General features: G+C 34.2%; 3 protein-coding genes across 4 annotated transcripts; 1 reads left to right on the forward strand and 2 right to left on the reverse strand.

The window, feature by feature from the left end:
• Positions 1-26986: 26986 nt before the first annotated feature.
• Positions 26987-27514, reverse strand: LOC130980710 (uncharacterized). Its single transcript, XM_057904362.1, has one exon. It carries the CDS (start codon positions 27512-27514, stop codon positions 26987-26989), a length of 528 nt encoding a protein of 175 aa, XP_057760345.1.
• An 11236-nt stretch (positions 27515-38750) lies between these two features.
• On the forward strand, positions 38751-42862 carry LOC130982513 (uncharacterized). Of its 2 annotated transcripts, none has more exons than XM_057906546.1 (10): positions 38751-38967; positions 39096-39408; positions 39817-39900; positions 40002-40385; positions 40504-40639; positions 40796-40958; positions 41048-41176; positions 41421-41615; positions 42238-42360; positions 42647-42862. In XM_057906546.1, the coding sequence occupies exons 2-10, from the start codon at positions 39189-39191 to the stop codon at positions 42752-42754; spliced, it is 1542 nt and encodes a 513-aa protein (XP_057762529.1). In that variant the 5' UTR covers positions 38751-38967; positions 39096-39188; the 3' UTR covers positions 42755-42862. The 2 variants fall into 2 exon arrangements, with proteins under 2 accessions (XP_057762529.1, XP_057762530.1); XM_057906547.1 differs by having other exon boundaries at positions 38818-38967; positions 39152-39408.
• A 2651-nt stretch (positions 42863-45513) lies between these two features.
• On the reverse strand, positions 45514-47593 carry LOC130982851 (probable leucine-rich repeat receptor-like protein kinase At1g35710). The gene has a single exon (XM_057906971.1). The coding sequence runs from the start codon at positions 47493-47495 to the stop codon at positions 45546-45548; it is 1950 nt and encodes a 649-aa protein (XP_057762954.1). The 5' UTR covers positions 47496-47593; the 3' UTR covers positions 45514-45545.
• Between the last annotated feature and the right edge of the window lie 24496 nt (positions 47594-72089).

Here is a 72089-nt window from a genome sequence, read left to right on the forward strand (position 1 = left end):
TGAACAGGATGATTTAGAATACGTAACCAAGTTATTCCGTTTATATCGACATTAAAAGGATATAATAATATAGTAAACGGATTTTCTAATATGACTTGATGAGATATGTTTCTTGTCAAAAAGAATCTAATGGAAAAACATACTCAATTTTTACAGATTTTTGCTTTGGTTAATTTATAGTCTATAGTCATTCTGTCATTTTCAATTTTATAATCTTTTTTGTAGTTTTTTCACAATATTTTGTAGGTATTAACCCTTCTTGTATACAACTAACATCAGCACCTGAGTCTACCATAGTTATAAAGTCATATTTTTCTTCTCCTATAATTAAGGTTATCGTAGTGAACCATTTCTGGTTTACTAATAGAGATAGTATATTTATGTAATTTTCTGGACCCATGTTAACATAATTTTCTAGAATTATTATATTACTAGTTCCTTCTATTTTACTAGTACTATTTTGCGAAGTTTGTTCTTGAATTTTTATTATATTTTCTCCTTCTATTTTTAGCAGTTTGTAATCCATATTGATATTTTGTTGTTTTAATTCTAAAATTTATCTTTTTAAAATTTTTATTTCTTCTCGAATAGAATTAAGAGAGATTTTTTCTTGTGAGTTTTTAAAACGATTATAAATTTCTTTTATTTCTATTGGTCTTATTTTCTGCTTACTTTTTTATTCTTTTTTAACTAATCCTGTTAATTGATTTATGAATTCATCTTTTAGTGGTATATTCTCTAATTTGTCAATTATTTTTATTAAAGTAGAGATTTGTTCTCTAGTTAAAACATTTATAGTTTTTTCACAATTTTTACAGTTACATAATTCTATTCTTAAACAATTATTCTACTCATCTTTTTCACTATTGTCTCCTGAAATTTCTTCTTCTCACATAAGATCTAATTACTTTATAAAATAATTTTCAGTTTTAGAAGAGTTCTCATAAGTTACTTTTTCCTCTGATTCTGAATTAATTAATATGGTTGTTAAAGCTTGTTTAATTTCTTTATTTTCTATTTTATTTATTTTTTATTATGTTGTACATTTATTAGCGTAATGACTTTGTTTTTTATATTTCCAACATGTTATTTATTTTTTCTTATTAGAGGATTTGGATTTTTCTTTAGGAGTTTTATAGAATTTTTTATAATGTTTCGTTTTTATAATAAAGGAGTTTATCTATATTATATCTATATTTTTTATTATTTTTTATTTTTTTTACCATTGGGTGCCTTTTTCGGAGTTATTTGATATTGATAACAAAACATTTCTAGTTCTCTTTTTCTCGTGATAGTTTCTTATTTTATTTTTTGTTGTATCTTAGTATCTGTGCATACTTCTATGTCTGTTTGTATTATTATATTATGTAGTTGTCCAAAAGTTAATATGTTATAGGGAATTTGGGTTCCAAATTATGTTTTTAGTTTTTGTAAAACTTTTTCAGAGAATAATTTTAGTAAAGCTGCCACGAATTTTTTTTCCAGAAAGGTGCATGTGTATCATCTCTTATCATAACTTTCGATATAAAAATATCTTTATACCATCTATAATTAGACATAATTAGACATCTTAAATTCATTAATTGGGTTTCTATCCTATCTTTGAAAGTACTTGGATTTCCTACAAAATTTTTAATAATAGTATAAATTGATGTGGATGTAGCATATTGTGACTAATCTTCCTGTTTAATGCTATTAATAATTAATTCTTTATCTTGGATACCGAAAAAATTATTCCACCATCTTTTTAATTGTCCTGTAAATTCTTGGGTTAACATAATTCCTGCCTCTTTATCAGAAGCTTTTTTCATCTTATAATCAGTTGCGATCATAGTCATATTACACATTTGATCTAAAATGCCTTGTTCACTTAATCCATCTATATTTCATTCTACTAAATCTGATCAAGAAAAATTATTTTGTACTAATTATGTTCTTTCTGCTAAGCCTACATCTGCTAGTGATGGTCTGGAATAATAATTTCTTGTTTTAGGGTAATTTATTTTATAAGACATTTTATTTATTTCTAATTCTTCTTCTGATTTTAATGTATTAAATGTTATTTTTCTAAGACTAATACTTCTAATTTTTTTTAATTCATCAACTTAACTTCTGATTCTACTTTAGATTTTAAACTAATATTATCTAAGCTTTCTAATTTATATATAGATTTTTCTATAGATTTTTCTACTTTAATTGATTTTTTCATATTTTTTATTCTTCCTAATTGATTTTTTATTATATCTAACATGGTATTAGTAAAGTTTAATTATTGATATAATTTTTTAATATTTCTTTTTTCTATGTTTCCTTCTGCGTTGTTATCTTTATAGAGTGTTGCTTCCACTTCTAAATATTTTTCAATTGGTATTTTAATAGTTTCTTTAGGAGGGTATTCAGATTCTATTATTGATCCCGAACTAATTTTTCATATAACAGTTGTCTTTGTTAACGGACATAATTTCTTGTTATTTTCAGAATAATAATTAATGTACCAGTCAAAGAAAAATAAATTAATTCTATTTTCTTTCATAAAATCATAAAATAACTCTCTAAGCCTAATAACTTTATTTTCAAAATAATTGGTAAAATACTAATATCTTAATAGTTTATTATAATCAGCATTAAAATCTTGTCTTATCCATTCTTTATCAATTTCAAATGGTTCTTTCTTAATAGTTACTCCTAATACTTGTGATTTAGTTAGATCGTAATCTAAATCTATTTTATATACAGGAATGGCTATATAAGACCTTATATTATTAATTTCTATAATGTTATCTATATTTTCTATTGAATAATTATTTATAGAATTTCTATGACTAACAGTCTCAATATTATCAAAAATTTTTAGGAATTGTGATCTATTCATCCTAATTCTAATATATGTTCCTTCTCTTATTATTTCTCTTAATTTAGTATTTTCTATTTGTGGTTCTTTCAATAATATTGGATATTACCCATTTTTCAGGTATTTTTCTTAATAATTCTTCATGTCTTACCTTTCTAGGTGTTTGTATATTAGATCTTTTGAAATTTGCATGTATAATTATCGTTTCTTCTTTTGAGGATTGTTTTAATGCTTTAAAGTTATAATTAATCTTAGTAATTTTATAGTATATTTTATAGATTATTTCAAATGGATCATATTTTTTATTTTTAATTTTTTCATTAGTTTGGACATGTAATTTTAAAACTTGTCAAGTATATTCATTTCTTAAATTTATAGCGTAATTCGGATAACAATTGAATAAAACTAGTCCATCGTTACAATTGCTTTCTAATAGTCCTATTAATAAGTCACTAAATCTTGAAAATCTTGTATCTCTTAATGTTAATAATATAGGAACATTTATTCCTATTCCTAAATTGGGTTTTATTGCTATTTATATTAATCCTATATAGATGAAGTTGTATCCTTTGTTACTATGTTCTTTTAACTTTTCTTCTTCTAAGATGGTAATGATCCTATTATTACTTATTCCAGGTTTACAATATTCTAACATATTTCTAACCCATGTATTTCATAATCTCTTCCTTCCCAAAAAGATCTTTTTTATATACTTCATTTTTGTCTATTATAGGTATACTCCAATTATGAAAACTTTCCTCTAACTTAGCTATTTCTAATTCATTTTTAGTTCCAGAGATTGATGCTTTACAATTATCGATTTTTACTACTTGTTTTGTCTATTTTTAGTAAATCGATGGTGGTTCGATTCTAATGGTCTGGGAGTGAAACCTACTCGTCTTTTGCAGGTACCAGTTTTTCTATAAGTGCATCAAAGGTTCTCAAATTGGATGAGCATTTAGAAAAGTAAAAGGATTAAAAGGTGTAAAATAAGATTTTCGAAAGATAAACTGGCTGAAATAAAAAATAAAAAGGTTTGCAATGAATTTAAATAAAGCGATAAAAATGCCTTCGATTGAATCAAATGACTTTTGACATGAAGATTAAAGATACTGGAACATAAATTGAGCAAAGAAATTAAACATTACTTGAAAGGTAAATTCAGCAAGAAAAGTAAAGTTTGCTGAAATTGTAAATTGAAAACATAAAGACATGGAAGGAACCCTACAGAAATCGAACTCGAATGCAGACTCAGGAATTCACTAGGATATGAGTGTGCTTGAGTGTATTTCTGAAGAAAAGTTCTAACCTTGATTTCCTAAGACTTTCTAATATTTATAACCCATTTCCATAACTGATCATTAATGACATGATGCCCCCTTGTATGAGAAATTTTGGGTAACCGTTCCCACTTTTTTACCCAAAAGCGTTACTAACAAATCCTTAACTCAAAGAAGGCATTCGATCTTCTTCATTTCGAGTAACTGCTCGATTTATCGTTTCCATCGAATCTGTGCCAAACAATTTCCACTTAATGCTTGCACGTGTATCACTTTGGTCTCTGCTTCCATTTCGAAACTTTATCAACGTTTCGAATCGGCTTAACTTTCGAAAGTAATTATTTTGACTAACAAATTGCCCCCCTAGGATTAATGTGTGTGCTTTCGAAGTCACTCCTTGGAAAACAAAACACTTAATCCTAATCCGGTCTTTAATTACTTTAACTGGTCATAATTGCCATTTATCTTCTCCATCAATTTTGACCCGTTTGACACGTCTTCCATGATCCACAGTCTCTCCCTCGCTCTCTCTCCACCACTTCACCTTCCTCGCAAAGTTACCTCTTTTCTCTTTGAATCTTCTTCACAACAACGGTCAGGGAACAAAATTTATTTAAATTGAACTTCTCACCATTATCTTTTTTTTTTCTCAAATCTTTGCTCCTTAAACCCTTGCATTTTGTTCTATTCTCCAATTGTTATTTTTATCTCTCGCTTTCTGTAACACCCTAATTATCCTAAGCTTTACCTCGCGTCGTAAAGCAAAGGTTAACCAGAGATTACAATAGTTCTAAGTTCACACATATAATATATAGAAGGAATGATATAGTCTAGAAGCCTGATGAAGGATATAGCTCAAAAACAGGATTTAAAAGCGTAAAACGAACTAACGTAGCGTCTAACTTAAAGCTCAAGAAACATATGTGATATAAACGAAGATAATAGTATAATATAATATCATAAAAAACTAGCCACGGCTCACGGAGTTTAAGCCGGCTAGCCAAATATACAGACAAAAGGAAACTGAAGTTTAAAATGGCTTATACAACTTTTGTTCTCTCAAATACAAGCCTCTAGGCGAAACAAAATACAAAAGTGAGAGACAAATTTAAAATAAATCAAAAGACCCAAAAAGAAGCATCTGAATCATCCGCTTCTGTCACCAACCAAACAACTCACCGAGGTGGGTTGCGACCTGCATCTGAAAAACACAACAGAAATATGGTATGAGGACTGGAGATTCTCAGTATGGTAACAGTGCCCAGTGATGTAGAATATAAGACCCCGGGACACCAAAGGCAATCTTAGACTCCATATCTATAAAAAAAATTCAAGCTTAAAGCATTCTAAACCAAATAAGCATAATATGTAAAACCTTAACAAAACATAAACCATTGCACCAAAAAGGGTAATCTATCTTAAGGGATTTCTAATCTAGCTGAACACCGCTGTCCCACAGTTTTCACCAACCTAACCTCCATTGGATCCCATCGCCACCGCCTTCCGAACCTCCTCAATTCCAGTAGAAAAGACAGGTATATACAATACAAGTAAAACACAAGTAGAGACATATATAGAAATTAATTCAAATAGCAATTAGACATGTTATACAAATAGGAAAACAATATCAAGTCGGTAAAGCATACAAATAAATAGAAAATGCATATGATGAATGCCTGTTCTACTGACTGTGATATCACATTGTCGATTCAACTGCCAATCTGACACATCTCCATGGAGATGTTGCCCTTCGGAATCATGGTGTGGAAGCCCCCGAGATATAGTGCTCGGATCACTATTCAGGGTTTTGCGCCTGTACGCTCTGATGATCCGAAGGGATGCGAGCGGGATCTATTGCCTCCAACCTCATATCTAAGCGCAAGCAGGACGAACCACTGCCCTTACGCCGTCGCCGCTACCTCGACAGGCGGGATCCAATCTTGGCCCCTGCCGAGCGCATAGCCTCTCACAACCTCCATGAAAAGTAGTATAGCGGTTTTCAAAAATATTTTTAGTGCAAGATGGATCCATCACTTCATTCAGATTCCTTGACTATTTTCTACCTCTGTTCATTCACATTATAGTTTCAAACTCAATATTTCCTTAATTCTCATCTAATTCATCAACCGTTCATCACACCTCATCAAGCTTTCCCCAGTACAACAGAAACCTAGTACTCTGTTCGCTAACTTTTTCCCAAATAATAGCATCTAAAACCCTTAAACCATTTCCCATGTTTGAACGCCCAAAAATATGCCCAAAAATCTTAAAAAGGTGTTATAGAAGCTTACAACCTCGTCGGAAAGGTGAAATAGTTGAAACAGAGCAAAATTTGAGAAACTAGGCGTGTGCGTCCGCACGCCCAGGAAATTTTTTAAAAGTGTGTATACGCACAGAAATCAAAACTTAAAAGGTCTGTTTACTCGCACAACCTGTGCCAGCGCCACCAATAGACTGGCCTCCCCAACGTGTGCGTGCACACAGCTCTGTACGTACGCACAGGTTCCAATTTTTCCATTGGTGTGCGCAAGCACAAGCTGTGCCAGCGCTGCAAGCAGACTGCCTGTCTCTGCGTGTGCAGACGCACAGGTCTATGCGTGCGCACAGGTCACAATTTTCGTAGAGTGTGCATGCGCACATACCAGAAAACTCATAATTCTGTAACTTTGCAGAATTTCAAAATTTTAATACCAACTTTGAATGATCATAACTTCCTCTACATAATTCCAATTTTTACAAACTTTATATCGATTTAAAGGATTTTCAAAGATATTTGATTCTAAGTAAATTTCAACCAATTTTAAAAACCGAGGTAAAAGTTATGATCATACAAAGTTCACCCAAAATCTACTTTTATCTAAAATCCACAATTTCTTACCATACCCATTCCACACCATACCAAACCATTCAAAACTCTATTTTTCAACAAAATTAACCCTTTTATGTCATAATACACCAACAATACCCCATTTTCCTTCACATCTCACCATTCTCTACCTCAACATCAGTTATATAAAACTTATCATCAAACTACATTCAAATTTACCATTTCATCAACCTTAATATCACATTTATCATAACAAACCATCTTTCTAATCCACACAATCATTCAACATCATCATATCATTATAAACCATCATAATTGCACCCAACATTGACCAACTCATCATTATCCATCATTCATCATCATTCAACACACCAACAATCACTTTAACTCAAACCTATCCTATAGGTCTCTAGCCTAAGTGTCTATGAATATTATATACTACATAGAGAAAACCGAAACCATACCTTAACCGATCCCCAATATGAACCAAATGAGCTTTTTCACCAAAATTCAACCACCAATGTAGCTCCAACAAACACCAACAAGCTCCAAACTCACAATAATCAAGCTATATACATATAAATCACCACAAATCAACCTAGGGTTCCATTTAAACATAAAATCACAAGGATTTAGTGGCTCTTACCTTTTCCAACAGGTTTGATAGCAAAAATCTAAGGCTAAGCAAGGATTAGAGCAAACCTAAACATCCAAAATCACAAAAACTCACTTACTCAAAAACCCTAAATACCCGAAATTTTGGAGAAAAGAACTAGGAGGATTTCAAGCTTACTTTTAGATTTTCTCGAATGAGTTTTGTAGAGCTCTTCACAAGGAACGTGTAGCCGCCAATGGCACGTAAATCGGAGCTCTATAGCTCAAGATATGAGCTTGAGAAGATTGAGGTGCATATGGTTCAATCTCTTCTTCTCTCCCTCTTTCAATTTCTGATGTGTGTGTGTTTATGAGGTTAGGGTTCATTAACCTTTATATATGTTGGACTTGGGCCTGGTTCAACCCGTTTGGCCCAATTTCGGGCCAAACTTTTAATACTAACATCCGATTTTCCATTTTTTAATGTTTTTCTAGGGTCTTGGACTGTTTTCAACCGGTTCAACTACCGGTTCATGGTTTTTCGCAGAAACACATTTTCTTACTCGAAAAGACCCACTGAGTCCAAAAATCAAATTTAAATCCCCAAATTCTCATCTTAACTTTTCGAAATTTAATTTGGGCATTTAAATGATTTTATCCGTGAAAAATCCAGTTCTTACACTTTCCTCCTTGTTCATCAATGGCATCCTCATCCTCTCACACTGCTCAAGATAAGGGCAAGGGTCCAGCCACCCAACAACCAGCTGCTCCATCTTTCCACATCTTGAACCAAATCAATGACGAAATTATTGAAAACCCCCAACTTCAACTCGATGACCCCAGAATCCTTATCCCTTTCACTGTAGGTGACGAAACTCACTGTTTCGTTGGCCCTATTGACAACCTAGAAAAGGCTAATAAATGACTTCATCTTTTTCCAAGTGCTCAAGGAAAAGATTTATTGATCAATCAGGACCTTGACATCTCTTTCTTCACCACCCCTAAAACCTCTTTCAGAAATAATCCTAAAATCACCCCCGAGGGACTCACTTTATGGCTTGGCACAGACGTCTTACACCAGAGAAAAGCTTTGCCTGGGGTGCTCTTGGAATTCAAGATCTCCTTTGTCTCTCCCATTTTGCCCCTTCTGCACATCCTTGGATGATTGGGGTTGCGACTCACTTTTGGAATAGAACTACCAACAACTTTCACCTTCCTTGTGGGATGATTGGTATGTCATTCCTTGACGTAGCTGCCATCACAGGGCTTCCAATAAACACCCCTGAGTTCACCTATGAAATGACTCCTGAGCGACGATGCACAGTAGGTTCAATGACCTCCTACAGTGAATTTATTGCCCATCATATAGGCGCAGATAATGAGCCTGTAACAGATGATGAACATGTGGCATTTTTGTTTTATTGGCTAAATTCCTTAATCTTCTGTTCTCGAAGTGTTCAGATGCAGAAGCTTTTTTATCCCCTTGCTAGCCTTTTGCATGAGAGAAAAAACTTTAACTTGGAGAAGTTGCTTCTAGGGCACATTTTCGAAGAACTTGGCCAATTTGTCAATTGTCTTTGAAATAACTTCTTGATTAGCACGGGAGGTCCTCTTTGACTTCTCTAACTCTGGCTGAACGCCGTCTTCAAGAAATACATGATAAAGTCTGGAGGTGGTGCATCTGACAAGCAACACATTGAGGGCTTTCGATTGGCTACCTTCAAGCCACACTTTCCAGAGGCTCAATCAGACGAAGATCGATTTTGGGCTTATTTCTCTCTTTTTCACTCTTGTAAAAACTTCAATAATGATGACCTCAATTTTGCTCCCTTTTTACGCAGAAATTGTGGTCCTGCTTGCTTTGAACGATTCCTTTTTCCAAATGATGATCAAGAGGATGAAATTGCCAAAAGGACTTGGGATAACTTATTGGCTGTTCAAGTGATCCGAACAAGGCTACCACAATACAAAAAGGAACGTTTCAAGGCCACCCTTTACGCACCTCATTATGCAGCCAGGCAACTAGGCTTTTCTCAGGCTGTTTCAACTCCATTTCCCAAAAACAGCAAGCCTCTCTGCCATGTTAACCTGGTTTCGAAAAAAGCACTTAACACTTTTCTTCTTTCGATTCAGCAGCATAAAATGGGATATCATCATCTCATTTATGACCGTAGTTCGTTTATTACCAAATCTTGCTTTGATTGGTGGACTTCATACTTTTCGAAGTATAGTCGCACCTTCGAAGAAATCAAAATTTCTGCCACTTGAATTGCATCTGCTGCTGAAGGCTCTCCAAAAAAGCCTTTGAAAAGAAAAGCCGAAACCAGTGTGTCTTCTAGGCAACTTTAAAGAAAAAGTCGACGAACCCCCACAAGAGCTTCTAGAAGGGTATATCGATTTCAATTGAGTTCTTTGAAATCACCTCTATTTGAACTTGTCCTGACCTTAATTCTTTTCTTAGTTACAAATACAATCATCGAGCGAAGACTCTTCTGAAGATAATGAACCCTCAGTCCAGAATCTTTCTGTTGCCCTTCTGGACTCGGATGATGATGATAAAGCCAACCCAGCTTCTCAATTGATTCGAAAAAAGAGACAACCCATTCTGGTAGATTTTTTTAAATATATTAAGTCTATCAGACTTGCACTTAACAACCTTATGTTGCTTATTTCAGACCGAGAATGTTGCTCAATCAATTTCTCCTGCTCCTATCTCTGATCAACCCATACAACAAAATCAATCAAGGCCATAACAACATGAATCTCACTCACTAGTCTGAACCATTACACTTGCTGAACCCACTTGGGTAGTTCCTCCAATTTTAACTGAAACCTAAGTGATTGATTTATCAGAGGAACAACATTCACTATCTCAAACTACAGCCGTTGACTGCACTCCTTCACCAGTTCAAACTAGAGCCCTTAGTGGATCTCAAACGGCCCCTGACTCTGACTCTCTTTCTCGAGTTCCAGAATCCAATTCTGACTCACCTTCTCGAGTGCCAGAAACTATTGCTCCTGAATCTGATTCACCTACTCAAATTCAAGAAACCATTCCTTCACCACAAAAGTCTTTCAGTTCACCCAAAGATGTTGGATTTTCAACTTCTCATATCTTGGAACCACCTTCCGAAACTCCTGGGATGATTCCTCAACCAAATGACGATGGTCTAATTGGATTGGTTAATATTTTGAATCAACTTGTTCAACAAGACAAGGTACCCATTTCTACACCAACACCTGAAGGTACTACAACATCCGGACTCCCTCTTGAACTGAATGAAAATACTTGAAAATAGTTGATAACTCTCCTTAGGCTCCTATCATATTCTCCTTTTGAATGGACTAATCCATCAGGCTTGCAACCGATATTTTCTAAAATTCTAAATTATTCTCCTAAGTTTTAAGTTCCAGCTCAGCATTCTGCCATAGTCAAAAAATTCATGAAGATCGCTAATGAATATGTTGCTGCCCAGAACAAGTTGCAAGAGATTAAGGAGAAAGCATCCACACTCAATTCTGAAATAGAGGAATCTAATGCAGCTATTCAACCAATGAAAACTTCTTCCGAAGAATTTAATATAATGATCTCTCAAGCCTTGACTGCTCGATCCCTTTATGTCAAAGAAAAACAAGAACTCACAGCAGAATTAATTCGGATCAACCAGAAGCTTGCTATGGTTCAAGAAAGAATAACTGTTCTAGACCTTCCTCTAACCACTGCTCACGCTAACAACAGCAACTTTTCAAGGAGATACGTACTATTGAAAACAAACAAGAGGAACGTGTGAAGCAATTCGAAAAAATTCAACATGAAGAATATGAGCAGACCGAAATACTCTCGGCCTTGAACAGTAAGAGAATTCAATTGTATTCTGACTTAGGAAAGCTCCTAGCACCTCTTCTTTCTCTGTCTTAGAATATCAATTATTTGTAATGACATCCTTTTATTTCCAAACTTATGCATTTAAACTTTGGTTTGAAAAACAATAATATTACTTCAAATACTTTCCATTTACCGAATTAACTATATTCCCAGACTCGATATCTTTCATTCGATACGCATTTCCGGAATATAATTCGATAATTTGAAAAGGTCCCTCCCAAGTATGGGACCATTTGCCAAGAAATCTTGACTTCTTTTCTATTAGCAAAATAACCTTCAAAACCAACTCCCCAATACTGAAGCATTTCTCCCTTACTCGATGATTATAACTTCGAGCAATGCTTTCTTTTTGTCGGATCATATTTTCAAGCGCCAATATACGCTCTGAGTCCAAATCATTTAACTCATCAAACATTGCATTCCAATAATTGTCAACAGGCAAATCATCTTGCTTCAATACTCTTAAAGTATTAAGATTAATTTTTAATGGTAAAATGGCATCATGCACATATACCAGTTTATAAGGAGAAGTACCTGTTGATCCTCTTTGAGAGTTTCGATAGGCCCAAAGTACTTGGCTCAAAGTCTCATGCCAAGTTTGAGGTCTATTTCCAATTTTCTTTTTAATCAAATTGTTCAAAAGTTTATTTGCCGCCTAAACCTGTCCATTGGCCTGTGCATAGTAGAGGGTTGAAGTAACCATATTAATGTTTCTTGAAGCTGCAAAATTCTTTATTCGCTTACCAGTAAACATAGTTCCTTGGTCAGTACATAATGTTTGAGGAATCCCAAATCAATGAATTATATGTTCCTCGATAAAATCTATTATTTCATTTTGTCTAACCTCTATCAGAGGAACCGCTTCAACCCACTTCGTGAAATAATCTATTGCCATCAAAATAAATTTGTGGTTTTTCAATGAGGGGGGATGTATCAATCCAATTAGGTCTAAAGCCCAACCTCAAAATGGCCAAAGCTTGATAATCGAATGCAACTCAAATGTTGGAATCTGTTGCACCACTCCATGGCATTGACACTCTTGACAAGCCTTCACATAATCAATACAGTCTTTAATCATAGAAGGCCAATAAACATGATTTCAATAAAAAAAACCCATTTCATCTTTATCCCAGCCTGATGAGCACCACATATACCTTTATGGACTTCTCTTAAAGCAATGTCTTTATCATCTTGACTTAGACATCTCGAAAGGCTCCCATCGATCTCTTTCTTATATAACTCATCAGCCATTAAAACAAAATTCATTGCTTTTAATTTTATCCTCCTATCAACTCTAATACTGGGATTTCTTAAATACTCAGCAATAGGTTTTCTCCAATCATTATCACCCCATTCATCCAAGCTTAAAACTTCTCTTTCATCTATAGGAACTAAAATTTGGCAAATTTCTGCCAATCTTTTCAATGTTTCGGGGCCTATCTAATATCTCGAAACAATCTGGGCCAACTCATTGGTAATTTCAGTTTGGATCCTTAGGATATGAACTAATGAAACTATTCAAAAAGAAGTTAACAACACCCAAGTTGTTGCCAAATATTTCGGCAGCTTCTCATTGTTACACTTAAACTCTTTCGATAGCTGCTTCAACACTAACTGGGAATCTCCTAAAATCTGAACTTCCGAAGCACCTTTCCCAATCAAAATCTCAAGTCCTAAAATCAAAGCTTCATATTCTGTCATATTATTCGAGCAAGGATATTTTAGCTTGAACAGAAATTCTGATGGTATTCCTTCTAGTGAAATAATGAGAATTCCTACCCCTGCACCATCTTTATGCTTTGATCCATCAAAATATAACTTCCATCGAAATATAAATTCCAATAATCGACCTTAATATCGAGCACATTTGCCCCCTGATCATTTAGGTTTTTTGAATTATCGACTAAAAAATCTACAATGACCTAGCCTTTTACAGCCTTTATTGGAACATATTGTAAATCAAATTCTGTCAAAGCTAGCATCCATTTTTCCAAACGACCTTGTAACATTGGAGAACTCAACATATATTTGACAAGGTCAGTTTGTGCAATGACTTTCACAGGCTTGGCTACCATATAACATTTTAATTTCATACACGCATGATATAAAGATAAACACAATCTTTCTATTGAAAAATACCTTGTCTCGATATCAGCCAATACTCGACTAAGGTAATAAATGACCCGTTCATGACCATTCTCATAATCTTGGGCTAACATACATCCAGTCGTATTTGTAGATGCAGCAATGTACAGTTTTAAGGGCTCATGTGGGCAAACATTCGCCATTATTGAAGCTTTAGACAAAAAAGCCTTTATTGCTTCAAATGTCTGTTGATGCTCATCTGTCCATTCGAACTGTGAATCATTCTATAATTTTACTAAAGGCGCAAATACTCGAGTTCGGCCAGAAAGATTCGATATGAACCTTCGAAGGTAATTCACTTTTTCCAGGAATGACTGTAATTCTTTTTTCGACTTAGGAGAAGACAATGCTAAAATTGCACTAGCCTTATTCTTATCGATTGCAATCCCTTTTTATGAACAATAAAACTGAGGACGTTTCCTGCCGACACTCCAAAGGCACATGTCAAAGGATTCATTTTTAACATTTTCCTTCGTATAGTAACAAACGCCTTTCTCAGATGATCAATGTGCTGACTCACTGAATTCGACTTGACCATGACATCATCAATATATACCTCTATAAATTTTTCAATATACTCATGAAATATGGAATTTATTGCCCGTTGGTAAGTTGCGCCAATATTTTTCAAACCGAATGGCATAACCACCCATTCATAAGTGCCTAAAGCCCTGAGGCAATGAAAAGCAGTTTTGGAAACGTCATCCTCCGTGATAAAGATTTGGTTATATCCTGAATAACTGTCTATAAAACTTAGAATTTCATTCCCTACTGCAGAATCGATTAACATGTCTGCTATGGGCATAAAAAATTCATCTGTCGAGGTAGCATTGTTCAGATCTCTGAAATCAATACACACCCTTAACTTCCCATTCTTTTTTATTACAGGAACAATATTTGAAACCCATTCAACATACCGTGCGGTTCGAATAAATTTTGCTTTAATTAACCATTCTATTTCTTCCTTAATCTTTTGATTGATTTCTGGAGCAAAGCGCCGAGGGGTTTGCTTCACAGATCGAGCATTCGGATTTAACGCTAATCAATGTTCTACAAAAGAACGATCGAGACCAGGCATCTCATGATAATTCTAAGGAAAAAAATCATTAAACTCATGTAAAAGAGGGAACAATTCAGTTCGAAAAGGATCCGCAAGACCCTTAAAAATGTAGGTAATTTGAACATCACTAGTAGATCCTAAATTAATTTCCTATAAGGGATCTTGGGACTCAAAGCCTTTTGCAAAGTCATCATCTTTTACTAAATGTTTCTCAAAACCCAAATGTTCCAAATCATAGATGCAATCAAAAGAGAAATCAACAGATTCATTAAGGACGAAATGAACTTGATCATTTACTGGATTAAAAATAGCTTCATTTTTAATACAATGAACTTCTGCTATTTCATCAGCAGTTTGACTGATAACATCATTTGTATTACAAGAAGAAAAAGAAATTAAACCATAACTAAATTTGATTAAAGACATCGGATTTTCACTATGAAAAGAAGAAAAAATTACATTCCTAGATTATTCAACTTCATCAGAAGAATCATTTTTATTTTCTACTGAAAGGAAATTACTTATATATTTATTTAAAGTTACCAGGTAATTTGAGACATCTTGTGCATGTTCCATCGAGCAACGTCTCGAATCCCTTCTAAGACGAACAGTCCCAACCAGTTAGGAGTACAGTAAGATGTGGATGACACAATTTCACCATCAAGCCTTCTGAAGACAAATAGCAGCCCTCACAATTGAAAGAATTTAACACCCTGTCAATATTTAAAGGCTTCAATTTTGGACTATATACTCTGAAATCAACATGTAGTTGTTATGACAATATTGGTGGGAACCAAATCATCAGGATGCTTGCCAACCTTAATCAACATCCTCTCCGGCAAAAGGCATATTGATGCTCTGCCATCGATTAAAACCTTATTTATCTTAATCCCACTCATGGTTGCAGTAATATGAAGTGAGCGGAGATGAGATTTTTGTTTTTTAGAAGGCCTCAGAAAATACCCTGGTTCATCTTTGTATCGGATGAATGAAAAGACCTCTTCATCGTCCATATCATAATCATCTTCAGGGTCACCTTCATACTCACCTAAATATTCAGTTGGGATAATTGAAATAGTCCCAACCATTTCATTATCTCCCTCTTCGAAATACTCTTCTTCTAAATTAACATCCTTGTTTTTATCAACACCTGAAGTACTAACTACTGCTTTGCATTTATCCAACTTTGCAAGAGAATGAATACCCTTTGGACAAGTTTTCTATCAGATGGAAAAAAAATTCGAGAATGCACTGAAGGCGTTGCCTCCTTGCCTCTATCATTTTGAGGCTTCTTAGTTTGCTGCTTCTTACCCTTGGGTATCCCGTAGCTCGGCCACGGTAATAAAGATACTAGCCTCAAGGAGGTCTTCGATGACCCCACTGTGGGTTTCGCCTGTATTAAGCATCTTGATTCTGGAATTCTTGACAAATCCGAATCCATTAAACTTTTATAGCTTGAGAACTGCTTATTAGTGTGATCACATTGTGTTGACGAGCCTTAGAGATTTGTCCTTCCGCTCGTCAAATTGGTTGCTTCTGACGAGCCTGCTCCTCTCTATGAGCCAATTCTTTTTTCATTCTTTCTTTTTCGAAGATCGCTGCAGCCTCAGCATCATACACAGCATTACATCGAGGACACAAAGATACATCCCGATCTTTGAGCTTTTGCTGCACCAAGAAATCCAACAAACCATCCCCCACACGAGGGTATACAGATCGGACTTGTGATTCAAAATCACCCAAAGCCACATCAAAATCGTAAGACATTCCAACCATATTCACACCGAAACATGGCTTAGCGAAACTGGCTTCATCACCAAAAGGATCAGAATCAACCTTCATCTCCTTTTTCCCATCATCAAACTTCAAACACCCTTCCATAATAGCCTCTTGCATACGGTCCCTGATGAGCGGATAATTTATACGCTTTTTGGCATTGTTTTTAGTATGTTTTAGTTAGTTTTTATTATATTTTTATTAGTTTTTAGTTAAAATTCACTTTTCTGGACTTTACTATGAGTTTGTGTGTTTTTCTGTGATTTCAGGTATTTTCTGGCTGAAATTGAGGGACCTGAGCAAAAATCTGATTCAGAGGCTGAAAAGAACTGCAGATGCTGTTGGATTCTGACCTCCCTGCACTTGAAGTGGATTTTCTGGAGCTATAGAAACCCAATTGGCGCGCTCTCAACTGCGTTGGAAAGTAGATATCCTGGGCTTTTCAGCAATGTATAATAGTCTATACTTTGCCCGAGATTTGATGGCCCAAACTGGCGTTCCAAATCAGCTCAAGAATGCCCGGCGTTAAACGTCGGAACTGGCACAAGAATGGGAGTTAAACGCCCAAACTGGCACAAAAGCTGGCATTTAACTCCAAGAAAAGTTTCTACACATGAAAGCTTCAATGCTCAGCCCAAGCACACACCAAGTGGGCCCGGAAGTGGATTTTTATGTCATTTACTCATTTCTGTAAACCCTAGGCTACTAGTTCTCTACAAATAGGACCTTTTACTATTGTATTTTCATCTTGGTAGCTATCTTTGAGTAGTCTTATGCTATCTTAGATCATTGGGAGGCTGGCCTCACGGCCATGCCTAGACCTTGTTCTTATGTATTTTCAACGGTGGAGTTTCTACACACCATAGATTAAGGTGTGGAGCTTTGTTATACCTCGAGTATTAATGCAATTACTATTGTTTTTCTATTCTATTCAGCTTGTTCTTGTTCTAAGATATCACTTGTTCCTCAACTTGATGAATGTGATGATCCGTGACACTCATCATCATTCTCACCTATGAACGTGTGCCTGACAACCACCTCCGTTCTACCTTAGATTGAGTGGATATCTCTTGGATCCCTTAATCGGAATCTTCGTGGTATAAGTTAGAATTGATGGCGGCATTCAAGAGAATCCGGAAGGTCTAAACCTTGTCTGTGGTATTCTGAGTAGGATTCAATGATTGAATGACTGTGACGAGCTTCAAACTCCTGAAGGCTGGGCGTTAGTGACAGACACAAAAGAATCACTGGATTCTAATCCAACCTGATTGAGAACCGACAGATGATTAGCCGTGCCGTGACAGGGTGCGTTGAACATTTTCACTGAGAGGACGGGACTGTAGCCACTGACAACGGTGATGCCCAACATACAGCTTGCCATGGAAAGGAGTAAGAAGGATTGGATGAAGACAGTAGAAAAGCAGAGAGACGGAAGGGACAAAGCATCTCCATACGCTTATCTAAAATTCTCACCAATGAATCACATTAGTATCTCTATCTTTATCTTATGTTTTAGTTATCAATAATCCAAAACCATTTGAATCTGTCTGACTGAGATTTACAAGATGACCATAGCTTGCTTCATACCAACAATCTCCGTGGGATCGACCCTTACTCGCGTAAGGTTTATTACTTGGACGACCCAGTGCACTTGCTGGTTAGTTGTGCGAAGTTGTGATAAAGAGTTTAGATTGCAATTGAGCGTACCATGTTGATGGCGCCATTGATGATCACAATTTTGTGCACCAAGTTTTTGGCGCCGTTGCCAGGGATTGTTGAGTTTGGACAACTGACGGTTCATCTTGTTGCTTAGATTAGGTATTTTTTTTCAGAATTCTTAAGAATGAATTCTAGTGTTTCAAGGTGATGTTCTTATCATCACCAAAGCTGATTGATTCTCATCAATTTAGCTCTTGAATGCAATGTCCTGCTGAAGCTTGGCTAGCCATGTCTAATTTCTTTAGACTAAAGCTTTAGACTAACATTGCATGATTCCTGGAATTCTCATTAAGAATTTTGATACCTTTATTTTCTTTTCCACTTAGTTTTCGAAAAAAAATCCAAAAAAATTACAAAATCATAAAAACCAAAAATATTGTATGTTTCTTGTTGAGTCTAGAGTCTCATGTTAAGTTTGGTGTCAATTGCATGCTTTTGTTCTTCTTGCATTCATTCATGTGTCTTAAGTGATCTTCAAGATGTTCTTGATAATTTCATTGCTCTAATCTTTAAATTCTCTTGACTTGAGTGTTTTGTGTTTCTCATGTGCATTCTCATTTTGTTAGTGTCAGTAGTATACAAACTGCTAAGTTTGGTGTCTTGCATGCATTGTTAGTTGATTTTAGTTACATTTTAATTATTAAAAATCTAAAAAAATTTTTAATTTGTGTCTTTTCAAGTCAATAATACAGAGAATTGAAGATTCAGAACATACAGCAGAGAAATTACACAGAAAAAGCTGGGCATTCAAAACGCCCAGTGAAGAAGGCAAACTGGCGTTTAAACGCCAGCCAGGGTGCCTGGTTGGGCATTTAACGCCCAAAAGGGTAGTGTTTTGGGCGTTAAACGCCAGAATGGATACCATTCTGGGCGTTTAACGCCAGGATGGCACAAGAGGGAAGATTTTGCTTTTAACTCAAAATTTTTTTCAGGTTTTCAAAATTTTTCAAAATCAAATCTTTTTCAAATCATATCTTTTCAATCAAAATCAATTTCTTTCCATTTTCAAAAATACTTGCTAACAATTAATGATTTGATTCAACATTTCAAGTATGTTGCCTTTTCTGTTGAGAAAGGTTTAATGTTTGAATCATATCTTTTCTTGTTAGGCAAGTCATTAATTTTCAAAATCAAATCTTTTTAAATTGTTTTTCAAATCATATATTCTCAATCACATCTTTTTAAAACCATAACTTTTCAATCATATCTTCTTAATCACATCTTTTTCAAAATAATTTTCAATCACATCTTTTTGATTTCTAATTTCAAAATCTTTTTCAAAAATCACTTGATTTCTTTTTTCACTCTTAAGTTTTCGAAAATCAATTAGTATTTTTCAAAATATTTTTAAAATCTTTTTAATTTATTTTCGAAAATTTCTTCCCCTCTTCTCACATCCTTCTATTTATGGACTAACACTCCTCCTTAATGCACAATTCGAACTCCATCTTTCTTGATAAGTTCGAATTCTTCTACCACTTCCTTCTATTTTTCTTTTCCTCTGACACCTCAAGGAATCTCTATACTGTGACATAGAGGATTCCATATTTTCTTGTTCTCTTCTCTTTCATATGAGCAGGAGCAAAGACAAAAGCATTCTTGTTGAGGCTGACCCTGAACCTGAAAGGACCTTGAAGCGAAAGCTAAGAGAAGCTAAAGCACAACTCTCTGTAGAGGACCTAACAGAAATCTTCAAACTAGAAGAAGACATGGCAGCCGAACACAACAATAATGCCAACAATGCAAGGAAGGTGCTTGGTGACTTTACTGCACCTACTCCCGACTTCTATGGGAGAAGCATCTCTATCCCTGCCATTGGAGCAAACAACTTTGAGCTTAAGCCTCAATTAGTTTCTCTAATGCAACAGAATTGCAAGTTCCATGGACTTCCATTAGAAGATCCTCATCAGCTTTTAGCTGAGTTCTTGCAAATCTGTGACACTGTCAAGACCAATGGGGTTAACCCTGAAGTCTATAGACTTATGCTATTCCCTTTTGCTGTAAGAGACAGAGCTAGGATATGGTTGGACTCACAACCTAAAGAAAGCCTGAACTCTTGGGAAAAGCTAGTCAATGCCTTCTTGGCAAAGTTCTTTCCACCTCAAAAATTGAGTAAGCTTAGAGTGGAAGTCCAAGCCTTCAGACAGAAGGAAGGAGAATCCCTCTATGAAGCTTGGGAAAGATACAAACAATTGATCAGAAAGTGTCCCTCTGACATGCTTTCTGAATGGAGCATCATAGGTATTTTCTATGATGGTCTGTCTGAACTGTCCAAGATGTCATTGGATAGCTCTGCTGGAGGATCTCTTCATCTAAAGAAGACGCCTACAGAAGCTCAAGAGCTCATTGAAATGGTTGCAAATAACCAATTCATGTACACTTCTGAAAGGAATCCTGTGAACAATGGGACAAATCAGAAGAAAGGAGTTCTTGAGATTGATACTCTGAATGCCATATTGGCTCAGAACAAAATATTGACTCAGCAAGTCAATATGATTTCTCAAAGTCTGTTTGGAATGCAAGCTGCACCAGGCAGTACTAAGGATGCTTCATCTGAAGAAGAAGCTTATGATCCTGAGAACCCTTCAATGGAAGAGGTGAATTACATGGGAGAACCCTATGGAAACACCTATAATTCTTCATGGAGAAATCATCCAAATCTCTCATGGAAGGATCAACAGAGACCTCAACAAGGTTTCAACAACAATAATGGTGGAAGAAACAGGTTTAGCAATGGCAAGCCTTTTCCATCATCTTCTCAGAAACAGACAGAGAATTCTAAGCAGAACCACTCTGACTTAGCAACCATGGTCTCTGATCTAATCAAAACCACTCAAAGTTTCATGACTAAAACAAGGTCCTCCATTAGGAATTTGGAGGCACAAGTGGGTCAGCTGAGCAAGAAAATTACTGAACTCCCTCCTAGTACTCTTCCAAGCAATAGAGAAGAGAATCCAAAAGAAGAATGCAAGGCCATTAACATGACCTACATGGCCAAACTTGGAGAGGAGGATGAGGCAGTGAACGCCACTGAGGAAGACCTCAATGGACGTCCACTGGCCTCCAATGACTTCCCCAATGAGGAACCATGGGAATCTGAGGCTCACACTAAGACCATAGAGATTTCATTAGATTTACTTCTGCCATTCATGAGCTCTGATGAGTATTCTTCCTTTGAAGAGGATGAGTATGTCACTGAAGAGCAAGTTGCTAAATACCTTAGAGCAATCATGAAGCTAAATGACAAGTTATTTGGTAATGAGACTTGGAAGGATGAACCCCCTTTGCTCACCAAAGAACTGGATGACTTGTCTAGGCAGAGATTACCTCAAAAGAGACAAGATCCTGGGAAGTTTTCAATACCTTGTACCATAGGCACCATGACCTTTAAGAAGGCTCTATGTGACTTAGGGTCAAGTATAAACCTCATGCCTCTCTCTGTAATGGAGAAGCTAAGGATCTTTGAGGTACAAGCTGCAAGAATCTCACTAGAGATGGCAGACAATTCAAGAAAACAAGCTTATGGACTTGTAAAGGATGTTCTGGTAAAGATTGAAGACCATTACATCCCTGCTGATTTCATAGTCCTAGAGACTGGGAAGTGCATGGATGAATCCATCATCCTTGGCAGACCCTTCCTAGCCACAGCAAAGGCTGTGATTGATGTGGACAGAGGAGAATTGATCATTCAAGTGAATGAAGAATCCTTTGTGTTTAAGGCTCAAGGATATCCCTCTGTCACCATGGAGAGGAAGCATGAAGAGCTTCTCTCAAAACAGAGTCAAACAGAGCCCCCACAGTCAAACTCTAAGTTTGGTGTTGGGAGGCCACAACCAAACTCTAAGTTTGGTGTTGAACCCCCACATTCAAACTCTAAGTTTGGTGTTGGGAGGTTCCAACATTGCTCTGAGTATCTGTGAGGCTCCATGAGAGCCCACTGTCAAGCTACTGACATTAAAGAAGCGCTTGTTGGGAGGTAACCCAATGTTATATTTATCTATTTTCATTTGTTATTTTATGTTTTCTGTAGGTTGACAATCATGAGAAGTCACAAAATCAATTGAAAAAGGAAAAACAAAATAAAAAACAGAAAGAAAAACAGCACACCCTGGAGGAAGACCTTGCTGGCATTTAAACGCCAGTAAGGGTAGCAAATGGGCGTTTAACGCCCAGTCTGGCACCATTCTGGGCGTTTAACGCCAGAAAGGGGCACCAGACTGGCGTTAAACGCCAGGAAAGGGCAAGAAGTTGGCGTTAAACGCCAGAAATGGGCACCAGCCTGGCGTTTAACGCCAGAATTGGCATGAAGAGCATTTTTGCTCGCCACATGGTGCAGGGATGAATTTTCCTTGACACCTCAGGATCTGTGGACCCCACAAGATCCCCACCTACCCCACCACCCTCTCTCTTCTTCTTCACCCATTCACCAATCACCTCAACCACTCTTCCCCAAAAACCCCTCACCTATCAAATCCCATCTTTCTCTTCACCACTCACATCCATCCTTCATAAAACCCCACCTACCTCACAATTTAAATTCAAACAACTTTCCCTCCCAAACCCACCCATTCATAACCGAAACCTACCCCTCTCTCCACCCCTATATAAATCGATCTTCACTCCTTCATTTTCACACAACCTAAACACTACTTCTCCCCCTTTGGCCAAACCACAAAGCCATCTCCATCTCCTCTATTTCTTCTTCTTCTACTCTCTTCTTTCTTCTTTTGCTCGAGGACGAGCAAACCTTTTAAGTTTGGTGTGGTAAAAGCATTGCTTTTTGTTTTTCCATAACCATTTATGGCATCCAAGGCCGGAGAAACCTCTAGAAAGAGGAAAGGGAAAGCAAAAGCTTCCACCTCTGAGTCATGGGAGATGGAGAGATTCATCTCAAGGGCGCTCAATGGAAGAGAGATTCAAGAGGGAAGCTGGTTCAATTGAGAAGGCATGACCTCAAGCCCGTAGCTAGGGGATGGTTGGAGTTTATCCAATGCTCAATCATTCCCACTAGCAACCGGTCCGAAGTTACTATAGACTGGGCCATCATGATTCATAGCATCATGATTGGAGAGGAAGTAGAAGTTCATGAGGTTATAGCCCAAGAACTTTATAAGGTGGCGGACAAGTCCTCTACCTTGGTAAGGTTAGCCTTTCCTCATCTCATTTGTCACCTCTGTTATTCAGTTGGAATTGACATAGAGGGAGACATCCCCATTGATGAGGACAAGCCCATCACTAAGAAAAGGATGGAGAAAACAAGAGATCCCACTCATCATGAAATCCCTAGGGATGCACTTTCCTCCACAAAACTATTGGGAGCAAATCAACACCTCCCTAGGAGAATTGAGTTCCAACATGGGACAACTAAGGGTGGAGCACCAAGAACATTCCATCCTCCTCCATGAAATTAGAGAAGATCAAAGAATCATGAGAGAGGAGCAACAAAGGCAAGGAAGAGACATTGAGGAGCTCAAGCACTCCATAAGATCTTCAAGAGGAAGAACAAGCCGCCATCACTAAGGTGGACCCGTTCTTTAATCTCCTTGTTCCTTATTTTCCCGTTTTTCGAAAATTATGCTTATGTTTACTTATGTTTGTGTCTCATGATCATTAGTGTCTTAGTGTCTATGCCTTAAAGTTATGAATGTCCTATGAATCCATCACCTTTCTTGAATGAAAAATGTTCTTAATTGAAAAAGAGAAGAATTGCATGAATTTTGAATTTTATAACAGATTAATTATTTTGATGTGGTGGCAATACTTTTGTTTTCTGAATGTATGCTTAAACAGTGCATATGTCTTTTGAATTTGTTGTTCATGAATGGTTGGCTCTTGAAAGAATGATGAAAAAGGAGACATGTTACTGAGGATCTGAAAAATCATAAAAATGATTCTTGAAGCAAGAAAAAGCAGTGAATACTCAAAAAAAAAAGAGAAAAACAAAAAAAAAGAAGAAAAAAAATAAAATAAAATAAAATTGTGATCCAAGGCAAAAAGAGTGTGCTTAAGAACCCTGGACACCTCTAATTAGGGACTCTAGCAAAGCTGAGTCACAATCTGAAAAGGTTCACCCAATTATGTGTCTGTGGCATGTATGTATCCGGTGGTAATACTGGAAGACAGAGTGCTTTGGGCCACGGCCAAGACTCATAAAGTAACTGTGTTCAAGAATCATCATACTTAACTAGGAGAATCAAAAATACTATCTGGATTCTGAGTTCCTATAGAAGCCAATCATTCTGAATTTCAAAGGATAGAGTGAGATGCCAAAACTGTTCAGAGGCAAAAAGCTAAAAGCCCCGCTCATCTAATTAATACTGATCTTCATAGATGTTTTTGGAATTCATTGCATATTCTCTTCTTTTTATCTTATTTGATTTTCAGTTGCTTGGGGACAAGCAACAATTTAAGTTTGGTGTTGTGATGAGCGGATAATTTATATGCTTTTTGGCATTGTTTTTAGTATGTTTTTAGTATGTTTTAGTTAGTTTTTATTATATTTTTATTAGTTTTTAGTTAAAATTCACTTTTCTGGACTTTACTATGAGTTTGTGTATTTTTCTGTGATTTCAGGTATTTTCTGGCTAAAATTGAGGGACCTGAGACAAAAATCTGATTCAGAGGCTGAAAAGGACTGCAGATGCTGTTGGATTCTGACCTCCCTGCACTCGAAGTGGATTTTCTGGAGCTACAGAAGGCCAATTGGCGCGCTCTCAACTGCGTTGGAAAGTAGACATCCTGGGCTTTTCAGCAATGTATAACAGTCTATACTTTGCCCGAGATTTGATGGCCCAAACCGGCGTTCCAAATCAGCTCAAGAATACCCGGCGTTAAACGCCGGAACTGGCACAAGAATGGGAGTTAAACGCCCAAACTAGCACAAAAGCTGGCGTTTAACTCCAAGAAAAGTCTCTACACATGAAAGCTTCAATTCTCAGCCCAAGCACACACCAAGTGGGCCCGGAAGTGGATTTTTATGTCATTTACTCATTTCTGTAAACCCTAGGCTACTAGTTCTCTACAAATGGGACCTTTTACTATTGTATTTTCATCTTGGTAGCTATCTTTGAGTAGTCTTATGCTATCTTAGATCATTGGGAGGCTGCCCTCACGGCCATGCCTAGACCTTGTTCTTATGTATTTTCAACGGTGGAGTTTCTACACACCATAGATTAAGGTGTGGAGCTCTGCTGTACCTCGAGTATTAATGCAATTACTATTGTTCTTCTATTCAATTCAGCTTGTTCTTGTTCTAAGATATCACTTGTTCCTCAACTTGATGAATGTGATGATCCGTGACACTCATCATCATTCTCTCCTATGAACGTGTGCCTGACAACCACCTCCGTTCTACCTTAGATTGAGTGGATATCTCTTGGATCCCTTAATCGGAATCTTCGTGGTATAAGCTAGAATTGATGGCGGCATTCAAGAGAATCCGGAAGGTCTAAACCTTGTCTGTGGTATTCTGAGTAGGATTCAATGATTGAATGACGGTGACGAGCTTCAAACTCCTGAAGGCCGGGCGTTAGTGACAGACGCAAAAGAATCACTGGATTCTATTCCAACCTGATTGAGAACCGACAGATGATTAGCCGTGCCGTGACAGGGTGCGTTGAACATTTTCACTGAGAGGACGGGACTGTAGCCACTGACAACAGTGATGCCCAACATACAGCTTGCCATGGAAAGGAGTAAGAAGGATTGGATGAAGACAGTAGGAAAGCAGAGAGAGGGAAGGGACAAAGCATCTCCATACGCTTATCTGAAATTCTCACCAATGAATTACATAAGTATCTCTATCTTTATCTTATGTTTTAGTTATCAATCATCCATAACCATTTGAATCTGCCTGACTGAGATTTACAAGATGACCATAGCTTGCTTCATACCAACAATCTCCGTGGGATCGACCCTTACTCGCGTAAGGTTTATTACTTGGACGACCCAGTGCACTTGCTGGTTAGTTGTGCGAAGTTGTGATAAAGAGTTGAGATTGCAATTGAGCGTACCATGTTGATGGTGCCATTGATGATCACAATTTCGTGCACCAGTCCCTGAAACGAACACAGTTGTTAGTTGAATGACTAGTTGTTTGGTGAAACTTACAATAAGGTTTCCCTTTCAAATCTTTCACTGAAAATAAAGTTCTGCCCTCAGGAAAAATTAACTGTTTATCTTTAAGCAACACATCAAAAATCTGATCAGATTTTGAAATATCAAAACTGTATATTTTTCCAGTTTTCAATTTTGAATCATTCAACTTTTCATTACCATGGAGTTTTTAAAGCAAAGAACAAACATAAGGAGGACCCTTCTTAAGTTCGGCCAAATCAACCTCTGCTTCTAAATCGGATTCCTCTTCTGAGGATTCCATGGCCACATAAGCAACTTTTTTCTTTCGAGTAAAGGGTCTACTCTTTAACCTTTTTTCATTCTCATATTTCTCTTTTCCCTTCTTCAAAAGTTCAACTTGACAAACCCTTTCAGCCAAATGGGCTAAATCAGGAATATGCACATTAAGCAGTTTTTGACGCATATAAAATCCTAACCCCATAATTGCTATTTTCACCACTTCACTCTTACTTCTAACATTTTTAAAACGTATCATATAGTCGCCGATGGTTTCACCATCTTCTCATCTCAAAGCTACTAGATCAATAATTGCTACGTTCAATTTTCCTCGATAAAATTGGGCATGAAAAGCAGTTTCTAACTGAGTCCAAGTTGTTATCGAATTTGGTCTAAGATTCGAAAACCAAGTAAATGCATTCTTCATTAACGAAGAAGGAAAAAATTTCATTTTTAAATTCTCATCATTGGCTAGATTCCCAATCTCGACCAAATATCAAGCAACATGTTCAGTAGTTAATTCTCCAACTTCTCCCGCAAATTTTGTAATTATTTTTGGATTTTTCACACCTCGTGGCACTTCGGCTATTTGAATAACTTGAGGAAAAGTAGATACAAAATGGGGTCTATTCATGAACCCAACATTCAAACCGACTCTATTGAGCACATCTTCCACAATTCTTGAAACTTGATAACGTTCACTACCCTGATTAGCGCATAATTGGGCCAGGACGTCATCCGCATTTTGACCTCGGGGAATTAACTGAGGATTATCTCTGTTTCTTAAGACATTGTTTTTATTTTGAAATATATTTTCGAAACCTTCATTATTCCCCCTTGGCATCATGCCTTTCTCCTTCATCATAATCAACGATTCGAGTAATTCGTTCGATTTCCTTGCAAGACATTCGAATTTTGATTCGTGATCAGCCATCATAGGATTCAAAATTGTGGTCATTTGCTGAGTCAATAAGTTGACCAAATCATGATGACTTTTCTCTACCTGTTGTCGAAATACTGCCATCGAATTAGAGGCATTCGACGTAGAACCCACAATATAATCACGAGAGTAATCAGAGTGTTGTTATGGGTTTTGAGAATTATTTATTCCAATCATACTTTCAACACGAATAGGAGGAACAAAACCACCCACTAGTGGAGTATAACCAAGAGGAAGGCCATAAGGAGGCCAACTAGTAGTTACTGGAGGCTATATTGGTGGTAAATTACCACGTGGATGAATATTGTGTCCATTCTTTCCAGTCTGAACACTAGTAACTATTATGCTTTCACTTACAATCATGCCTTCTGAACACGAAGTAACGTCCGAAGGATGTACAATTACTGGTATACCGTCATTGGTGGACGAACCACCATTCACATTCGACATTTCATATGCTATGTGAATAATTCTTCCACTTTTTAATCGCATACACTAAATGACACCAAAATCATTTGACACACTTCAGTTTCAAACTGTCCCACCAGGCGTACCAATTTGTTTTGTCAATTTTTAGCAAATCAATAGTGGTTCGATTTTAATGGTTTGGGAGCGAAACCTACTCCTCTTTTGCAAGTACCAGTTTTTCTATAAGTGCATCAAAGGTTCTCGAATTAGACGAGCATTTAGAAAATTAAAAAGTTCAAAAGGTATAAAATAAGATTTTGAAAGATAAACTGGCTGAAATCAAAAATAAAAAGGTTTGCAATGAATTTAAATAAAGCGATAAAAATGCCTTCGATTGAATCAAAGGACTTTTGACATGAAGATTAAAGATACTGGAACATAAATTGAGCAAAGAAATTAAACATTACTTGAAAGGTAAACTCAACAAGAAAAGTAAAGTTTGCTGAAATTGTAAATTGAAAACATAAAGACATGGAAGGAACCCTACAAAAATCGAACTCGAATGCAGACTCAAGAATTCGCTAGGATATGAGTGTGTTTGAGTATATTTCTAAAGAAAAGTTCCAACCTTGATTTCCTAATACTTTTTAATATTTATAACCCATTTCCATAACCGATCATTAATGACATAATCCTCCCTTGTGTGCAAAATTTTGGGTAACCATTCCCACTCTTTTGCCCAAAAGCGTTACTAACAAATCCTTAACTTAAAGAAGGCCTTCGATCTTCTTCATTTCGAGTAACTGCTCGATTCTTTATTCGAATAATTGCTCGATTTATCGTTTCCATCGAATCCATGCCAAACAATTTTCACTTAATGCTTGTACGTGTATCTCTTTGATCTCTGCTTTCATTTCAAAACTTTATCAACGTTTCGAATTGACTTAACTTTTAAAAGTAATTATTTTGACTAATACTACTAAAAAATTATTTTTTTAAAATTTAAACTACTCATCCTTCTTAATAAAATTAGTCATCTTTTAAAGTATTAAAAGATGTTATTTGAACATACTTTTTCTTAAATGTTTATGTAGTTTATTTATTGAAAAAATTATTTATTGTAAAATACTAGCACTTACTCCCTGTAACTATTATTTTTTAGCGCAAAAAATGCATATGGTTGTAAACTAAAATTAAATCACCTCAGAAAAGCATAATTGGTAGATGAGCATATTCAGGAATTCGTTTATGTTCTGTTTAGTATATAATTATTCTGTGTCGTCATCTGCTAAATGCTAAGCATTCATCATATCTTTTAACTCCCAAATGCTAATCTTCTTTCTCTTCATTGCTTCTTTGAAAAGTAAAAGAAAACAATTATATGTGGCCTGCAAAATATTGACTCTATTTTCACTCCCTTTTTTTTTAAATGTTTATATACGTTGTTGTGGAGTTAATTACTTGTATACGAGGGTGGACCTTCATCACAGTTCATATATGAGGGTGGACCCATTTCATATTATAAAGCCATATAAAAAAAATATCGATAATGTCTCATGTTTATATTAAATATTTTTTTGTTTTGATATTTTAATTATTTTGACCCACCACGATAAACAAAAGGTGTTTATCAATGTTTTATTTCTAAAATAAAAGTTCATACGCGTATAATAATATTATTACAATATTGTGTGGAATACTTGTTTAGTGTACATAAAAAGATTTTGTATAATGTTATGGAACCAAAACTATATCAGTTAATTTCAACTAATATTATAATAAATTATTAAATAAATTTATGATGAAACTCATTAAAAATGATTTTTTTTATTGAGGTTAAAATTCGAATATTATTTTTAATTGAGTTTTGGATATTTTTGTTTTAAAAATTTTGGATATTTTTATTTGTTGTATTAAATACTGGTTATAATATTAATTGTATAATATTGGCTCCTAAAGTTTTCTCTTATTTTTATTACGGAGATCTGAGAAGTATAAAGTACTACTAATAAATTTAGTTTTGATATATTATAAAAATAATAATTTAATTTACACCTAATATAAATTCTTAAATTTCAAAAATATTTAATTTACGTACTTATTAATTAATTATTTTATAAGTCTCAGATACAATAATAACATATAATTTGTTAATTGAGGACAACGTAAAGTTATTTTATACTAAAATAAAATAAATTCATGTGAATCCATAATTTACCTATTGAGACAAATGGTAAATGAATTTGATCAATTATTGAAGAATAATTATGTGATAATTAAGTAAAAATAATAAAAAAAATCTATCGTTAAGGCTAATCAGTAATAACAGCTTATTTAATATATATATATAATATTATTTTAGTCTTTAAATTAGAATAAGTCTTAATTTTATTCATAATATTTAAAATATTTGATTTTTGTCCCAAATAATTCATTTCATCTAATTTTAATTTTTTAGTCAAAATAAATTTTTTCAAAATATACTTTGGTTTTTCATTATCGTTTTCTTTTGTATACTAGCTACAATTGTAATTGTGGTGATTATGGTGATAATAGTTATAGTGGTTTGTTAGCGAAAGTGGTAGATGAAGAAAAAAAAATATAATGATAATAAAAAAAAATTTCAAGGAGAATAAATTTAATTTTGAGCCGAAGATAAAAAATACAATGAAAATAAAATATTTGAAATTATAAAGATAAAATTAAAGCTTAGCTTATCGAAAACTAAATAAAACATGTTTTATTAATGATAAAAATCTTTTGATTCTGTTAGGAAATTAATTGATGTAAAGCCAATTCTATTTAATTGGTTGAAAAATAGATATATTACATTAAAAAATTTTACTATTTTATTTTTTTAAATTTTAAAATAAAAAATAAAAGAAAATTAATTTAATTAACTTATTCTAAAGTTGACGTTTTAGTGTTTATTTGGATGTCATTAACTCTAGCTCTGACTCAACGTTGGGATTCCTCCTTTTCAACAAGTTCTTTCAGAATCTGTTGATATGAGATTCAACCGATAGCGGATTAATAAAGTGCAGTCGATGTGACACAATACAACGACAAGCGAATCTGCTCTAATCTCACGGGTAGGTACTTAACAGGAGAGAGGGATCCGCGCTAGCCTATTTCGCGTTGGGAAACTCTACCGAAGTGTATGTGTTAAGGATATAGTCATTTCACCGATACGGATAACCGACTTGAGGAGGAAGACCCCTTTCATTTTTGAAGTACCTAGGGGTACTAATACTAAACAAAGGCAAGTTGGGAAGGATGTTTTTCCATTACCAAAGAGCCACGAAGCTTCTTATTTTCTTGCCCAGCGTTAGGAGGGTCTTTCTCCATTCCTTTCGTGAAACCTGATCTAATCTAAATTTCGTCGTAAATCGTAAATAAGGAGACCTTCGCTAAGCATGTCAACGTCCGTACGGGAGCGGATTGCCGATACTGACCCTGCGGGGCTTTTCCTGCGGGGCTTTTCCTGCGGGGCTATTACACCCCTCCCATATGAACCGGAATTGGACGCCTATATCTCCGCTGTTCGTGGTGGTTCCGGGTTGCTTAGGACTAGGGCTAAAGGCATATCTTAAGGCAGCGAGCCCTTAGCGACTGCAATTCGTCTTAGCTTAGTCTTCTCTTCTGAGACGATTGGGCTAATAAATAAAGATATTTTTTTAATAAAAATATTTTTTTAATTTTTAGTTTGTTTCGTAAACTTATAATAATAAAAATAAAATACTAAAAAAATAAAAAAAAATATTTTTTTAGAAGGTATAATTTATATTTTTTAAAATTTTTTTAAAAAAAAATTATTTTTACACAATAAATAAATAAATAATATTTTTATATTATTATATTTAAATATAATTATTAATAGATAAAAATTTTTTTATATAATATATCTAAACATAAAATTATAAGATCCTTTTAAAATAAGATGATTGGAACAAAAATATTTTCTTAAAAATTCGAATCCAAAGATTTTTTCTTTGATACATTTTATATATTGAACGTTTGTCAAGGTTTAATTTGATTGGAAAGCTCAACAATAACAATTACATTAATTAATTAATTTTAACCATTATAAGTTAATAACTTATGAGAATTTGACATCAGTGTTTTCTTTTCAATATATAATTAATAACTTTTTCTGGCCTTTTCGTGTAGCTATTATTATTTCCATCTTTTCATTCTTTAGGTTTTGACTATTAAACTGTTTTCATCTTTAAAATTGCTACATTAATTTCCGGGTCCTTATCAACTCGAGTAATCATGAGAGAACCATTCAATATATATAATAATTTTTTAATTCAATAGTTCAAAAAACTAATTTATGAGGGATTCAAATTTTATTTAAAAATTTGTTGTATTCTGCATATAAAAAACGAAAATTGAATTTTTAATATTTATTTAAACAAAAAATAAATTATTTATTCAATCAATTTAAATTAATTAAAATTTATATATATTGTAGGATAAATATTATCAAGCAAATAATATGATGAATCACTCAATCATTAATACTGAATTATATAAGTTAAGATATTTAATATGACTTATAAGGAGTGAATAGTTAAATTAGTTTTTAAACTATTATTTATTAAATTAATTTTTAAAAATTTTTTTAATTAAATTTATCTTTTAAAAATTTTAAATTAGTTATTTTAGTTTTTTGTCATTTTTGTTGTTAATAATGTTAAAATTTGTTAATATAATTTATTAAATAATACCATAATATATATCTAATAGTCTTAATTTATGATAAGTTTATAAAATTAGATAAAATTAATCTTATATTAGAGATTTTAATATTTCAAATTTATTATGCTAATAGTCAATTAAAATTTGGTGTTTGTTATGGTGTCTAAAAAGTATTGCCTAATTACTAAAATAGGTAAAATAATTAATTTTAAATTTAAAAGTATAAAAGTTAAAAAACTTTAAATATTTTAAAGTTACTATAAAAAATAATTTAGATAAAAGTTAGACACCAAACAAAAAGCACCATAGAATTGTCTTAAAATTTTTAGTCTTCTATATATATTATAGTATCATTTAATGAGCCACATTAATAAATTTTAGTATCGTTAACAAAAAAAAGAAAAAAACTAACGTGATTAATTTAAAATTTTTTAAAAATAAATTTAATTAAAAAAATTTAAAAATAATTTTAAAAAATAAGTGATCTCTTAACAACAAATTTGATTATTTATCCGACTTATGAATGGTTAGGTGAGATTTTATGGACATTTTAAGGAGAGGATATTTAAAAAAAAAATTATTTTATTTTTCAGTTGGCCCCATTATAATTGGCATAATTAAACATGAGGGATGAGAGTGACATATGGCACACAAGCTTCGTCAAATTTTAGGTTTGAAAATCATTAATCTCCCGTGTTCAGTGTGCAGTGTGCACAGCACAACCAAACCACAATCTCTTTCTCTCTCTTGCAGCTGTACCAACACCACAGATCCGACGACAACTATCTGCCATAACTACAGGGGTTTTTTTCTTTTCCTAATGTACTTTTCAAATTCTTACATATTATCAACAACCAGATAACACTACAATAGTACGTTTAGCTTATATTTTTATTTTTTATTTTTTAGATTTTATTAAAAAATACTGAAAATAATAAAATCATTTTGTGTATTATCTTTTATTTTATTTTTTCATACAAGTTTAAAAAAGATAATATTAAAAATAAAAAGAAAAATACAAACTAAATTCATTTTAATTTTTTTCGTAATTTGAGATTGTTTAGATATAGAAAAATTTAGAAAAATATGTTATTATTAGTAAAAAAAATTGCGAGAAAAATTCCTGTCGTTAATCTATCACTATTTATGCTTATAAAAAAAATTGGCAATAGGTTAGCGACTTAGCGGCAATAATTACAAACAATCACAAATAATGAAATAAATATATATACTCATATCTACTCTGGCTTATAGTCTTATATTAACTATAGAAATGGGAAGCTGAATTCATATTTTATGAGAGATGAAATCTTTCTTTGTCAATTGTATCAATTATTTTTACATAATTAAATTGTTTGTTAGAACAAGTCGCATACTTTTATATAAATATTCTCATATAAATCTACTTCGTCATTTGTAGAGTGTTAGTTGACTCAATCAATAAATTGAAAATAAAAAGGAGTGGACACCAATTAGTTCTAGAATTAAATGAAAAATTTAAGGGTGGATTGTTTTTCGAAAATATTTTTTATTTTTTTTATTTTTTGAAAATAATTTTTATTTTTAATTTTTTATATATAAAAAAACGTGATTGATTTGTAAAAAGTAGATTTATTTTTAAATATTAAAAATAATAAAAATATATTTGGTTGATCTATTTTTAAAATGTATTTTTTAATGTTTTAGAATATAAAATTATTTTTATTAAATGTAAGATTTTAGTTATTTAATTTTTTATGATGTTAATAATTTATTTTTATACAATATCAAATATTAAATAAATTATTATCTTTAAATAATGAATTACATTTATATAGATTTATTATTAAAAAATAAGACTATAAAAAACTAGTAATTAATCTATTATTCACTATCATTTCTTTAATTCAATCAGAATGTAATATGTATTAAATAAAAAAATTTAACAAATATACTTATTTAATTTTAAATTTTAGAACTAAATTGATCATATTTTTATTGATTTTTTTTATTACTTCTAGCACTGTTTGCTGTACTTGTCTATTTTAGTTAAACTTGAAAGACTTCATTTTATTTTTATATTTATATTAGAAAATATGTTATTTTTTATTAAAATTAATTAATAAAATTTTATTTAAAAAATTGATCATATTAAAATTTTATCTTCACATTTTCAAAAAAAATATTTATATAAGCTGATTAAAAAATGAAAAATCTCACAATAATATTTGGTGGCAAAAAAGGGAGGAGTTGGCATGTTAGAAAATTAATGGTTAAAAAGTAAGGAGGAAAAAAAATAGTGCATCAGATTGATGGTAAAAGAGAAAGGAGAAAAAAAATGAGCGCATGAAATTCAGACCAGAAGAGAGAGGAGATAAAATAATTAACACAAAAAAAAGTTTAAGAGAAATTGGAGATACTCGAATGTTAAATCCAAAATTGAAAATCCCGTATTTTGATGTGAAAATGTTTTCGAAAATAATAACGGAAAATTCTGAAAACAAGAAAAAAGTGTTTTCAACTTTGTTCTATTTTTAAAAATATTTTCACTAAAAATAAAAATAAATAACACTCAAACCAACCAGCAACTTGGATAACCGTGACTTTCTTTAATATTTGTATCAATACGATTAGCTATCTTTTAATTTTATCCTTAAAACATTTTTTTATTAAATTAATTTAAAAAAAATTAAAATAAATACATTTAAATAGATTTAATATTTTTTTAATTTAAAATACAAATTTAAAAAATAATGTAAGTAACATTAAAATTCAACAATTAAATTTTAAATATTTTAAACTCTAATACATTCCAAAACACATCTTAAATATCTCAAAACACAGGTTTTATCATTCCGTGCTCACATTTACGCCGTGCTCCTCCCTTGAGTCGTGCTCCTTTCGTCACACCGTACTCTTTTTTCATCCCGGCTTCTCCTATTTTTGTGGCGTTCCGATTTTTTGTCGGAATTTAGATGTATAACGCGTTCTTTGTCTTTTCCGTAATTTCTAGTAAAATATTCTATCTTTTTAATATATGTTTTTATTTGTATTTGAGGAAGACAGCTTCATTCTTTTAAGAATAACTTTGAAGCTATCATAACTAAATAAACATAATAACAGCTATCTTCATATCCATCTTTTTATAATTTTAATAATTTTAGATGTATTTACAAAATATTTAGTTTATTATTTGTTATTCTAGATGTGTTTACTTAATTTTACTAAAAAAATTTATATTATATATATTTTTGGGTGTGTTTTAAAAATATTTATTTATTCTTTATTATTTTGAATGTGTTTTTAATATAATTAAAAATTATACCATAAATTCCAAATGAAATCCCTTTCTTGAAAAATACAATTAAAAAATTATAAATGACGCTTTTTGCTTCTTATAGTAAAAGATTTTATCTTTTTAAATTTATATTTTTATTTATATTTGAGGAAAGCTATTATAGCTAAATAAATATAGTAGCTGTTATATTTATACTTAATAGTATCTATTTTTTTATGATTTTTGATAATTTTATATGTGTTTACAAAATATTTAATTTATTATTTATTATTTTAAATGTGTTTACTTAATTTTAAAAAAAATTATATTATATATATTTTTAGATGTATTTTAAAAATACTTTATTAATTATTTATTTTTTAGATGCATCTTGAATATAGTTTAAAAATTATACCGTAAATTAAATCACTTCTTTAAAGGACACCGCTAAAAACTATAAATAAGTATTTATTTTTAAAATAAACATCATTGAAAAATGAATGTGGCAGTGTCAGTGTTAGAATTAATTGTCTATTTTCTCCGTTTTTTATTTTATTTTATTGTCTTTCCCTTTCAAATTTTGTTGACTATTAGAATTAGTGTCATTAAACTTAACAATACTTTATTGGTTTGGAATTTTTTTTCTAAACAAACGTGTTTTTAATTTTTTAAGATAAAATAACTAATAGGAGTTTAATAGTATAAAAAATTTAAAAATAAAAAAATTAAGAAAAGTTAAACTAAATCTCAATGGATATAGTTTTTAAAAAATTAAAAAATTAATAATTAAAAAATATTATAATTAAATAATTATATTTAAAATTATTTAAAGGATGATATTTTAAAGAATGAATAACATTTTTCTATTTGTATGCAATTATTAACCTCTCTTTTGCAACACTTTTTATTTGTGATGAGTGATGACTGATGACAGTATCTTTACCCTTTTGTTTCCTTCTACCTAATAAAATGTTTAGAAAATCCAGTATTTAACTGAATTTTATTTTGAAGTACATCAATTAATCAACAGATAATGAATTGTTTGTTTTTTACTCAATTACAGTAATAAATGCTTTACAATAAATATATTGTGATTTTTAAAGATCATATTTGGCTTCATTTCTGCATATTATCATTATTATTATTATTCACAATCACATCATTAAAGGTTGAATTTAATTTTTCAAACTTCACTATTATTCTACCCCTAACGACTTATATATCACAAAACAGTTTTATTAAACAGCAGTAGAAATAAGATTTTCTTTTACAATAATAATAAAATAATTTAGTCAAACATTTTGATGGCATGTCATAGATAAATAAATATTTGTATACTAATAGTATATAAATCTTTTTTTTTTTCATAATATCTCTCTATTCAATGGCCTAAAAATTAATTCGCACTATTTAACAGTTTGTTGTTGGTCAATAAATTGTTACATATATATAAAAGAAATTTGAATAAATCTCTAATAATTATTTAAATAGACTAATAAGCTAACTACTAAATTAATCTAAATTGACTGATAATATATAAATAAACTAATCAAATACAAAATTTTAAAAATTATGTTTAATATGAAAATAAAGATATATTTTGGTTGAATATTAATATTTGAAACGTATTACAGTATTGTGAATATATAAAAAAGTCAATACTATTGCTGCAGCTTAACACATATCCAACATATACCCTGTTTGTCATATGTCAGAAATTAATTTAGTTATGGAGGGGTTATTGGTGCTGGATGGTGTTATGGAGAGGAGGAGAGCTTTACATGCGTATGGTGTCAGTTCACAAACAAATCGGACTCAGGGACTTGCCATAAGCAAATCAGACTGAGGGACTTGTCAGAAGCAAATCAGACCGAGGGACTTGTAGTAACCATGCAGACCAAGTTTTCCTTAACAAACAAAACGGACCATGCAATTACCTTCAAGGATTATAAAAATAAACTATCCGCATGTACAAGTCGCAGGGTCCGATTTTCTTGTCTCCTCTCTATGCAAAACGGACCCTCCGATTTGCTCAGAAAAAGCTGAAAGAGAAAATCGTTGGGTCCGATTTCTCATCAACAACTTTGACTAAAAAAACTGTCCCACATATTGGTCTAGCTCCTCCTCATCCCATAACCCAGGATAACACACCCACCACTTCCATAACCAAATTGATTAGCCATCATCTGTAATTACACTAAATAATTTTATTTTCAGTAAAAATACTAATATTTTTTTTTTACATAAAAAAATTAGTCACAAAATTTAACATTATATAAGTTTAAAAGCAATTCAGTGTAAAAAAAAAAAAAAAGTAGTAGGCCTTTTGATTGACGGAGATCTAAACGTGCTGCAATATCTGAGTCTAACAGTGCACGATGCATCATTAAAATCGAAGGGGGTGTGGGGAGGGGACCCCATATCATAATTTTGACAAAAATGGTACTGTTATGAATGTATAAAATGTACTTAAAAAACGCAAACCCTATAAACACTAGCATATACTCAACCCTGGCTTTACGTGAGTGTGTGAAACCACGTCACATAAATGCCAAAACCTACAGAAACCACCAACACACAAATAATTGCATCTTATCATTCAAAAATTTTCTCCATAATATTAATTATTTAAATTAACAAATTCTTAATTTATATATTTTTGTGAGAAAAATCAAGTATATTTATAAAAAGAGAATATAACGTATTTATAACACACACATAGATAAATGAAAAGATTTAATGTGATCTATATAACAAGTAACAACGTAGAAATTGGTCCAAAATCTCTGCCATCTCTCTTCCACACGTTCAGCCAATCAGATCTGTCCACGTGTCAAGAGAACCCGTTTCTAGGTGGGACCCTTTGGCGCCTTAAGCTTCTGCCAACTACAACACAACTGCCGTCACTGTTTACTCAAAACTTTTATTTTTATTTTTATTTTTTGTGTTCCTCGTTTTTAGATATTTTCTTTTTTCTTCCTTGAAATATTATAAACAACATCCATCCCCAGATGGAAAATTTGACCACTTTTTTATTCGTTTCTTCTTTTTCAATTATTTATTTTTTTCTGGGGTGGCTTTATTTATTGATTTCACAAGGCATGATGATTGGGGCCAAAGCCAAAATCGTTGAAGACTTTCTTGTAACTTCAACAAGCCAAAGCAAACGGTAGCTTAAACTCCTCAACCTCAACCATATATAACTATATTTATTTTTATTTTTATTTTATTAGAATTATATTTTTCTTCTTCTGTTTTTGTTATTACTATTATTATCATTGTGGTTGTATGTGACAGTGGTTTGTTGTGGGATGGTGATGGTTGTTGTTGTTGTGTTGTGGTGGTGGAGGTAGTGAATAAAGGATCAAGGGAAGAAGAAGAAGAAGCACCATGGGAGCTTGTGTTTCAGCTCCACAAAGGTGTGTTGGAGGGAGATTGAGCTCTTCTTCAAAGAGGAATAAGCAACAAAGAAAGAGGAGTAGAAGGAGTGGTGGTGATGGAATTAGAAGAAGAGTTTCTTCTAAATTGTACAAGGGATCATCATCATTGGATAATAACGTTCTTGACCTTCCACCACCAACTAGTTCCTTTGCCAACCCCACTTTCCAAGGTTTTTCTTTTTTTTTTTTTGTGAAATGATTCTTCTTCTTCTTCTTTGTAAGGGTATTTTTCCTTTTTTTTTGTTGGGTAATCCATTTTGGGATATGCTTGAATGGTTTTAATCTTTGTGAATTCTCAAGTAAAAGCAAAAGATAAGCCTAAGCAATTATCAATATTTGAAAGCAATGTCAATATTTCTATGAGAAGTTTCAACTTTTGGACTAAGAATGCATTGATGGAGAAATTGGAATTGAAATTTGGAGTAATTGTTGCTATATTGATGTTTGAGTGTCCTAATTAAACTCATATTAATTTGCAGCTAATTCATAGTTGTTATTTTTCTCATAAACATGCTTGATTTTGTAATGGCCTTCATTCATGGTTACTCATGTGTTATTGGAACTGAAATCTGTGGCAGGTGGAAGTATTGAGGAGGCATGGTTTGATTCAAATGTGGTATTCGACTCCGACTGCGACGACGATTACCAGAGTGTTCCTGATGGTATGATTTTTGTTATATTCATTCAAATTAAAGTATCTTTGTATTAGAAGCAATGCTATTGGAGAAAGTGGAAATCTCATAAGCGGCATTTTAATATGCAGATTTGTTATCTTTGAATGGAAATGATGCCAACCATAGAGTTTCAACTGCAAGTATCTCTGAGGCTGCAAGAACTTCAGACGTTCAACGTTTTTCTAGTGTAGATGCAACTGATCATCAAAGTAAATCCGATGGAAACATAGTCGATGCGAACGAACCTGTGTTCGTGGATGAAATTTCCTCGGTGGATGCAAACTCCAACAAGGAAGAAGGGATTTTGGACAATTGTGGAATCCTTCCAAACAATTGTTTGCCGTGTCTAGCTTCTACCGTGCCTTCTATCGAGAAACGAAGATCTTCGAGTTCTAGTCCTCCTAGTGCAAGGAAGAAGGCTCCTATGAAACTCTCCTTTAAATGGAAGGAAGGACATGGAAATGCTACTCTATGTGAGTTGAAATTCTCAAAAGAAGCATGATCTTTTGTCATTGCAAGTTTCATCAAGTTAATCTATTATGATAATTCATCTTATATCATTGCAGTGAATAATTTTAGTTTCCTTTTCAGTGTCGACAAAGACTCTTCTACAAAGACCAATTGCAGGATCTCAAGTACCCTTTTGTCCAATCGATAAGAAAATGCTTGATTGTTGGTCACACATTGATCCAAGCACTTTTAAAGTTCGGGGAGTAAACTATTTTAAGTAAGATGAGTACTATGTTGTTGATAATTTGTTTGAAAGTTGAACAGACATAAAAACCAAAATGCACAAACAATTTGAATAAGTACATTTCTTACTGTGATGTTTTTTACACTTACATACCAATGTCTGATTTGCCTGTGTTTTTCTTTATGGGAGGGACAAGAAGAAGGACTTTGCTCCAAACTATTCTGCATATTACCCGTTTGGCGTAGACGTATTCTTATCGCCACGGAAGGTGGACCATATAGCTCGATTTGTGGAACTTCCTTTTATTAGTTCCTCTGGGAAATTGCCACCAATTCTTGTTGTAAATGTGCAGGTACTCCAATTATTTGTTCAATTACCCTTTTTACCATTTTAACAGATTGATGCACATTGCCAAAAAATAAAATGTTTTGTGGTTTTTAGATTCCACTCTACCCTGCCACACTTTTTCAAGGTGAAACTGATGGGGATGGAATGAGTTTTGTGTTGTACTTTAAACTTTCCGAAGGTTACTCAAAGGAACTTCCTCTGCATCTTCAAGAAAGCATCAGAGTAAGATTCACCATTTCTATGTCAGTATTATTTCTCATTAGTCCTAATACATCCTGCTAAATTTCTTCAATGGGGTAAAGTAATATTGGTAAAAGTAATTTTTAACCCTCAGAAGGATTAATATTGGTAAAAAATTTCCCTTGTGTTTTAGTATCCTCTTTAGTTCCATTATTGTCCTTCAATTTCTTTAGTTGCTGATGGAAAATGCCATTTGTCTATGTCTTATTGTCTTCTCTTCCTACAGAAGCTGATGGATGATGAAGTTGAAAAGGTGAAGGGTTTTCCTGTCGATACAATCGCCCCATTCCGGGAAAGGTTGAAGATATTAGGCCGTGTCGTCAACCTCGAAGACCTTCATTTGAGTGCAGCAGAAAGGAAGCTTATGCATGCCTACAACGAAAAACCGGTTCTTTCGCGACCCCAGCATGAGTTTTACTCAGTAAGTTCCATTCACTTGTTATTATAATGTAATGTTAATGTACTCTTCAGTAATATTTCAGCTTGATGAAGATAAAACACTTGAATGAATGATAACGGATGATATCAAAACCAAACTTTTAAGTTAAATGCATTGATATCATATTGGTACATCATCACTTTATGGAAGAAGTAACTTGTTGAAGATGATTATGACTTGTGAAAATCGCTCAACTTTTCTATAAAATTCATGGATCTGCATAGAGGATTTGATGTCCCATTGAAGAGTAAATGTCGCCATGAATGTCTCTGATCTCTTCAATGATGATGAATCCAAGAAAAAAACAAAATGCATATCATGATGAAATAAAGACTTAGGGAAAGTGAAATGGTGAAATTCAAAGTTTATCTGTGGGCTCCTTCCCCTTGTTGATTTGCATAGTACAATTTAGCTCCATCTTTATGGATTTCTTTATGGTGCCTTTTTTTATTTATTTTTTTTAAATCATGTTTGGACCCGCAATTTAATAGTGGTGTCATTTCGTTATAAATGAATACTAGTGATGTTCACATGTTAGTACTTTACTTTATACTATGCTATTGCTTTAATTCACTGACCAATATTTTGCATTTTTGTTTTGTAGGGAGAGAATTACTTTGAGATTGATCTGGATATGCATAGATTTAGTTACATCTCTAGGAAAGGCTTTGAAGCTTTCTTGGACAGATTAAAAATCTGCACTTTAGATGTTGGTCTCACAATTCAGGCAAGTACTTTATCTTAATTTTTCTCAGTAAACCTCTCTTTTAGCCCTAAAAAGATATTTTTTTTTACTCAAAAGTGAGTTTTTTTTCACACACCTAAAAGTTTATGATGTTTTATTCTCCTCATAGTAAACTACTGTTTTGCCTTTAATTAATTAAGGTTAATTTGTCGGCAAATCAGTCATCATTTTGAATGGATTTGTCATGCAAAACTACTCAGATATCATGAGATAATTATGATGTTTTAGCTCTTTATCTTTATATTAATATTTGGTTGATGTAAAACAGGGGAACAAAGCAGAGGAATTGCCAGAACAAGTTTTATGTTGTGTTAGATTAAACGGCATTGACTACATGAATTACCATCAATTGGGACTAACTCAAGATCCCCTCTAACTACAACAACATTAGAAAAGAGCATTTTGTAAATCCTTAGTATTATTATTATTTAATATGATTAATGATTAATAATAATTGGTCATTTGAAGATGTGTTATTTGTTTCTATGGCGTGTGTGTTTTGATTTTAGAGGTTGGGACATCTTGTCACATATAATGCAAATAATGGAGGCAACAAGAGCGTGTGTGTTATGATTTGATGGCTACTATTATGTCATATTGTGGCCAAGGCCAGCCTCAAAGGAGGGCTCACACTGCCACCATAAACAATAAAACATGGTCCTACCTTTGCCTACTTAAGTCAAGAACATGGAGGGTCCATAACTCTCAATTCATTACTCATTTTCTATATATATCCTTTCATTCTCAAAATAAGATTTTTTTTTTATTTTTTAAGTTCATCAAAAATTAATATATTTAGATAATCTCAATAAACCTAAATAAAAAATATAGTTATTTTGAGAAGGAATAAATAAGTAATATAATTATTGTGGCACAAAAATAAAGATAAATATTAATTTGAATGAGATGGATCAATGTCTAACTTTTTTCTTCAGATATTTTTTGTTATACATAAATACATAATTCATTAAAAAGTATTTTATTTACTATTTTTAAGATTTGAACTTAAACTCATATATCATTTCAATTAGTTTATTATTTATTATTTTTATACATATTTAAGAGTTAATTATCAATTTAGTACTCGAAAGATTCAGATTGACAAAACAGACATTGAATGATTTGAAAATCTAATAAAAATAACTAATAAATATTATAATTTTAAAAGTGATAAAAAATTTTTGAATTTAGTAAACAATTTATCTATTTAATTTAATTTTTTGTGAAAATATTTGAATAAATATTTAGAAGGCAAACAAAAAAGTTTCAAACAAAATTTAATCTTTAGATTTTTTTTTCAAAAGAATTTGGTCATTCATAATAAATTTTTTTAAAACTTCACTCGACAAAAAATGACTAAAATTTGAAGATAAAATTATTTTATTTTTTCAATAATACTTGTAAAAAAATCATCAAAATCTGATTTTTTAAGATTTTTTTAGAATATATATTTAATATCTAATTTTTGTCACATTTTTTATTTTTTCAAAAATTTATTATTATCAATGATATAACTTTTTTAGAACTATTTTGATTATTTACCCCGTATTTAATCAAGAAAAAAAACGAATCAATAGTTATGTCCTAATTATTATACATGTCCTAAATCCTAATACACTAGTTGAGATAAACGCATTTCAATTTTATTTGATTTGCGACTTGCGACTGATTAGTTTTTCGTCCGTCGGATTGGAAGATACCGTAAATAAAAAAAATAGTTATGTATGTCCTAATTACTATGTACATGTGTTTTATATCAACAAAAATCAAGCACAAGGAGAATTTATTATTTTTAACTAATATTTTTAGCTATTAATTTAATTTTTTTAGTTTAATAATTTAATAATATACTTTAATTTTTAGTTTTACATTTTTAAATATTGTTAATTAACTACTAGCCAAAAAATTTTTTCTATTGTTCTTCTAACATTTTTTATTTTATATCTATAGATTTTAATTAAAAATAACGTTAAAATGTTTAGAAAACGAAACATGTTGAAAAATTTAATGGTAGGAAACAATTTTTAAATTTTTCTCTTAAAGATTTCGTTATTTTTTTTTTAATTTTAAAATAGATGGATATAAAGAGATATTTTTCCAACGATTTTGAAGTAAAATTTTGTACACTAAAATATAAAATATGAGAGAGACACGTCTTTATCATTTCACGGCAGCAACCAAAAGCCAGATTGGTGTACAACCATTGGAAAATAAATGAAGTGTACAAACTATTGGTGTCGTAGCAGTTGAAAGCGTGTGCATTGTGATTGAAAGCAACTGGTGGATGTGCTACTCCAACTTCAACACATCCAAATAAGGTTTGCACAAATGAATTCAGAAAAAAAAAAAAAAAGAACTGAAATTTATTTTGTTTTATTTTTAATTGAAAAAAAGAAAAATTGTTACAGGAGCAGTTAACTGTGGTGTCATTATATGTTTCTACTAATCTAGGTTAAGTCTTTTTTCTATTCATCTTATGGTGGAAATTTAGATGAAGATTTCTAAAATTATCTTCACCTATAAAGATTCAGACTCGAATAACATTAGCTTGTGTTATGTAGTAGTTTAATCGAAAAACATTAGAGTTTTATTTTACAACCAGTTATCAACTGTCTTCTCTAGTTTAATTTGGTTAAATTAACTATAGAACACACGTCAATATTTTAGATTGAATCTACTGTCTACAAATTTGAGCATCTTCATGTGAGGATGTACCATTAAAATGACAAAAACAGTTTCATGGTTAATATATAACCTTCAATAATGTAGCTTTATTCTCAATTAACATTTTGTTTAAATTATATTTAATACTCACTGTGGAAAGAAAGCACCAAAGAAGGGAAAGGAAAAACCACAAAAAATAAAAGAATCTCTATTGCAATATTAAGTTAATAGAAAATTAGAAGTTTCACATAACTGAATCCTGATATCGGTTCAATGTTACCTGCACAGAAAATTCTCTATTTTGGTTCAAGTTTTCATTTATAGAAGGCTAAATTCAAATTTAGAATTTTTTTCCAAGTGAATGAACTTGGAATGATTAATATGTTGATGATATAATAATAATAATAATAATAATAATAATAATAATAATAATAATAATAATAATAATAATAATGAATAAAATTTCATGGTTCTTACAATGACATGTGAGGGAAGAAGAATCCTCAGAGTTTACAAGGACCAAGAGGCTTTCCACACAAACCTTTGTTACCAGAATAAGAACTACCAGGGAAGTTAATCAGAGGTTCACCCTCTGGAATTTCCCCTTCAAGAACATTATCTGATAGATCCAACTCCTTCAACTTTCTAAGCTTGAGAAATGCATTAGGAATGTTGCCACTAAAGTGATTCTTTTGCAGCCTAAGTATCTCCAATGTGGTCAAATTTGCAAGAAACTCTGGCAAATTTGATGCTAACTTGTTGAAGCTCAAGTCCAAACTGTGAATGGATTTGAGCCTCCCAAGTGAACTTGACAACATACCCTTCAGATTGTTGTGAGAAAGATTCAGAAATTGAATGTTGAATTGCCCTCCTACACCAATTTCTTCAACTCCAGTAGAGAAATTGTTATGTGAAAGATCAAGGTATGTTAGTGATCCTCCAGTGGAATCTTGTTCAATTTCAAATGCCTCAGTTATGGATCCTGTAAGCCTATTTGAGTTAAGATCAAGAATTGCAAGATTGCGCAATTTCGCAATGGACCGAGGGATGAATGAATCAAGTGAGTTTCTTGAGAGGTTCAGTAAGTAGAGTTGGCTGAAGGAACCTATCCATGAAGGTATGCTTCCACTGAGAAAGTTCATTGATAAGTCCAATTCCTGAATTGGACTTTTGATTGTATTCAAAACTTCTGGAATTTGGCCTTGGATTCCACAGCCTGCAAGGTAAATACCGGAGAGCGACAATAGACTTGGAAGCCATTCGGGGATGGAAGTGAGGTTCAAAGGGTTGAAAGAGAGATCAATTGTTTGAAGATTTTGAAGGTTTGACATCTCTTTTGGCAATGGCCCTTGAATCAAGTTTTTGGAAATGTTGAACATTATGAGGTGAGAAATTTGGCCTAATGATTTTGGTATTTGGCCAGAGAAAAAGTTTCCACTTAGGTAAATCTCAGTCAAATGATGCAAATTCCCCAAACTTGAAGGCAATGCACCTTCAAGTTTGTTGTTTGACAATGATACCCTTTGAAGAGAAACAAGTTGACCGAAATTGAAAGGTAAATTTCCACTTAGATTGTTATCATTGAGCCTCAAGAACCCTAAAGAATGCATATTTTCACCACCATTTCTTGAAGGGAATGGGATTGTTCCCTCAAGATTATTTGTGTCCAAATACAAAACTGAAATGGAAGTTAAATTGGATAATGATGAAGGGATTCTCCCATTTAGCAAATTGCTTGAAAGGTCAAGCTTTTCAAGATTCTGCATCTGACCAATGCTATTTGGTATGTGACCATTGATGGAATTTTCATGAAGATCCAATTCTACCAAATTTGTCAAGTTCCCAAGTGAGAGTGGTAATGTACCTGAGATTTTATTTGAATAAAGCAGCAAACTTTTCAGTTTTCTTAGGGCTCCAAGGCTAAAAGGAATTGACCCAGATAGCCTATTTTCATGAATTGCAAGTTCCTGTAGGTTTTGCAACTCACCAAAGCTTTCTGGAATTGAGCCTGTTAAGTTGTTTCCATAAAGGTAAAGCTTTTGGAGCTTTTGCAGATGCATGCCAAGTGTTTGTGGAATTGTTCCACTGAGGCCTACTAAGCCTCCAAGATCAAGGATTTCAAGTGAGGTGAGGAGTGTGATGGAAAGTGAAAAGTGACCAATCATTTGGGTTCGAAACAAGTCTTTATCTGTGGAAATGAACCCTGGAAGATGAATCTGTGTCACTCTTCTTGTTCCTGATGTTGTTGCATTATCACATACAATGCCTTCCCAATCACAGCATCTTTGACCAACCCATTTTGCCAATCTTCCAGATGTATCCAGCTGAATTCCATTCTTGAAACCAATCAAACCTTCCAAGTCTTGTGAACTGCACCAATCTCCAAATGCAATTTTCACTGTTAAAAGCAGTGAAACTATTTTCAATATCAGTTGATACTGATATTTCTCCATGATGTTGAGAATGGAAGAGTGTTTGTTACCTTATCTTGTGGAATGTTTTTGCTTTGCACACTTGAAATTTAAAAGGCTCTTAAGAGTGTTTTGTTGGCTTAGACAGATAAATTTTACCATGTACACCAAGACACAGATAAAACCAAATTAGTGTTGGTTTTTCAGGCTTAGCTTTCTTTTCCTTTTTGTCACTTTCAGGTATCCCTTTTAAACTGTAATGCTTAATAAAAGCATATTTTTCTTGATCATGTTGTGCTTTAAAGTACTAAAGAGTAATAGATTCCAAAGAATGGCCCATTTGGCTACCTAGATTATCGATTGAAATTTTGTACTCACAATACATCAAGTTATTAGTAACTAAACCTTTGACCATAGTTACTTGAAAGTTGGCCCGGCCTAATTCAGTTTAAGCTGTAAAGTACACAAATAAATGATATAATCAAGTTAAATACATGTTTCACTCTTTGTTTGTAATCAGTAAATCTAGGAGTTCTATGTTAAGATATTGTAATGTAATGTGATGTAGCAGTTGGAACCAAATTTCCTATTTGAAGAATGACAGCTAACCAATCACATGGTTATGATTAATCTTATAACGTTTGATATATTCTGATGGATCTGCAGATTTGGAAGTTTCCCTTTGCATGTTTATCAACTCGAGGTTTTAACAGCATTATCTTTTTCAAGTGATCATATTTTTTAAAAAATTTAAAATAATTTGATGTTTAAATATTTGATATGAAAATATTTTTTTTATATCAATTATGCTTAGGTTTGAAAATTGTCAAGTTTTTTAAAAAAATATATTTTTTTTATCATTATAATATTTTCACTTTTATTTTAAAAGATTTGTGGAACACATTAACGTCATTTAAAATATATTTTTTAAAATTATTTTTTATATAATTTAATAACATTCAAACATATATTTAATGGGTACACTTAAAGAGGAGATGGTTTAGATATTATAATTCAGTAATGTTAGAAAGACAATAATTTAAAGTTATTTTATTTAACATAATATTTATAATTTTATACATGTAATATCTAAAATTATATATTTATTATATCTAATATTATGTATTTATTTTAATAACTTTAGATTAATTTAAATGGATTTTTATGTCTTTTAAATATATCTGTTCCAAATTTTAGTGCAGTTAACATGGTTTGAATTTTGAAATTCCAATAGGACGCTTAAATTTGTGAACCTTCTTTAATGATTCAACGCGTGCTTAATTATTTTAGGGTCACACTAGCATACAGATTCAAATTTACAGAGATTCATATTATTTTGACACGTGTGCATTGAATTCCCCTTGGAGCAAGCAGCTTTGTAGATAGTTGTTTTCAAGCAAACGAGCGGCTTGGCTTGGCTGAAATTATGAAACGATACTCTCTCTATGTTGAGTTGGATTGAATGTGTATGGATCTGTTTGCATTTTGAACTCACATGTAATTTTTTTTATTGTTAGCAAAAACTTTAACATGCAACTCTATTGTTGGGTATGGGTACTTAGCACCTTTACTGCCGTAAAATAATTTGTATCACTTGAACCCCCATGATCACAAAACGAAAAAATATATATTGCAGTCCTATAAAAAACAAGAGATTTAACTTGGTTTTTCTATATTTTCCAACACTATTTAACTTGCAGTTTATTTTCCAACTTTTTTTAATAGTAATAAGTTATTATGTATAATTTAATTTTTTTTAAAAAATTATTTATTATTTAGTCTAGTATAGATAAAAGTTCAGTCTAATTTAAATATTAATAATTTTTAATATCTAAAAAGTAAGTAATAATATTAAAGAAATCTGAAAAGATATTATTACTAATATTTTTTAATTAAATAAAAATTTTTAAATCTCATAAAGTGAATTTTTTTTCTTCTTGTGGCCATCTTTTTTTATTCATTTGGTATTAATTCTCTCTGTTTCAACTGTTACAATTAAGAGATCTTTTTCAACTATGAATATTGTGAAAAATAACTTAGAAACAAAATAAAAGATGAATTTCTTGCTAATTGTCTTTTAATTATATTGAAAAGAAAATTTCTGAAAAATTTGACACAAATTCTATTATCGATGAATTTTATGATACGAAGATTCGACCACTTCGTTAATAAAAAGTATACACATATTTTTTTTTACTTTAAAATATATTCTCTGTCGGTATATTTTTGTAATACATCTTATATTATATAATTTTTTTACATAATTTTTAATATTATATGTGTTTTTGGCCCCCTATAATATCATTTCTGGATCCGTCCCTGTCTTCATGCATAATTTTAATAAATAACTAAAAAACTTTTATTTTTAATTATAATCAACTATAGTAATATAAAAAAGTAATATTTAGCTAAATAATTTCAAAAAAAAAGCAGTTTGTATTAAATTTTAAAGAAATGACATATTAGAAAAAAAAATACTTTTCTATTTATTTTAAAAGTTGAAAATTAATGTTAAAAGGTATTATGTTTTTTAGGGATATCAAACCATCTCTTGAATATATAGTTGCTGGTAGGGCCGGAAGTGAGTCGAGTTAGATTAAACTCAAGCTCGACTCACAAAAATTGAGCTTGACTCACGACTCGACTCATCAACAATCGAGCCTATTTCTTAAACTCAGCTCGACTCACCAAAAGCGCACGAGTTGGTTCGAGCACACAAGTTGGCTCAAATAATAGGAACATAATCTATAATTCTATATCAATAAATTATAACTTATATATTTTAAAAATTATTTAAAAAGATTAATTTTATATATTTTTTATCCATCAATAAATTATGAATTTTTTATTTATGTCCTACATCAAAATTATATATAAAAAATAAATATAAAATTTTAAAAGTATAGATTAAATACAAATATATATATATAATCGAGCCAGCTCACGAGCTAATTAGCTGAGCTTATTCAAACTCAAACTCGGCTCATTTAATTTATGAGCTTAATTCTAGGCTCAATTTTGGTTCACCAGCTCATGAGTTTAGCTTATCGAGCTATTAACAAGTCGGGTTCGAGTTGGCTCATGAGCTAACTTGACTCACTTTCAGTCCTAAGTTGTTGAAATTATTGTAACAAAAGATCTTTAAACCTTAAAATGTTTACTTTTGGAGAGAAACACACTAATTAATATTTTAAATAAGCAAAGGGATATGCCAAAGATAAAAAAAATCAACTTAACAAGTTATTTTAGGTAACTAAAAGTCTACTCAAATTGTTTTTTTCAAAAATATTATTTGTTTATCAAAATCAATCATTAAAATTAATCATTATAGAATTGGTGTATAAATATATGTATAGTTAAATTCATTTTAAAAATATATTTTATATTTTAATATATATTCTACTTTTATAACTAATTTTAATAACTAATTTTAGTATATACCTAAACATGATTACTTTTCTATTTTTTTATGTGTCTCCTCTTTTTTGTATGTGCCTATCAATTATTAAACTAATTTAATTAAATTTAATTGTCAAACGACTTTATCATGTAATATTACTAAGATAAAATATCAATTTAAGAGAAACAATAGAATAATAAGGTAGAATAACAACATATAATAACATATAATTTTTTTAAATTGAATTTGTTATATATAATAACAACATAATAATTTTTTTAATATCTTATATAATTTTACATTTATAAATTTTATAGTTATAAAAAAATAACTTATAAATTTTTTTATTTATTTTTAAATATTTTTTATTCTTAATTTTTAAATTATTTTATTGAATTTAATTTTTTTAAAAAATATATAAAAATTAATCTCTTAAAAATAACAAAAAGTGACATATGCCTATTGAGCCACTAATAAATAATTTAATTATTTTTATTATTTTATGTAAAAAAAAATTTATTTATTACGGTCTAAAAAATAATATTAAAATTAGTAGTATAAAAAACATATTTAAATTTTAATACTATAAAGAAAAAATTATATAAGAAATAATTTGATCAATTTTTAAAATTTTAGAGATAAAAATGAGTTAGGTGTATACTTTCAGAGACTATTTTGATTAAAAACAGTTAAGTTTAGAAAATTAATCCAAGTGATGAACAAATATTATTATGTAATTTTTAATTATTTGTTTGATGGTATTTTATTAATTTTGTGTTGATTTTTAATTTTATTGTCTAATTGTAATGGATTTTAATTTTTTGAGTTTGTCTTTTAAACTTCTAGATGTAATTGTTGATTGTGTTCTGAACTTCTAGATGTATTTTGTTAATTGTGTGTTAATTTCTGATTTTATTGTCAAATTGTAATGGATTTTAATTTCTGAGTTTGTTTTCTGAACTTCTGAATGTAATTGTTGATTGTGTTATGATGTTGCATGTGTTGTTGGTTTGTTGATGTAACTAGAAATTATGTAAATCCAGAAACTATTTTTGTTGATGTGTTGGTGGTGTTGTTAACTGTATTTGATTTGTGTAAGTTTGTGTTAGTGATGGTTGCTAATTAAGTAATTATAAGTTTTTATTTTTGAAAATAGAATTTTTAATAATTTTATTTTATATTTAATTAAATCGGTTGAACTTCGGTTGAATCATTAAATCGTTAAACCAATCATCTTATCGGTTTATTGATCGGTTTAGTTTTTAGAACTTTGATTCTCATAGCTATCTAAGCTGATTGAGTTCTTCTCTTTCATGTTGTTCATCTAGTATTTTCTTTTTTTCAGTTTAGTCTATCTGAGTCTCATTGAAAAAGGAAAACATGGTGAGATTTGTAAGAAAAAGCCAATGAGAGGTAAAAGACACTGAGTTAAACTGTGAGAAAAAGCCATAAGATGTCTCAGAGGTCCTTTGTACATCTTTCTATTTTGTTTCATGATCCTGTGGAAAATACTTTGTACATCTTACAAGTTGGGTTAGCACTTGGCTGTTGAAAGCTAGATTGAGTTCTAGTCAAATTCAGATTGGGTTAGAATCTGGATTTGTCCTAGATAGAATTGGGTATATCATAGGGAAGCATTGATGTTTGTAATCTTGTAATAGATATAGTGAAATTTCATCATAATTGTGATGGAGACTAGATGTAGGCTACATTGCACTAAATAGCTAAACTAGGATACATCTGTGTGTTACTTCTTCTTCTCTACTTCGATTTTGGTTCTGTTGCTCAGGAGACAAAAATAAAGTGTCTCTCAATTCGTCACAAGACAAAAACAAAAATATCTCGTGAGTTCTTTGAAAAAGCAAAAAGGTATTTCTGGAAAACGATAATTAAGATTCAACCCTCTTCTCTTAGCTACTGATAACCATCGTAAACAAATTTATTACATATCAAATAACATGTGGCATGCCACGTGTCACTGATCTGACATGTCAACCAATCATCTTGTGACATGCGGCACTTAATGTGACACATTATCATCTAACTGACGGAAGTACCAAGTTAACTTACGTTTTACCTTTCAGAGACTAATATGACAAAAAAATTATTTAAAAACCAATTTGAAAAATAAATGATCTTTCAATGACGAATTTGACTATTACTCCTTAAAATTCAATAAAAATACTTTTAATTTTTTTTAAAAACAAGAAAACCAATTCAAATAAACACCAAATATGTTAGAATGGCTAGATACATTTACAACTCACACAATTCTTTTTATAATAGGTATATTTTTGAGTTTTGAAATAATTTATTAATTTAAATCCACACAAATATCTCTTCTTATAAATTAAATTTAAATTTCTAAAAATAAATTATCTAAAAAATATGTATATTAATCTTAAATAACAACAAATAATTTATAATTGTTCTCTTTTTATTTTCAGCATAACCAAATATTTTAATTCTCTATATATTTTTAAATAAGTTTTAATTATTTATTATTCTCTATTCATTTGCAAAATTTTATTCATTATTAAAGCAATTTATTTCAACACAAATTTGATAAGCCTGGGTTGAACTTTTTTCACATGAGTCTTTTTTTTTTCAGAAATAAGATGCTTCTCATACCTGCAACATAACCCATTCATAATTCATTTTTTACTCTTGTCTCCCTTTTTTTTGGACTTGTTACTCGTCTTTTCCACTTTGTGCATCAAAGGTATACACCACTGCAAAGTTCGAAACTATTTTCCACAATTCCATTGTAAGTCTATTATATTAGGTAAAACGGACCCCACCTATCACAATTCCGTTTTAAAAACGTGGCTTCAGGCTCAGCTACATATTCCAGACACACGCACAGCCAGCTGAAGCGCTGTTTTTTATACTACCACATGTCAGCCATCTACAAATGCGTCAGAGATATCTGTAAATAATCATCTGTACACTATAATTTACCATTATTTTATACAAGTACCAGAAAGTAAGTACATTATACAAGGCTGAATTTTAAGCTGGTCATTCTAGGTTTCAAATAAGGTATTTAAGGAAAAGCGGTATTTAAATAAGAAAAATTAGTAGGGAACAACTTACAATAAGCCAAATTTTAACAATTATAATTAATAATTATTGTTCATACTCTATCCTAACACTAGGATTCATGTTCAAGTAAGCCAAAAAGGCCCAATCTTTTAGATTGGTCTTCGCTATCCACCGACTTCCTCAAAAGAGGTCGGATTCAACATAGGCTCCATCCTAAAGAAATCAGGCTTGAAGGATAGCTGACAGATAACACTTATTCAAATAAGTAACTGTCTCTAAAATCTCTCAACCCACTTCCAGAAACCATATATTAACTACCCTAAAATAAAGGGACGGTTATCCACCCTGAAAAGTGGAACTACTCCAAAGGTGGTTATTGGATCACCACTATAAATATACTGACACCCCTCAAGTATCTCGAAGTTCTAATACTCTTTAAACCTGCTTAACACCTTGCTGACTTAGGCATCAGAGTGTCTTTGTAGGTACCACCCCCAATTCTTTCACATTTACAAATTGGACGGCGGCTCCCAGACACGAACCAAGTTGGAGGCCACCTTCTCTTGACATTTGGGCTAATCATTCAAACTCAATCTACCTATCTCAGGTTACCCACGAAACATTGGCACCGTTGTCGGGGACCCTGAATAATCATCCAGTAATGGCGGACGACCAGCCTTCGGATGGGAACACTGCATCTGATTCAGAGCAAGAACAGTTAGATGCATCCAACAATGATAGGGCTATAGTATCCCTGCAAGGAGCAAGTTCCCAGCACCACGAAGGCCCTTCTGGTGTAAAAGACCCCAGGGGGAATCCCTCCAAGGTGTACGGACCAGAAAAAAGGGGGCAGCCTCACGCTGCCGACCTCATGGGATTACTCCCCGGTCACCAGGAACGGCTGGAGCAGCTAGAACAAGAACTAGAGCGACAGCGAGATGCAGAGAGGAACTTGAGAAGAGAGGTCGAGCGCCGAAAGGAGCTTGAAGAAAAGCTCCTGATGCTGGAATCGAATCTTCGAGGTCGAGGCTCTCACAGTGACTGAGAGGACTCTCCCTTGGAGGGAGAAGACCCGTTCAGTGAGGACATAATGAGAGCAAAAGTTCCAAGAAACTTCAAAAGCCCCAATATGGACCTGTACGACGGGACTACTGACCCCAAGCATCACTTGAGTAATTTCAAAAGTCGGATGTGCCTAGCCGACGCTGCTGATGCTACTCACTATAAAGCCTTTCCGACAACCTTGACAAAGGCGGCGATGAAGTGGTTTGATAGCCTCCCCCCAGGTCGGTTACTAGTTTCGACGACCTCTCGCAAAAGTTCCTCAAGCGATTTTCAATCTAGAAGGATAAAGTAAAGCACGCACCGAGTCTCCTAGGGGGTACAACAGGAGGTCGGAGAACCTTTGAGGGACTACATGAAAAGGTTCAACAAAGCGTGCCTAGAAATTCAAGACTTGTCCACAGAAGCAGTAATTATGGGCCTAGTGAATGGAATCTGAGAAGGCCCATTCTCCCAGTCCATCTCGAAAAGGCACCCGACTTCTTTGAGTGTTGTACAAGAAAGAGCCGTGAAGTACATCAACATGGAAGAAAACGCCAGGCTACGAGAGCCAAGCTGGCGACCTGGGCACTCTCACTTATCAAAGGAAAAGGAAAGGGAGCCCAAGAAAAAGGAAGAAGTCGGGACTGAAAGGCCCAGGAGATATCACTCTTATACTCCTCTACGAGTTTTCCTAGTCGACGTCCATAGGAAAATTTGTCACACTGAAAGGCTACCTCCCCTTAGGCCCATCAAGAACAAGAAGGGGGGAAGTCATAGCGAGTACTGCGAGTACCATAAACTATATGGGCACTCAACGAATGATTGTTACGACCTGAAAAATGTGATAGAAAACTGGCCAGAAAAGGTCGGCTTGACGGATATCTCATGGAAAGGTCGGACCATCATGACAAGAGGAAGCAAGATGAGGAGGATCGAAGAGATCCACCACCACAGACCCCAGAAAGGCACATCCACATGATCTCAGGGGGGTTTGCTGGAGGAGGTCTCACAAATTCATCTCTCAAGAGACACTTGAAGGAAGTCTGCCAGGTCAGAAGCGAATCGCCCGACCTCCCAACCATCTCTTCCACCAAAGAAGATGGGCAGGGCATTGTTCCTAGACACGATGATCCAGTGGTGATTACCATGATTCTTGCCAATGCCTACCTACACAGAACCCTGGTGGATCAGGGGAGTTCGGCTCACATCCTGTTCAAACCAGCATTTGACAAGTTGGGATTGGATAAAAAAGAGTTAAGAGCATACCCTAATACTCTATATGGGTTGGGGGATATACCAATAAAGCCACTAGGATTCATATCCTATACACAACTTTTGGAAAGGGGATGAAATCCAAGACCCTAAGCATCGACTTCATAGTCGTTGATGTGGGCTCTGCCTATAACGCTTTAATAGGCAGAACCACCCTAAATTGGCTTAGGGCAGTGGTATTTACCCTCCATCTTTGCATGAAGTTTCCAACACTAGAGGGAATTGCATCCATCAAGGGAGATAAAAAATTGGTGAGAAAATACTATAATGAAAGGCTAAACCTGAGAGGAAAAGGCAAGGAGGTTCACACCATTGAGCTCGGAGGAGTCCGAGCTAAAGAAGAGTTACGAGCACAGCCCGAGAGAAAGACTGTAGAGGTACAGGTCGGAAAGGAGGAAGGAAAGAACACCAACATAGGAGCCAACCTAAAAGAAGACTTGAAGCAGAAGCTCTTAAGGCTTCTACAAGAGAATTCCGACCTTTTCGCCTGGAAGGCCTCCGAAATGCCAGGGATAGATCCCGATCTCATGTCGCATAAATTGTCAATCTACCCTGGATCACGACCTGTTCAGCAGAGAAGACGGAAACTCGGACCAGAACGGGCTCAAGTGGTGGAAAAACAAATACAAGCCCTCCTAGAAGCCGACTTCATCAGAGAGGTCAAATATTTGGCTTGGCTGGCAAATCTGGTGCTAGTCAAGAAATAGAATGGCAAGTGGAGGATGTGCGTCCACTATACTGACCTGAACAAGGCATGTCCAAAGGACCACATCCACTTCCAAATATTGATACCTTAGTAAATTCTACCTCGGGATATCAATACTTGTCGTTTATGGATGCATATTCGGGATACAACCAAATTCCGATGTACAAGTCGGATCAAGAAAAAAGATCTTTCATCACGCCTAGAGAAAATTATTGCTATGTGGTTATGTCTTTTGGGTTGAAAAATGTAGGAGCCACATATCAAAGGCTGATGAATAAGGTGTTTGCACCTCACCTTGGGAATCTAATGGAAGTTTATGTAGACAACATGCTAGTAAAAACCAAGGATGAGGCCGACCTCTTGACCGATTTCTCGCAAGTCTTCAACACTGTAAGGACTAATGGGATGAGATTGAATCCCACAAAGTGCACCTTTGCTATAGAGGCTGAAAAATTTCTAGAGTTCATGCTAACACAAAGGGGGATAGAAGCTAACCCCAATAAGTGTAGAGTAGTCCTAGAAATGAAAAGCTCGACTTGTTTGAGGGAGGTCCAACAGCTAAATGACCGACTTGCAGCACTCTCCAAATTCTTGGCAGGATCAGCATTAAGATCCTTACCACTTTTCTCCTTACTAAGAAAGGGATGCAGTTTGAATGGACTCTTGAATTCGAAGAAGCCTTCCAGGAGTTCAAAAAGTTTTTAAGCCAACCTCCAATTCTGACCCGACCTAAAGTCGGAGAAGAACTCGTCCTGTATTTGTCCGTAGCTGACAAGGCTGTGGCATCAGCTCTAATACGGGAAGACGAGGTCGGGCTGACGTGAGAAAAAATTGGCAAATTAAGAATTAATTGTAAAGATAGCATTGTGAGTATAGTCCTTAACCAGCAAAAATTCACTCGTCAATTTAGAAGGGTTGTCACAATATTGAAATTAAAATACTGGGAGTATGAATCCCAGGTCGTCTCCCAACGAGTTGCAGAAAGATGTGCTATTTTATTAATCATGTATTTTCAAAAATGGTTGAGTTGATAAACAGGAAATTAAATGAGAGAAATTAGATAATTGAAATAAAAGCCTTGACTGGGAGTAGATTAGTTGGAAGCCCTATTCTTGTTGAAGTACTCTCAAGATTAATTGATAATTGAAGGTTGCTCTGCTTAGTTATCCCTTACTAGGTAGAGGAAAGTCAAGCAAGTTGGAAAGCTATTTCTAGTCATGATGAGCGGATAATTTATACGCTTTTTGGCATTGTTTTTAGTATGTTTTTAGAATGTTTTAGTTAGTTTTTATTATGTTTTTATTAGTTTTTAGTTAAAATTCACTTTTCTAGACTTTACTATGAGTTTGTGTGTTTTTCTGTGATTTCAGGTATTTTCTGGCTGAAATTGAGGGACCTGAGCAAAAATCTGATTCAGAGGCTGAAAAGGATTGCAGATGCTGTTGGATTCTGACCTCCCTGCACTCGAAGTGGATTTTCTGGAGTTACAGAATCCCAATTGGCGCGCTCTCAACTGCGTTGGAAAGTAGACATCCTGAGCTTTTCAGCAATGTATAATAGTCCATACTTTGCCCGAGATTTGATGGCCCAAACCGGCGTTTCAAATCAGCTCAAAACTGCCCGGCGTTAAACGCCAAAACTGGCACAAGAATGGGAGTTAAACGCCCAAACTGGCACAAAAGCTGGCGTTTAACTCCAAGAAAAGTCTCTACACATGAAAGCTTCAATGCTCAGCCCAAGCACACACCAAGTGAGTCCGGAAGTGGATTTTTATGTCATTTACTCATTTTTGTAAACCCTAGGCTACTAGTTCTCTACAAATAGGACCTTTTGCTATTGTATTTTCATTTTTGGACATTTAGTTCTTAGATCATGGGGGCTGGCCTCACGGTCATGCCTGAACCTTATTCTTATGTATTTTCAATGGTGGAGTTTCTACACACCATAGATTGAGGTGTGGAGCTCTGCTGTACCTCGAGTATTAATGCAATTACTATTGTTCTTCTATTCAATTCAGCTTATTCTTATTCCAAGATATGCATTCGCACCCAAGAACATGATGAATGTGATGATTATGTGACGCTCATCATCATTGTCACTTATGAACGCGTGCCTGACAACCACTCCCGTTCTACAAGCAAACAAGGCTTGAATGTTTATCTCTTGGATTCCTTAATCAGAATCTTCGTGGTATAAGCTAGAATTGATGGCGGCATTCAAGAGAATCCGGAAGGTCTAAACCTTGTCTGTGGTATTCTGAGTAGGATTCAATGATTGAATGACTGTGACGAGCTTCAAACTCCTGAAGGCTGGGCGTTAGTGACAGACACAAAAGAATCAATGGATTCTATTCCAACCTGATTGAGAACCGACAGATGATTAGCCGTGCTGTGACAGAGCGCGTTGAACATTTTCACTGAGAGGACGGGACTGTAGCCACTGACAACGGTGATGCCCAACATACAGCTTGCCATGGAAAGGAGTAAGAAGGATTGGATGAAGACAGTAGGAAAGCAGAGAGACGGAAGGGACAAAGCATCTCCATACGCTTATCTGAAATTCTCACCAATGAATTACATAAGTATCTCTATCTTTATTCTATGCGTTATTCATAAATCATCTATAACCATTTGAATCTGCCTGACTGAGATTTACAAGATGACCATAGCTTGCTTCATACCAACAATCTCCGTGGGATCGACCCTTACTCGCGTAAGGTTTATTACTTGGACGACCCAGTGCACTTGCTGGTTAGTTGTGAAATTATGTTTAGACCATGGTATTGAGCACCAAGTTTTTGGAGCTATTACCGGGGATTGTTTGAGTTGTGAAAAGTAGAGATCACAATTTCGTGCACCAAGTTTTTGGCGCCGTTGTCGGGGATTGTTGAGTTTGGACAACTGACGGTTCATCTTGTTGCTTAGCTTAGGTATTTTTCTTTAGAGTTCTTAAGAATGAATTCTAGTGTTTCAAGGTGATGTCCTTATCACACCAAAGCTGATTGACTCTCATCAATTTAGCTCTTGAATGCAATGTCCTGCTGAAGCTTGGCTAGCCATGTCTAATTTCTTTAGACTGAAGCTTTAGACTAACATTGCATGATTCCTGGAATTCCCATTAAGAATTTTGATATCCTTATTTTCTTTTTCACTCAATTTTCAAAAAATCCAAAAAAAATACAAAATCATAAAAACAAAAAATATTTTATGTTTCTTGTTGAGTCTAGTGTCTCATTTTAAGTTTGGTGTCAATTGCATGTTTCTATTCTTCTTGCATTTTTCGAATTCATTCATGTGTCTTCGTTGATCTTCAGGTTGTTCTTGATGATTTCCTTGCTCTGATCTTTAAATTCTCTTGTCTTGAGTGTTTTGTTGTGTCTCATATGCATTCTCAATTTGTTAGTGTCAGTAGTATACAAACTTCTAAGTTTGGTGTCTTGCATGCATTGTTTATTTGGTCTTAGTTGCATTTTGATTATTCCTCATTATTAAAAATCCAAAAACATTTTTAATTTGTGTCTTTTCAAGTCAATAATACAAAGAATTGAAGACTCAGAACACACAGCAGAGGAATTACACAGAAAAAGTTGGGCGTTCAAAACGCCCAGTGAGGAAGGAAAACTGGCGTTTAAACGCCAGCCAGGGCACCTAGCTGGGCGTTTAACGCCCAAAAGGGTAGTGTTTTGGGCGTTAAACGCCAGAATGGATACCATTCTGGGCGTTTAACGCCAGGATGGCACAAGAGGGAAGATTTTGTTTTTAATTCAAAATTTTTTTAAGTTTTCAAAATTTTTCAAAATCAAATCTTTTTAAAATCATATCTTTTCAATCATATATTTTCAAAATCAATTTCTTTCCATTTTCAAAAATACTTGCTATCAATTAATGATTTGATTCAACATTTCAAGTATGTTGCCTTTTCTGTTGAGAAAGGTTTAATGTTTGAATCATATCTTTTCTTGTTAGCCAAGTCATTAATTTTCAAAATCAAATCTTTTTAAATTGTTCTTCAAATCATATCTTCTCAATCACATCTTTTTAAAACCATAACTTTTCAATCATATCTTCTTAATCACATCTTTTTTAAAATAGTTTTCAATCATATCTTTTTTATTTCTAATTTCAAAATCTTTTTCAAAAATCACTTGATTTCTTTTCCACTCTTAGTTTTCGAAAATCAATTAGTATTTTCCAAAATGTTTTTAAAATCTTTTTAATTTATTTTCGAAAATTTCTTCCCTCTTCTCACATCCTTCTATTTATGGACTAACACTCATCCTCAATGAACAATTCGAACTCTATCCCACTTGATAAGTTCGAATTTTCTACCTCTTCCTTTTGTTTTTCTTTTCCTCTGACACCTCAAGGAGTCTCTATACTGTGACATAGAGGATTCCATATTTTCTTGTTTTCCTCTCTTTCATATGAGCAGGAGCAAAGACAAAAGCATTCTTGTTAAGGCTGACCTTGAACCTGAAAGGACCTTGAAGCGAAAGATAAGAGAGGCTAAGGCACAACTCTCTGTAGAGGACCTAACAGAAATCTTTAAAGAAGAAGAACCCATGGCAGCCAAAAATAACAACAATGCCAACAATGCAAGGAAGGTGTTGTGTGACTTTACTGCACCTACTCCCGACTTCTATGGGAGAAGCATCTCTATCCCTGCCATTGGAGCAAACAACTTTGAGCTTAAGCCTCAATTAGTTTCTCTAATGCAACAGAATTGCAAGTTCCATGGACTTCCATTGGAAGATCCTCATCAGTTTTTAGCTGAGTTCTTGCAAATCTATGACACTGTCAAGACTAATGGGGTTGACCCTGAGGTCTACAGACTTATGCTATTCCCTTTTGCTATAAGAGACAGAGCTAGGATATGGTTGGACTCACAACCTAAAGAAAGCCTGAACTCTTGGGAAAAGCTAGTCAATGCCTTCTTGGCAAAGTTCTTTCCACCTCAAAAATTGAGTAAGCTTAGAGTGAAAGTCCAAACCTTCAGATAGAAGGAAGGTGAATCCCTCTATGAAGCTTGGGAAAGATACAAACAATTGATCAGAAAGTGTCCTTCTGACATGCTTTCTGAATGGAGCATCATAGGTATCTTCTATGATGGTCTGTCTGAACTGTCCAAGATGTCATTGGACAACTCTGCTGGAGGATCTCTTCATCTGAAGAAGACACCTGCAGAAGCTCAAGAACTCATTGAAATGGTTGCCAATAACCAATTCATGTACACTTCTGAAAGGAATCCTGTGAACAATGGGACGAATCAGAAGAAAGGAGTTCTTGAGATTGATACTCTGAATGCCATATTGGCTCAGAACAAAATATTGACTCAGCAAGTCAATATGATCTCTCAAAGTCTGTCTGGAATGCAAGTTGCACCAGGCAGTACTAAGGATGCTTCATCTGAAGAAGAAGCTTAAGATCCTGAGAACCCTTCAATGGAAGAGGTGAATTACATGGGAGAACCCTATGGAAACACCTATAATCCTTCATGGAGAAATCATCCAATTCTCTCATGGAAGGATTAACAGAGACCTCAATAAGGTTTCAACAACAATAATGGTGGAAGAAACAGGTTTGGCAATGGCAAGCCTTTTCCATCATCTTCTCAGCAACAGACAGAGAATTCTAAGCAGAGCCACTCTGACTTAGCAACCATGGTCTCTGATCTAATCAAAACCACTCAAAGTTTTATGACTAAAACAAGGTCCTCCATTAGAAATTTGGAGGCACAAGTGGGACAGCTGAGCAAGAAAATTACTGAACTCCCTCCTAGTACTCTTCCAAGCAATACAGAAGAAAATCCAAAAGGAGAGTGTAAGGCCATCAACATGGCCGAATTTGGAGAGGAGGAAGAGGCAGTGATCGCCACTGAGGAAGACCTCAATGGACGTCCACTGGTCTCCAATGAGTTCCATAATGAGGAACCATGGGAATCTGAGGCTCACACTGAGACCATAGAGATTTCATTGGATTTACTTCTGCCATTCATGAGCTCTGATGAGTATTCTTCCTCTGAAGAGGATGAATATGTCACTGAAGAGCAAGTTACTAAGTACCTTGGAGCAATCATGAAGCTAAATGACAAGTTATTTGGTAATGAGACTTGGGAGAATGAACCCCCTTTGCTCACCAAAGAACTGGATGACTTGACTAGGCAGATATTACCTCAAAAGAGACAGGATCCTGGAAAGTTTTCAATACCTTGTACCATAGGCACCATGACCTTTAAGAAGGCTCTGTGTGACTTAGGGTCAAGTATAAACCTCATGCCTCTCTCTGTAATGGAGAAGCTAGGGATCTTTGAGGTACAAGCTGCAAGAATCTCACTAGAGATGGTAGAAAATTCAAGAAAACAAGCTTATGGACTTGTAGAAGATGTTCTGGTAAAGGTTGAAGACCATTACATCCCTGCTGATTTCATAGTCCTAGAGACTGGGAAGTGCATGGATGAATCCATCATCCTTGGCAGACCCTTCCTAGCCACAGCAAAGACTGTGATTGATGTTGACAGAGGAGAATTGATCATTCAAGTGAATGAAGAATCCTTTGTGTTTAAGGCTTAAGGATATCCCTCTGTTACCATGGAGAGGAAGCATGAAGAGCTTCTCTCAAAACAGAGTCAAACAGAGCCCCCACAGTCAAACTCTAAGTTTGGTGTTGGGAGGCCACAACCAACTTCTAAGTTTGGTGTTGAGCCCCCACATTCAAACTCTAAGTTTGGTGTTGGGAGGTTCCAACATTGCTCTGAGTATCTGTGAGGCTCCATGAGATCCCATTGTCAAGCTATTGACATTAAAGAAGTGCTTGTTGGGAGGCAACCCAATGTTATATTTATCTATTTTCCTTTGTTATTTTATGTTTTCTGTAGGTTGATGATCATGTGAAGCCACAAAATCAATTGAAAAAGCAAAAACAGAATGAAAAATAGAAAGAAAAACAGCACACCCTGGAGGAAAACCTTGCTGGCGTTTAAACGCCAGTAAGGGCAGCAAATGGGCGTTTAACGCCCAGTCTGGCACCATTCTGGGCGTTTAACGCCAGAAAGGGGCACCAGACTAGCGTTAAACGCCAGGAAAGGGCAAAAAGCTGGCGTTAAACGCCAGAAATGGGCACCAGCCTGGCGTTTAACGCCAGAATTGGCATAAAGAGCATTTTTGCTCGCCACTTGGTGAAGGGATGAATTTTCCTTGACACCTCGGGATCTGTGGACCCCACTGGATCCCCACCTACCCCACCACTCTCTCTCTTCTTCACCCATTCACCAATCAACTCAACACCTCTTCCCCAAAAACCCCTCACCTATCATATCCTACAATTCTCTTCACCACTCACATCAATCCTTCATAAAACCCCACCTACCTCACCATTCAAATTCAAACAACTTTCCCTCCCAAACCCACCCATAATGGCCGAACCATACACCCCTCTCCACTCCTATATAAACCCATCTTCACCACCTCATTTTCACACAACCTAAACACTACTTCTCTCCCTTTGGCCGAACCACAAAGCCACCTCCATCTCCTCCATTTCTTCTTCTTCTACTCTCTTCTTTCTTCTTTTGCTCGAAGACGAGCAAACCCTCTAAGTTTGGTGTGGTAAAAGCATTGCTTTTTGTTTTTCCATAACCATTTATGGCATCTAAGGCCGGAGAAACCTCTAGAAAGAGGAAAGGGAAGGCAAAAGCCTCCTCCTCCGAGTCATGGAAGATGGAGAGATTCATCTCAAGGGTGCATCAAGACCACTTCTATGAAGTTGTGGCCATGAAGAAGGTGATCCCCGAGGTCCCGTTCAAACTCAAAAAGAGTGAATGTCCGGAGATTCGACATGAGATCCGAAGAAGAGGTTGGGAAGTTCTTACCAACCCCATTCAACAAGTCGGAATCTTAATGGTTCAAGAGTTCTATGCCAATGCATGGATCACCAAGAACCATGATCAAAGTGTGAACCTGAACCCAAAGAATTGGCTTACAATGGTTCGGGGGAAATGCTTAGATTTTAGTCCGGAAAATGTAAGGTTGGCATTCAACTTGCCCATGATGCAAGGAGATGAACACCCTTACACTAGAAGGGTCAACTTTGATCAAAGGTTGGACCAAGTCCTCATGAAAATTTGTGAAGAGGGCGCTCAATGGAAGAGAGATTCAAGAGGGAAGCCGGTCCAACTGAGAAGGCATGACCTCAAGCCCGTGGCTAGGGGATGGTTGGAGTTTATCCAACGCTCAATCATTCCCACTAGCAACCGGTCCGAAGTTACTATAGACCAGGCTATCATGATTCATAGCATCATGATTGGAGAGAAAGTAAAAGTTCATGAGGTTATATCCCAAGAACTTTATAAGGTGGCGGACAAGTCCTCTACCTTGGCAAGGTTAGCCTTTCCTCATCTCATTTGTCACCTCTGTTATTCAGTTGGAATTGACATAGAGGGAGACATCCTCATTGATGAGGACAAGCCCATCACTAAGAAAAGGATGGAGCAAACAAGAGATCCCACTCATCATGAAATCTCTGAGATACCTCAAAGGATGCACTTTCCTCCACAAAACTATTGGGAGCAAATCAACACCTCCCTAGGAGAATTGAGTTCCAACATGGGACAACTAAGGGTGGAGCACCAAGAACATTCCATCCTCCTCCATGAAATTAGAGAAGACCAAAGAATCATGAGAGAGGAGCAACAAAGGCAAGGAAGAGACATTGAGGAGCTCAAGCACTCCATAAGATCTTCAAGAGGAAAAATAAGCCGCCATCACTAAGGTGGACCCGTTCTTTAATTTCCTTGTCCTTTATTTTCCTGTTTTTCGAATTTTCATGCTTATCTTTATCTATGTTTGTGTCTTATGATCATTAGTGTCTATGCCTTAAAGTTATGAATGTCCTATGAATCCATCACATTTCTTAAATGAAAAATGTTCTTAATTGAAAAAGAGAAGAATTGCATGAATTTTGAATTTTATAACAGATTAATTATTTTGACGTGGTGGCAATATTTTAGTTTCTGAATGTAAGCTTGAACATTGCATATGTCTTTTGAATTTGTTGTTCATGAATGTTGGCTCTTGAAATAATGATGAAAAAGGAGACATGTTACTGAGGATCTGAAAAATCATAAAAATGATTCTTGAAGCAAGAAAAAGCAGTGAATATAAAAAAAAACGAAAAAGAAAAAAATATATATAATGAAGTCGTGATCCAAGGGCAAAAAGAGTGTTCTTAAGAACCCTGGACACCTCTAATTGGGGACTCTAGCAAAGCTGAGTCACAATCTGAAAAGGTTCACCCAGTTATGTGTCTATGGCATGTATGTATCCGGTGGTAATACTGGAAGGCAGAGTGCTTTGGGCCACGGCCAAGACTCATAAAGTAGCTGTGTTCAAGAATCATCATACTTAACTAGGAGAATCAATAACACTATCTGGATTCTGAGTTCCTATAGAAGCCAATCATTCTGAATTTCAAAGAATAGAGTGAGATGCCAAAACTGTTCAGAGGCAAAAAGCTAAAGGCCCCGCTCATCTAATTAATACTGATCTTCATAGATGTTTTTGGGATTTATTGCATATTCTCTTATTTTTATCTTATTTGATTTTCAGTTGCTTGAGGACAAGCAACAATTTAAGTTTGGTGTTGTGATGAGCGGATAATTTATACGCTTTTTGGCATTGTTATTAGTATGTTTTTAGTATGTTTTAGTTAGTTTTTATCATGTTTTTATTAGTTTTTAGTTAAAATTCACTTTTCTGGACTTTACTATGAGTTTGTGTATTTTTCTGTGATTTTAGGTATTTTCTGGCTGAAATTGAGGGACCTGAGCAAAAATCTGATTCAGAGGCTGAAAAGGACTGCAGATGCTGTTGGATTCTGACCTCCCTGCACCCGAAGTGGATTTTCTGGAGCTACAGAATCCCAATTGGTGCGCTCTCAACTGCGTTGGAAAGTAGACATCCTGGGCTATCCAGCAATGTTTAATAGTCCATACTTTGCCCGAGATTTGATGGCCCAAACCGGCGTTTCAAATCAGCTCAAAACTGCCCGGCGTTAAACGCCGGAACTGGCACAAGAATGGGAGTTAAACGCCCAAACTGGCACAAAAGCTGGCGTTTAACTCCAAGAAAAGTCTCTACATATGAAAGCTTCAATGCTCAGCCCAAGCACACACCAAGTGAGCCCGGAAGTGAATTTTTATGTCATTTACTCATTTCTGTAAACCCTAGGCTACTAGTTCTCTACAAATAGGACCTTTTGCTATTGTATTTTCATCTTTGGACATTTAGTTCTTAGATCATGGGGGCTGGCCTCACGGCCATGCCTGAACCTTGTTCTTATGTATTTTTAACGGTGGAGTTTCTACACACCATAGATTGAGGTGTGGAGCTCTGCTGTACCTCGAGTATTAATGCAATTACTATTGTTCTTCTATTCAATTCGGCTTATTCTTATTCCAAGATATGCATTCGCACCCAAGAACATGATGAATGTGATGATTATGTGACGCTAATCATCATTCTCACTTATGAACGTGTGCTTGACAACCACTCCCGTTCTACAAGCAAACAAGGCTTGAATGTTTATCTCTTGGATTCCTTAATCAGAATCTTCGTGGTATAAGCTAGAATTGATGGCGGCATTCAAGAGAATCCGGAAGGTCTAAACCTTGTCTGTGGTATTCTGAGTAGGATTCAATGATTGAATGACTGTGATGAGCTTCAAACTCCTAAGGGCTGGGCGTTAGTGACAGACGCAAAAGAATCAATGGATTCTATTCCAACCTGATTGAGAACCGACAGATGATTAGCCGTGCTGTGACAGAGCGTGTTGAGCATTTTCACTGAGAGGACGGGATTGTAGCCACTGACAACGGTGATGCCCAACATACAGCTTGCCATGGAAAGGAGTAAGAAGGATTGGATGAAGACAGTAGGAAAGCAGAGAGACGGAAGGGACAAAGCATCTCCATACGCTTATCTGAAATTCTCACCAATGAATTACATAAGTATCTCTATCTTTATTCTATGCGTTATTCATAAATCATCTATAACCATTTGAATTTGCCTGACTGAGATTTACAAGATGACCATAGCTTGCTTCATACCAACAATCTCCGTGGGATCGACCCTTACTCGCGTAAGGTTTATTACTTGGACGACCCAGTGCACTTGCTGGTTAGTTGTGCGAAGTTGTGAAATTATGTTTAGACCATGGTATTGAGCACCAAGTTTTTGGAGCTATTACCGGGGATTGTTTGAGTTGTGAAAAGTAGAGATCACAATTTCGTGCACCAAGTCACAAGTCCTAATCCTCTCCCTTGGGAAGGACTAGTGTCAATGACTGGAGGATGATCCAACAATAAACCCAATTACAATTTTTCTCTTGAGTAATCCAACTCAAGGTTTCCTTTCAATCATCTCCCAATCAAGTTATGGAACTACTCACTCATTATGTTTGTAAAATTCACGAAATAAGAAAAGGAAATATTGGAAGACATGATAAATAATAATCAAAGGAATCAATTAAAAATAAAAATAGTTCTTGTATTAATAAATTCCAAAAAATAATCCAATGTCAACTTCTGAAAAAATTAGGAATATGGAAGAGTAAATGAAAAATAAATAACAAGCTATAATGTCTAGTACCGGAGGTAGACTCTTCTCAAAAGCTAAAGCCAAAATTCTTCAAATCCTAATTTATGAATGTCAAAGAGAGAAAACATAGGGGAGGAGAAATTTCAGATAAAAAAAACTAAAAATTATGCGGAATGAATTGTTGTTTTGTCTCTGCATGTTCCCTGGCTCTAATCTGTGTTTCTGGGCCAAAAACTTGGTTGAAATCCGGCCCAGAAACTCTGCCAGCGACTTCTGAAATTCTGCAGATCGCGCACGTTACGCGGTTGCATCGCCCACGCGTTTGCGTCACTTAGCGTTTCTCGTACCACGCGTGCGCGTCGTCCACGCATTCGCGTCGTTCGTGCAGCTTCCAATCTGCGCGGTTGTGTCAGGCACGCGAGCGCATCATGTGATTTCTTTCGTTTCGCGAGGTCGCGTCATCCATGCGACTGCGTGACTTCTCGCTGGTCATCCCCTCAATTCTTTGTGTTCCTTCTATTTTTGCATGCTTCCTCTACATTCCTTACGCCATTCCTGCCCTATAAAGCCTGAAACACCTAACGCACAGATCACGTCATCGAATGGTACAAAGGAAGATAAAAATATATAACTAAAAGATCTTTAGGAAGCAAGTTATCAATCATAGAATATTTTTAGGAAGGAATTGTAAATACATGCGAATCATATGAATAAGTGGGCAAAGACTTGATAAAACCACACAATCAAACACAATATGAATCATAAAATAGTGGTTTATCAACCTCCCCACACTTAAACATTAGCATGTCCTCATGCTAAGTTGAAGGAGATGAATATGAATGAGTAGGAACATGTAAGACTCATGCAATGCAACCTATATACATATGAATGCAACTATATGATTTTGTCTACATGATTAAAAATAGATAAGTTCTCTAAGACAAAGCATGGGGCAGATTTCACTAATTCAATTCATATTGTAAAAGCAGATAATTTTGTAAGAAGATAGCTTGTGAAAGCAGGGAGTACAAGAGTCAGCATCGAACCCTTACTGTTGGTGCGTGTGCACTCTAATCAACTCTAGTATACGGGGTAATCACTCTATCCTTCTCTAATCATGCTTTCAAAAATTTTGTTTTTCACCTAATCAATCAACAATTTTAAAATGCCAATGCAAACATCATGAGGTCTTTTCATGGTTGTAATGGGGCTAAGGTAAAGGTGGGGATTCACATATGGCTAAGTGAGCTTGTATATTGAATCTTCAATTAACCTAAGCTCTCACCTAACATACATATATTCTATATAATTGCAACATTCATCTTAGCTACCTGAAATCTCCTTTTCACATTCCATATTCATGTCTCAACCCTTATTTTAATTTTATCACATGTGCATTGATTATTTAAACTCTGACTTATTGGGGTAATTTTGTCCCCTTATTTACTAAAATAAATAATTTTTTTTGTATAGCTTATCAATGCACATAGATTTGTAATTTTCTTTTATGGTTTCACATGAATAGGTACCCAAATTCCCTTTATTCTATTATGATATATTTTCTATTACCCTTTATTCCCACAATTTTCCCATACTCAGTTAACACTCAAATTCTATCTTAAGCTAACCAAAGATTCAATTAGGATTTTTTTCAATTGTTTTCCGCTTAAGGCTAGTAATGTGGTACAAGATAGAAGGAATGGGGTTAAAAATAGCTCAAAGTGGTTAACAAAGGTAATTAAAAAGGGTTGGCTTATTTAGGATATGTGAGTTAAACAAACAATGGCCTCAATCATATGCATGCACATAACACATTAATTTTGGACATATAGGATAAAACAAAATTCAGATTACAATCATAGAGAAGTAAACACACAGGAAAAAATGTTTATGGTTAAATAGTGTAACCATGTATTTAGGCTCAAGGTCTCACGGGTTGTATGTTCTTTTAGCTCAAAAATCCTATTCCAATTTCAACTTCAAACAAATTTAACATAAATGTTTTGATTTAAATTAGTGAAATTTTCAAAAATTATATGGTCTTAAAAGAAACTTATTGTCTTTTCAATCAGGTAGAACATGCATGCAATTAACCTACTAATATGCAATCTATCCTATACTAAAGAAGAAAGAAGTTAGTGTTAGGGGAAAAGAATTACCTCCAGAAGTCAGGTACTGACCGACCTCCCCACACTTAAGGCTTTGCACCGTCCTCGGTGCCATCTGTCAGGAACAGGGGTGGGTTGGTGGCAGTATCTCCACAGTCGGGACCGTCATGGCTCCCTGTGCTGGTGAAGGAAGTGGAGTCCGGAGTACTGGGGTCCTCGTCAGGTCTATGGTTGCCTGTGAGTAGCTTCTTGAGGTATTTAAATCGGCGGTTGTTGCGGCGCTCTCGGAGTTTTACTTTCTGGTCTTGTTGGTCCAACCTCTTCAGTATTTGATGTAGCAGCTGACTAGTAGATGGTGGAGGAACTACATCATCTTCTGTGGACTGGCTGGTAGTGGCAAGTGGTGGCCTGAGATATCTCCCGTTAGGGACGTACTGATCATCTCGTGGAATTATGGCTTTGGTGTCCCCAGCTCTATAAGAGACTCCGGCTGCTGAGATAAGATCAGAAACCAAAGCGGGGAAGGGTAGGTTGCCCGCGATTTACACGTGTCCCATAGCATTCTGGATGTGTCTTGGTAGATTGAGAGGCTGGTTTGTGAGGATGCACCATAGTAGAACGGCCATGTCTGCGGTGAAGGAGGACTCATGAGTGCTCGGGAAGACATAATGGGATATAATCTGTGCCTATACGTGAGCCTCTAAGGTGAGTGCAGAAGCCAATATTCCCTTAGGACGGGAACGATGGTAACCAAAGATCCATTTGCTGCCAGGTCGGGCAATAACTCTGAGAACAGCGTCCCAATCAAATTTCTACGCCTGGCGCTTGAGCGCGGCTTCTTGAAATGCGTCCAGTCCTTCTGGAGCAGGGGGAAGATCTAAGGCTCGCTGAATGGCCTCTTCTGTAATGGGAACTTGCTTCTGACGGATGTAAACAGACTGCAGTGTCGGCAGGTGGAAGTTGGAGTAAAACTCAACTACCCAAGAATGATTAACCTGTCGTGGCAGTCTCTGTAGGAATTCCCAATGTCTTTGTGCAATTTGCGGCTCGACAAATTCGGCAATACGAGGTGGGAGGATAAGAAGGTGTTCATTGTTGTAATTCTGAGCTGCCAGAATAGGAAACATCTGCTCACAGTAACAATTTGAAAATCGTGCAGTGTCCTTTGCTGGGAATGCTTTCTCCTTTTCATCAACCTTTATAATCCTTTTAATTCTTTTTGTTGAGGGCTTGACTGCAGTTGAAGAAGGTTTCGCCACTAATGGTCTTTTAGTTCCTTTTCTTGCTGTGGATTTGGGGGTATCTTTCTCTTTGCCTTTCTTGGTGGGCATCCTAAAAGAAAATGAGTAAAGACATTAGCATTGCAAGGGTTATAGCAAGGAAAAGAATGGAAAAAGTGGTAATCAAGGCACAGGAATGAATAATGATGTGAACACATGGTCATGACTACATGTGGCAAATCAACAATGGA

Source organism: Arachis stenosperma, chromosome 5, assembly GCF_014773155.1.
Source record: "Arachis stenosperma cultivar V10309 chromosome 5, arast.V10309.gnm1.PFL2, whole genome shotgun sequence".
Classification (NCBI taxonomy): Eukaryota; Viridiplantae; Streptophyta; class Magnoliopsida; order Fabales; family Fabaceae; genus Arachis; species Arachis stenosperma.

Excerpts from the sequence above, each read along its gene's own strand:
- LOC130980710 (XM_057904362.1), bottom strand. The coding sequence starts at position 27,514 with ATGGCAGTATTTCGACAACAGGTAGAGAAAAGTCATCATGATTTGGTC.
- LOC130982513 (XM_057906546.1), top strand. The coding sequence starts at position 39,189 with ATGGGAGCTTGTGTTTCAGCTCCACAAAGGTGTGTTGGAGGGAGATTG. Across the intron at positions 40,386-40,503 it reads ACATGGAAATGCTACTCTAT|TGTCGACAAAGACTCTTCTA; the intron begins GTGAGTTGAAAT and ends TTTCCTTTTCAG. Across the intron at positions 40,959-41,047 it reads TTCTTGTTGTAAATGTGCAG|ATTCCACTCTACCCTGCCAC; the intron begins GTACTCCAATTA and ends TGTGGTTTTTAG.
- LOC130982851 (XM_057906971.1), bottom strand. The coding sequence starts at position 47,495 with ATGGAGAAATATCAGTATCAACTGATATTGAAAATAGTTTCACTGCTT.